Below are 72,089 nucleotides of genomic sequence, written 5' to 3'. Positions count from 1 at the left end.
CCAGTGCTCATAATCATCTTCATGTTCACGTTCATAATCCTCTTCTTGTTCATCTTCATAATCATGTTCATAATCATAATCATCTTCATGTTCATGTTCACAATCATGTTCATAATCATAATCATCTTCGTGTTCATCTTCATGTTCATAATCACGTTCATCTTAATTTTGGCACTGATCACCCTCCATAATTATTTTGATTGAAGTAAAGTCACTCGACAAGTGAAAGTAACATTCCCGAGAAGGACAGAAAATTGAATTATATTCCACAATACTTTTCCCTCTTCCTGTTGCAACAATGTCAACATTTCCTTAGCATTAAAGTGTATATGCATGAAATTCTGCCAAAATGTACTTAAAAAAAATGCAACATTGTTTCCACCACCATAACATCCATCTCAATTCTGCATTTATCTAAGTTACTGTTTTTTCCCCCCATCTAGACTCAGGCACATGCTCAGAAAAACGTATGTTACTTGAATTCATCTTTTCATCAGACATCACTGTAGATGGAGCTGAATTGCTGGACAATATCTCCCATTTGTGACCAGTCCTGTTTCTAGACATCTGAGCTCTAGTGACACATGTGACTGCCTTTCTGTTGCAGATCCATCTGTGATGAGGCATCACTTTGTAACAGATCCACTTCCACTTCCACGGTTGGGTGCCAGGTGTGGAAAGAGCACACCAGAAAAGAACAAAATAAAGAACTAACAAAAAAAATCAATAAGTAAAGAGGACATGTAACTTGTGGAACGTCACCAGGACACAGGTAGTAAGAGCACTGAAATAGAAAGTAAAGATAGAGAGGGAAGATCACATGACCTGGACCCTGTGCCAACTAGACAGAACATAAAGCCCACAGGGTCAGTAATTGCAGACAGATGTAAAGTCCACAATAATCCACAGCACACAACTGTTTAAAGTGAAAGGAGTTAATTAAGTGACAGACAAGGTTAAACAAAAAATGTCCCGGCCAAAAACAAACAAAAATGTGCAATGATAAATAGTTGGAGTAACAAAACAAGGTGATCACAAAAACAAAATACATTCAATTTCAGTTTAAGTGTAGATTTGAATATTATTCCCCCCCTAGTTGAGCTCTACATAAACCATCATAATCATCCATACAAAGATTAACAGGCTAGCAATAATAAATAAATAAATAAATAGCAACAAGGAAGTGACAGTATTCAGACAAGACATACAAAGTTGGAAAATACGAAAATAAAACTGGATTACACAAAGGGTATTGGTAATAATGGGGAGAAAACAGCGAAAAAAATTAAGCTTCTGGAGTAGAGTAATAAGAAAAGTGGCTGGAATACAAACAAATAGAGGAGGAAAACATTTGCAAGCAGGTTATAAAGTAGAATGTGCACTATGAAAAGAAACAAGGGGATAGAGTAATAGCAATAACAATAATAACAGCAAAAAATAAACACTAATGACAATGGGGTGCAGGGAATGGTAGAGGCAGTCAGAGAAGAAAATACTAAAATAAAAAAATCACCCAATTGCAGCAGGAGCCAGTCCAGGATTCAGGTCAGCCAGCCGTAAACAGCACAGCAACAATCCTTTTCAAAAGACCAATAGATAACGTCAACCGCAAGCACCATATGGCAATCCTCTTCGAAAGACTAGTAGCAATGTCCTCTTCAATCTGTGCTCATTGTTAAAGTGCTGGTAATAGCCATAGCGCACCTCGTACAAAAAATAATAATTGGAAAACACTCCCAAAAAAACACTGCACCAACGCCACCTCGCCTTCTTGCCTGCACATCCATGGACTAAACCGTCCATCCCATCTCCCATCTCCCATCTCCCATCTCCCATCTCCACTTGCTTTTAGTTCCTCCTCTCTATTCCTTTACCGCGTCCTTTGGTTTTTTGTGCCCCCTTTTTAGGGAAACCCTAGAGGTCAATAGCACCATAACAGGTACATTTTTAAAAGAACAAAAAGGATAGAAAGATTCTCTCTAATCCACTGTTACAACTTGAACCTCACTGAATCTAAATATCCCTCTACTGACCTCTTTCTATCTCTATTCCCATCGATTCCCCACCCATTCATCCCTCTTCCTCCACCAAAACCTTTGTTGCCAGCCTTAACCTCACTGGTCCCTGGTGCTCGCCTGTCATGGCAATATCTGTAGAATATGGCCTTGCCTCGCTACTTACTCTACTCAGCACTCAGTCCATCTCCTATCAAACATGGACAGCTGCAACTCTCTTCAGACTGACTGCCTTTCCTGCTTCCACCAATCACCTTTTCATCTTGAATAAAGACATCTCCTAAATAACTTAATAAAAAAATCATAATAATCCCCTAATGCATTTTTCTACAGGAATCTTAGAAATATAAGAAATGGATATAGAACTATTTTCTATAGGAGAGTGGAGTGAACAGTGAACAACACCATGTATGAATGTATGCAGACCAAGCAGTATTGTACAGAAAAGATGATAACATTAATTGTGACTTCTGTATTTTGTGTATAGGGTTTAGGGTCACAGAAAGTTAAAAGATATCTATGACGCAAATCATATTAACTGTGCAGCACTGTGTTTTTTTAGTGTTAGAAGTAGTAAGAAGTGTCAGCTGGCAAATTATATAAGGGGGCTTTCTGATTGTGGAGTGAAAGTTTCTACACATTCTGGGTAGCTGCCTGTCTGGTGTCTAAATTATCAAAGTTATTTTCCAACATAGACAGACCTCTTAAGACTAAAACATCAATAATAGAATACAATTCAAAGGTTAATGTATATAACAAGTAGTACGAGCATTTGAATTCCAAAGAAGTTAAATTAGAAAATAAAATAAGAAGAGTAACTGGAAGCTGCTGTCTGTTGTTACATACTGTGCTGTAATATAATTCCCTATAGTGCATCAGCCTCATCAAGAACATCAGGCTACAGCTGACAGGCCTGAAGGATAACCTTTTGTCTCTGCAAAGAACTGTAAAACGGTGCTTTTCTTTCTCAAAATAAAGTAATTGAATGTCCCTGGGGAAAGCCTTAAAATGTATAACGATAAACACATAACTGTTTTGTTCCTAAAAAAAAAAATGTTACTTTTTCTCTCTCTTTCTGTAAAAAAAAAGTGTGTCACGCATTGATTTTAAATAAGGGTGTTTGTCATGTTTTAAATGATGTTCATAGTAAACATAATACTTGTAATACTATTGACCAATAACGCCCAACCCACATTAAAAGACAAACTGAACATAAAACATATTAGTAAGTACATTAAAGCCAACAGTGTACGTGCTCTGAACAGGATGTGGTGTGAACACAGAAAATGACATGAAAAAAACTCTAGTTTGTTTTGACCATCTAATACAGATGCATCACCAGAAGACAAAGATGTTTCTCCTCTTGATTCTTTCTGGGACTTTTTCTGCCTTTGGTAACGTAATTGAGTTTATTTTCTATTCTATGCTATTATACTGTAACATTACTATCTTGTACATGTTCTAGAGTACATCACAAAGAAACCTGCAGTTTCAGACTGGGAGTGTATGTTCCTGACCTCCCAATTACTTAAATGTATTATATGTATAGGTTTTAATTATTTTCCTAGGCAATGGAACTGACATCCTTTCTACTGACCTCCTGGATTAAAAGAAGAGAATATATGGCATCACTTAATGCAATTCTATTGTTTAAATTAATACAGTTTCTTTCTTTTCTGTTTCTAGTCATGGGCACTGAGATCCCTGCCATTGAGCTCTATGGATTAAAAGGAGACTCTATTGGTCTTGAAGTACAAGGACAGGAACAGCTTCAGTTAAAAAGTATTTCATGGAAGTTTAACAAAATCAACATAGTGGAATACATCATTCATTTTGATTATGTTGATTATGATGATACATACAAGCACAGAGTGGAGTTTAGCAAGGAAAATAATTCTCTAACCATCAGAAACCTTGAGACAGACCATGTGTCACGGTCTCCCCTGTGTCTACCTTAGTTCACCACCAGAGGTCTCCCTCTCCCGAATACTAGTTTTGTGCTTCTCCTTTCCTTTATCCAGTCAAACCAGTCTTTCCACATTCTTCCCTACCAGGTGCACCTGTTCTGTCCTCCTCTCCTATCATTGGTCAATCCTTCATTCACCTTGTTCAATCCCTCTCTCTTTCACAGTACTAAAACCCCTCTGTTTCCTAGATTCATCGCAAAGTCTTGCATTCTCTCCTGGATTGTTTCTAAGTCTTGTTTCTTGAGTGCCTTCCTGTGTATTTTTTGACTTCTTGCTTCCTTCTCTCGTTTACCCCTTTTGGATCTCCCTACTAGCCTGTTCGCTTGATCGTTTGACCTGGACTGTCCCTGTTTATGCTCTCTCGTTTTGCCCTTATTGGATTATCTGCTTCAACTCTAAAAGCCTGCATTTGGATCCTTTCATTTGGTCCTAGAGGACATCACAGAAGACTTCGTTGTTAACATGGATCCAGCGGCTTTACCTGACGTTGCTGCAGCTTTGACGGCTCAGGGGGCATTATTGGGAGAACACGATGCGATGCTACGTCAGATCAACTCCACTTTGGAACAGCTAATGAGGCGATTACCTGCTTTATCTCTCGAGCCCACAAGACAGACAACGCATGAAGCATCCCCAGGCTCGTCAGCTTCTCCAGTTCCAGATAGACCTGTACATTTGGCCATCCCAGACAAATATGACGCCTCACCAGACCACTGCGAGGGTTTTATATTACAGTGCTCCCTTTATTTCACCCATTTACCAACTTCCTTCCCTTCTGATGACGCTAAAATCGCCTTTATTATTACTCTACTTACCGGAAAGGCACTTCGGTGGGCATCAGCTGTATGGGCTCGTAAGGGTGAAGTAACAAGATCTCTCTCCGCTTTCCTTGAACATTTCAAGCAGGTTTCCATCATCCGACAGCTGGAAAGGACGCTGGTGAACAACTGTTCTCTCTCCGTCAGGGTACCTCTTCTGCTGCTGAATATGCTCTGGAGTTCCGGACCTTGGCCGAGATAAGTGGATGGGGTGAGCCTTCTTCAATCACACTTTTTTTTTTTTTTTTTTTTTGTGGCTTATGTGATGATTTACAAGCAGAATTAGCTTGCAAGGGAGACACACTTGATCTGGAACAGTTAATTCAACTTGCCATTAGACTCGACAACCTTGTGAGATCCCGAGGCAAACGGTCATTGTCTGCTACATCCCGGTTATCCACCAGATCTTCTTTCAAGCCTAGCCCCGTTACAGAACCAGAAGCCATGCAGATAGGAAGGACTCGACTACCTGCTGAGGAAAGACAGAGGAGGATACAGACAGAGGCGCTGTTGTATTGTGGTCAATCCGGTCATTTCCGAGATGCCTGTCCTAATCTTCCTGGATCTTCTTCGACCACTCCACAGAAATCGGTGAGTACTTGTCCCCTGATAACACCTGCTCAGTGTATGCTCTCAGTACGCATACAGCTCCACACCCAACACGTCTTTTTGTCTGCTTTAACAGATTTGTGGTCCGCGGGGAACTTCATAGACAGAAGAACCGCGGAGCGTTTGAACCTTCCTCTCTCACCGTTCTTGCCACCACTTAATGTCAGAGCTATCGACAACCAACCCATCGGTTCCAGTCCAGTTTCACTGAAAACCAAGCCAATCACCATGTCCATCGGAAAACGACATTTTGAAAAACTGCCTTTTTTAGTGATTGATTCCCCTGGTGCTGACATAATACTTGGACATCCCTGGTTCGTACATCATAATCCCATCATTTCTTGGATCAAGGGGACTATTATTTCTTGGGGAGAACATTGCCTTTCTAATTGTTTTTCTTCACCTTGCAGAGCCACCCACATCGCGAGTCCGTTTCTATCCACACCGCCTGAGTTTCCATCAGAATACAAGGATCTGGCTGCTGTGTTTAGCAAATCCTGAGCCTCCTCTCTGCCCCCACATTGTCCTTGGGATTGCGCAATTGATCTTCTCCCTGGCTCTACTCCACCTCGGGGCAGAATCTTTCCTCTCTCTCTCTTCCAGAGTCGCAGGCCATGGAGGAATACATCAAGGAGGCTTTAGCACAAGGCATAATTCGTCCATCCACTTCACCTGCTGTGGCAAGCTTCTTCTTCATGGCAAAGAAAGACGGTGGTTTAAGACCCTGTATTGACTATAGGGGTCTTAATTCGCTTACGGTCAAGTATAGATATCCTTTACCTTTAGTTCCGGCTGCCCTGGAACAGGTAAGAGGAGCTCGGTACTTTACAAAACTTGATCTACGTAGTGCATACAATCTAATCCGGATACGAAAAGGAGATGAGTGGAAGACGGCATTTATTACTAACCCGGGACACTATGAATATTTAGTCATGCCTTTTGGTCTGGTCAACGCACCTTCAGTCTTTCAAGCTTTCGTGAATGAGGTATTACGACCTTATCTTCATCGTTTTGTGATCGCCTACATTGATGATATTCTGGTCTACTCCTCTACTCTCTCTGAACACATCTCCCAGGTTCGTCAGGTGCTTCAATGTCTACTACAAAATGGACTCAACGTCAAGGCAGAGAAATGTGAATTTCACCAACAGTGCGTGGCTTTTCTTGGATACATCATTGATGCCAGTGGAGTTCATATGGATCCTGAGAAGGTGAAAGCAGTTACTGAGTGGCCTCAACCTCAAACTACTAAAGAGTTGCAACGTTTTCTGGGTTTTGCTAACTTTTACCGTCGCTTCATCCGAAACTTCAGTTCGGTCACCTCTCCTTTAACCTCTCTATTAAAGGGCTCTGCTGATCGTTTATTATGGACGGATTCTGCTGAAGTTGCCTTCGACAAACTCAAGTCCCTGTTCACCACTGCTCCAGTCCTCAAGCACCCAGACCCTAATCTCCCTTTCGTTGTGGAAGTAGATGCTTCTGAAAATGGCGTTGGGGCAGTGCTTTCTCAACGACACGGTCAACCACCTAAGCTTCATCCCTGTGCATTCTTTTCTAGGAAATTATCACCTGCAGAGAGGAATTATGACATCGGTAACCGGGAACTCTTGGCAGTGAAATTGGCCTTTGAGGAGTGGAGGCATTGGCTGGAGGGATCAAAACACCCTTTTCTGGTACTCGCAGATCATCGAAACTTGGAATATATTCAAGCAGCAAAACGCCTTAACCCCCGTCAAGCGCGCTGGGCTTTGTTTTTCACTCGGTTTCAATTCACCCTGACTTATCGCCCAGGATCCAAGAACATCAAAGCAGATGCTCTCTCCCGTCAGTTTGACTCTGTTCATGAACCTCTGTCTGATGATCCCATTCTACCTTCTATTGTTGCTCCTATCAAATGGAATTTCTTGGATCAACTTCAAAGGGAACTTTCCTCTAATCCTGCCCCTTCCACATGTCCTTCTAATAAGATCTATTTACCTTCATCCAAGCGTCACACACTCCTTCAATGGATTCATTCTAACCCTACTTCTGGACATCCAGGGATTCATCGTACCATTACCTTGATAAGACAGAAATTCTGGTGGCCCACTACCACAAGTACAAGATGCTACCCAGTTTGTCAACGCTTGCTCCATCTGTGCCCAGTCTAAGTCTTCACGACATCCCCTCTCTGGTCTCTTGGAACCTCTTCCAATTCCGCGGCGCCCCATGTCACACATTTCTATTGATTTCGTTACCGACCTTCCTAGCTCTCAGGGTTATACTACCATTTTAGTGGCAATAGATTGTTTTTCTAAATCATGTCGGCTTGTACCCTTACAGAAGCTTCCCAGTGCTCTTGAAACTGCGGAGGTCCTGTTCCATCATGTGTTTCGCATTTATGGGATTCCCGAAGACATTGTGTCTGACCGAGGTCCCCAATTCACATCCCGCGTCTGGTCTGCATTCTTCAAGGCTCTAAATATTAAGGTCAGTCTCACCTCTGGTTATCATCCACAATCTAATGGACAAACAGAACATGTAAACCAGGAGATCATACGCTTTCTTCGATCCTACTGCAATACTTCCCAAGATGATTGGAGTCATTTTTTGCCATGGGCAGAGTATGCCCAGAATTCCCTAACCAAGCACGAAATACGAGGGCATTTCGTGGGATAAAATGTGAATTATGTTCACGAAATGTGAATTATATTAACGAAATGTGCAGTTCGAGGGACAAAATACTGTTGACAAATGCGTTTTGTGATTGCTTTTCAAATACTTTCGTATGTCACACAAGGTTTCTCTGCGGCGGTGCTACACGCTAGAATATCCTTCTCAGCCAATCAGCGCTGGCCTGACGCGCAGACGCAGAGACACTGTTGAGATCTCGGACAAAGAGGCTCACAGGCCTCCATTGCAACATCTGCGCGCAGCTGCACAGTGACGCCTCTGCCATTTTGGACTGTGAATCCAGTACAACGTCCCTCCAACAAATTGCCGTATAAAAGTACAAACTAAATTATCAATCTTTTATCGCCATATATTTAATGCCTCTACCGAAATAGCATGTGTTAAACAATTATATATATATATAGATAGATAGATAGATAGATAATTATTTCTTTCATATATTACCATTTATTCAGAATTTAATTTATTAAACAACAAAAATGACGAACATGACATGATTTACTGATTCTGATTTGGCTCAGATTCTGTGATTTTGGCTGCTTAACGTGATGAATTCTGATCTGTATATATAGTGTAACCACCGTCACACACCACTGCCCTGCATCACTCACAATCTCCACACAACTGATAAACATCTTCCTTCCCAGGCCAACCCACACATATTTGGAAAAATATGAACTAAAATCACTTTATAGCAATACAACAAAGTACTACTATCAATTAGCAGACAAGACTCACTCCTAAATGGATCATGTGATAGTCACTCAGTGTCCCTGTATTTATACAATGACAATCTTACATACTTATCTCCTGACGTTTCTCTGGTGGCTTTCTCCTTAACTCCACGTCCAGTGGGGATGGTGGGTTAGGGGCATTAACCCTTGTGGGCACTGCATCCCATTTCAATCCACCATGGCTACAAGATAATCTACAAGATAAATTGATACCCTTTATTGGATGATTTTGTTCTTAAAGCATTTTCTATTTGATTGTGATACGCATCCCTGGGATTGTGCACCCAGCTTGCACACCTGTCATTCATTCACTCATTTACCTTGTAGCTACATTACAACTAACAAGAACTACTGAGAAGAAAAAAACACGGCTACATTAATTCTAAAGCAGGAGGGGAAGTTTAGGCTACAGGCAGACTATGTAGTCTCACATTTTTTAAGACTGATTTTGTACGTTTGGATTGGGTACTGCAAGTTATCATTCTTTACCACCTTATAACAAAGTGGTGTCCTCCCGCCATAGCATGTCTTACAGACAATAATAGGTTATCAATTAACTGAATTCGGCCACTGTATTTAATTTAATAACCCCATTCTTACTTAGAGGCACATCCATATAAATCGAAATGAATATGATGTTTTATGGCTACTGTAGGACTGCAGTTTCTAAAGGAAGATACAGTACAGTAGTAGGCAAAAAAAAAAAAAAAACGTGACGTTAGCAGGTGTAGTAGCTAGTGCAGCATCGCTCACACTTGAAAATACTTTCTACACTTTTGTGAATAATTACCTGTCGGGGTCTTTAGGGAAACGGTGAAAGGCAAGACTATGTTTACTATCGAAATGATAGTTGTTGCAGTTCATTGATGAACACAACTTTCTGTTGTTTTTCCACTTGGACTTCGCTGTGGAGCACATGGTGGAACAGGCTGTGTGTGTAACTGTCCCGCAGTCCAACATGGCGACAGCGCTACCGCTGCACCATCTAGCGGCGGCTGTCAAAAAGCACCAGAGCTTCGTCTCTTGCGCTTTTATACTGTTTGTCTCGGAGGAGTGGCGGCTACGCTTACCCAGAACCTCCTGCTCTGCATCGCTACGCAGATGTATAAATCGGCCTTAAGTGGGAACAACCCCAGTCAAAAATCAATGCAAACCATATAATATAATGTATCGGTTACAATTACTATGAAGGCAGTCCACCACCAAGTACTGGGAAAAAGGACAGAGCAGTTACTGCAATTACATAACGAAGATATGCATAAAATAACCAGCGCAAAATGAAACCAACCAAATCACCACAACCATAAAACGTGCATTTAACTTTGAACCTTTATACTTCTAATAATAGTGCCCAAAATACAGACAAACTCAAAGCACCGTGACTCTATCCTTGTCGCAGTGATCAGAGGTGAACTGCCTCCAGACAAGCATGTCACCTGTGAAGCTCCTAATGGGATTAAAAGTATGCGCTTAACATCAGTCAAGGCAATTTGTAAAACGATATATAAAAAGCAGTCAAAACTATAAGAAAAACAGTGGAGGCGCTTTTTTCCTCTACAAGGGAAACAAAATCAAAAAAACAAGAATTAAAAACTCTGTCACTCACAACCGGGCTCTGCTTCAGTCTGGTCCTCTGCACATCTTTAAGTCATGATTAATGCGCTGTACATCCCAGTGTAGATCATTACAGCACAGCACCCACAGTACATATATATACACACATTAGGTCCAGCTCTATGGGTTTTGCATGGCCATGTAGTGTCCTTATGGTGTGTTTATAGATATTTAATTAACAGTCTACAACTTGTACAAGTGCATGCAACGAGGCTTCCATGGCACATCTATATATATCTAATACACATTCAAGATAACGAAATAGCGTGTTTGATGAACACATACAGATTATTAATTAAATAACTCTTGTGGTGCTCACAACACAACTTGCCTCACAACTCTGTTTCATTGGTCAAAATTTTCATTATATTGCATTTATAATCTTATAATCTCTTGCCCATGAATGTTTGTGTTTCAGAGAAGATCGACACACCAGAAATGGTGGTGAACTCCAATTTGTTGAGCAGTGAAACCTGCAACGTCTTGATCACATGCTCTGTGAAGGGAAACCATGTGTCTACCTTCATCTGCAGCAATTCTCTGTGCAGAGAGGAGGCTAGGAACTACAACAGGTCTGCTGCTCTGCTCATAGATGTCCACACAGATGGCAGCTTGTTTGTGTGCAACGCCAGTAATCGAGTCAGCTGGAGCCTCAGATCACTTGGAATAAATAAAGTTTATCCAAGTAAGTGTGATTGCAATTACAAACTATGAGCTGGGTCTCATTTTATTTATCACATTTCTAATGACATGTAGAATGTCCAGATTCTCACTGGAATTGTATATTTCACTGCATTGTATCCATTCAAATGGTGCTATACTTGGTTTTTCCCTTAATTTCATTGCAGGTGTCCCTGACGGGTTTTCATTGTGCTGGTGGAAGACAGTGGTGTACTCTGTGGGTCTGGTCCTCATGCTCTCAACCATCAGTGGAGTCCATGTCTGGGAGATGGTTAGAAACCACTGAGCTGATGCTGGTGTAAATAACAGGGTATTTATCTCTGATGTGTATAGAAGTAAATAGTAGTAGGTTGCAGAAGGAATCAAATCTGTATAATAATTCAATTTCTTAGGGGTAGCAGGGTCTTCTGTTTTTCCCTATGAATTAATTTGTCCAACAAAGGAATTTCTTACCTCGACCAGTATGAGATTGTTGATAGTTTGTAAATTATATTTAAGCTGTGGATTTAGACCCTTGAGGATCTTTGTTTTGCATTCCTGATATTTTATTTTAAGCAAGACTATGAACATGAAAAAATACATGAAATCTCAAATTAGTGTGGATTTTATATCTAATTTGTAAGGAGGCTTCAAACAGACAAATATGATTATGCTTCATTTTTGCTACACCAGAAATAGTACTGTGTGTTAAGCATACAGCTAGATCCTATTAGTGTTTCCTGTTGTCTTCTTTAATGGATATCTGATGACTGTTTGAAGCTTTCATTTATTTTAGGAAAGTACGTTTGTAGAGCTGTTATTAATGCTTTATATAAACTGTATTATGTTTTATATTAGAAATAATAATAATAATATGCAGACTGAGCAAAGTAGATTTGTCAAGCTAGCAACAGGCAGTTGTCCAGAGGATATGCTCTGGACATTCTCCTCTCCACTTTGACTTCTGTTCATATTGATAAGAGGAATACCCAAACAGATCAATAGCCCACAGATACCAGTTTGTTTGGGGTTTCCTGTTATTCTCTCAAGGCTGAAGATGCTACATTATAGTGATTGACTACCTCATTGTCCATTGTTAAAGAAATGTGAGATTGGGCAGTTTGTATGCCACAATAGGAAAACACCTGCTTCCATGATGACCCCCACTGCTCAGGAAGACCACCACAAACATTCAGAAACCCAATCTCAAGACAACACTTTGGGAAATCTGTCTGTGCCCCTGCCCACAGACCAACATGTCATGCATTGTATAAAAGGCTGTAAACTTCTGCTGTTCAATAAGTCTCTGCTGAGGTAGAGTGCTTCCATGTCGGGCCCCTTCCAGGCCTGGCATGTTAAATAAATACATTTACCATCTATGCATCCAGACTGGGTTCTTCAATGTTGCATAAATCATATCATATGATATGTTCAGATATTTAAACTGTTTTATTTAAATTTATATTTTCATACATGAATTATGCACATTAAAAATTCAATGACTGAACAATCATCCATGACCCACTCCTCTGTGATTGTATATGAACACACTTATCATTTCAATAAATCTCTGAAGGAGATCATTCAAGGAGACCTGCTCAGGATTAACGTTTCTCTCTGTTGGGGTTCACTGCATGTCTTTAACTGGGTCCATGACAATTCGTCCCCGTCAATTCATCATGGCTCAAGTTGAGAACATATAATAATGGGGGCGAATTGACGCAGGACAAATTGTCATGGAGGGTGCTCCCTCTTAAACGTATTATGTGTAACCGATTTACATTGGTTACTGGTAAACAAGAATGTATTCCCATACACATGAAGAGTAATCATTTTTCCAGGGAACTGCTCTGAAGATCCACCTCCACTGAACATGTAATTTCCTCTGTCTTCAGCTGTCAGAGAATTAATGGTCAGAGACTCTGCTGCAAAGTAAATTAGTCTCTACTGTCTTATTTATGAATTGGATGACAGTCCTCCCATCCCTTTTTCATTGCACCAGGTCTGGACTGACAGAGCTGTAGCGTCTCTCGTCGAGCCCTGAATGCAGGACAACCAACTCTCCCAGGATTCCATTGACCAGCACTGGAGGGGAGCCTCTGATTGGCCCATGAAGAGCTGGAAACACAATCACTAACAGTAATATTGTGCGATGCATCAAAACCTCCCAAAGAGATTGCAAAACAATTTCCAGATGGCAGAGCTGCATTTATTTATAGTAATGATTATGTACTGAATTATTTTATCTATTTTGTGTCTGCTAGGTGGGGGGTAAGTGTAGTGTGTCTTTTTTCCCCATCACTGCAAACCCAAAGAGATATGAAATGGATGTTTCTACATCTCACTGAGTCAGATTAATAAAATATTGACTACTACACCAAGCTTAGGCCAGTTTCCTTCAGAAATTGTACGGTGTCACCGAAGTTACATTATTTACATTTCAGGATGCTAACTGAAAATGCCTACATGCAGATTAAAAAAACTTTCAAACTCAAATTGTATTTTAAACTTTGACATTGGAAAAGAAAGATTTTGTCCGCACACTGCATTGAAAAAGAAACGACAAACATTATCTATGACACCACTTTTTATTTCTTTGTGGATTGAGGTCTTAACGTGCTAAAAAAAAAGTGCTCAACTGAGGGAAAAAACAAAAAACAAAAAAAACAGTAGAAAACATTACATTGGTGCCATTGATATTGGTATCTGATTTTGTGTCTGTTCATTTCCTTAATTTGTTATTTGGTGTGCAATTACCTGTAATTTTCATTCTTCTTTAAGATCGCGGTCATTGGTTGTAATGGTCCCAAAGTCAGACACGCAAGAACAAGGGTAGCAAGGCTTCAAAAACAGGAACATTTATTGTCTTTTGGTCAAAAAGCCCAAAGGTCCAGAACACAACCAGTGTAGTCACTGCAACACACTAAGTAATCTCTACAAGGCTCTCCCCTACTAAGGCCCTTGAACCAGCTTTTATACTTTGGGCTGCTTAGCCCCGCCACCTAGAGCCAACCATTCAAAAATTGTAGTGACACTAAAAGGCCCATCATATAACCCCCAGACACATGTTACAAAAATGGGTTTCAAAATAAAAATAACAAACTTATAATAAAAAGTGATTAAATTCAAACCTAAATCTAAAACTATAAACAAAGGGAATAACACTACAAACAATATTAACCCCCTCCCCATATCAACAATAAGGCAACTCAGGTTTATAAAATCCCCTGTCAAGATGGCCTCTGTAACCTCACCCCTACTTTCCCAAGATGACCACACCACAACCCCACCCCAGGTAAGCCTTTGTTTGGTTTTTCCAACAACTTTGCAAAGGGATGGGCCTTGCTCCATAACATTGGCCATTTATATTTCTTTCAATGTCAGGTCCTTGATTGTTTTCTTACTAATTAAATACTTTTGTGACTATAGGTGTCTGGTCTTCAGTTATGTAATTAATATAATCATGAACTTTTGGGGAAGTCTTTGATAACTGCAGGCGTCATTCTATTCAAATTAAGGTCTTGCCTCTAATCCAGCATTTTACTGACAATTGGTGTTTGTTAGTGTTAGCCTAATGATGATCTATGTATTTTATGATGATGTTTCTTTTTCAGTGCAGTGTGTGGACAGGATCTCTCTTTTCTAATATTTTGGTACAGGATTAACTTTGGTTTCAAATTGTGTGAGTGCTGTTGTTTTCCATTTTTTTAATTATGACATTGTCTTTAATACATTTAATAACATTATTAAATAAAATAAAATAAATCTATATTGCTCTGTTAAAATGAATAGGCTAAATAACTATTTAAAACATTTAGCAGTTAAGCAATGAGAATTTAAAAGATTAGGAATAAAAAATAAATATAAAAGTTTAAAAAAATTGCTAAATGCCAATGCAAATGTTTTGTTTAGATTTTCTTGTCATGACGTTTGGCAGGAATTTCACTACAATTTAAGGTTAGTTCCAGAAACTTTAGCCATTACTGGATCAATGTTTGAATCACAGATATTGTCTACTATATTAAAATAGTGTCACACTCTATGGGTGCAAAGCTACACTTTCAAATCGACTACACCATCTCGAGTTTTACGAGTGAGGGGCTCGACACACCCAACTCTTCCCCACAGGTTCGGCTCAGGACCCCAGGGCACCACAACACAGACAGGTAAGTTGCAACCATTATATTTATGAACATCGTAACAATTACAAAGATGGCCAGGGCATGAAGACTGCACCAGAATTCCAATACAGGGCTAGAAGGAAATAATGCTAAAATACCTTTAATAACTCTGGTAAAACGAATGCTGCTATAAAAACCTATTTAACCCCACTAAAAATAAGAAGAATGGCCACTAAAAACCCTAACAATCTGCCTCTTGTTATATGTCACAAGAGGTGCTTGCTGAGCTCATTGTATGTCTTCATTGGTTTTCACTTCATTGATTTAATTATGGTTTCTTTATTATTCAATTGCTTAAATCACTTAATGTTGCTTTACCGTTTGGCTTAATTCACTAATGGTTTAATTCTTCATGTGTGTTTTCATTTACTTATGCAAGTTCATTCCAGCACTAAACTGGACTGGTTTCGATGCCGAGTCCGCTGGTCACTAATTCGTTACACCCAGGTCCTCTCTCACCTGGTCTGAAGCTCAATACGGGGATCGGGCTGGTCCTGCTCTTCTTCACCCTCTACCTGGATGAAATGCTGCATCGTTTATGGTCTCTAGCTGACTGCTCTACAAGCCGTAGAGACTACATGCAGCAGTCTAGAAAGGCTACACCAAGGTCAGGGGTGCACGTGGATTGGGTAAGTGGGGGGAATGCAGGTTAGTCCAGGTGAATATGTGTCTTAGCGGAGCATGCTGAGTGCAACAGTAATCAAGTGTGTAGAGTGTAACAATTAAATCAAGAAAACACAATCCAAACAAAATAAAATAATCACACCATAATAAAAGAAAAAGAAAACAATATAGGGCAGAAAGTGAAAAAAACATCTGAAGTGATATAATAAACATGATTAGTGATGCATTGAGTCACTGCCCCCTCTTTGACACTAGCTGCAAATGATTTATCATGCTATGGTTTTATATAACGCATTACTAAAATATATTCATATCATGCAGAACCCAATAGTGACTGTGCAATTCATATTTGTTTGGCATATTAGGCAATTTCACTCACCATATAGAAGCAGACAGACCATGGCTGTTTGAAATCAGGGAAACCTTAAAACTCTGCCATTATGTTGTATAATGGCGATCACACAAAACATTTGACTCTTTTCAAGTTTTAGGGGCTGGGTTATGTTTGTTGTCTAATGTCCTTCTAAATGAGATGCGTCAGCAATGTGACAATTTGTATTTCCTGTGTGTTATCAGTTTATTTCAGTATTTTAACATGAGAGTGTGTGTGTTTAATACTGACTGGCTTTCACTGGTGACAGAGAGTTTTGCATTAACAAATCCTTCATACTTTAGAATAAGTTAAATATTTGTGTTGATGACCTGGTAGTAAGAGCTTCTACTAGCTTACAAGAGATTTATTGTTTATCAATTAAAACCCCTTTATATGAAAACTATTATGTTAACAGCTTATTTATAAGGTGTTTATAATCTGTCAGTTGTGCATATTTGACCAGATTTATTTATATTTCTGGTCTGAGACACCAACTAAAGCTTTACAGACCCATCTGCAAGACTTTATGATTTTCTCTGGACTGCCATATTTTGTATTTTGTATAGCAGTCAGCCAACAGAACTGAGAGATAATGCTTTATCAGCTGAAGTGATCCAGTTTCCTACATATTCACAGCGAAAGAAAAAAAAAAGAAAACAGATTCTGGTGAAGAGAATAAACATATATATTTGCAGCCATATCCTATCTCTGAATATATTTTATTGAATGATTTATATGAATATGATAATAGATACTAAAACATATTTTTTAAATACACTGTATTTTATTTGAAAATAAAAAGTTGATTACATTTCATTTTTTTATTTTATTTTGCACTTGAAAAGCTTTCTGTCATGAAAAGCTTTCTGTCACTCCCAGGTCCTGTCCAGTTTCTCTGTCAGTTTGCCTCTTTTTCCTGTTAATAGACAGATTTATATAATTAGATGTTATTCAAGGCATTTACAATTTGATCTTCAACTCCTCCTCTCTTATCCAATGGACATGTCTGTGGAATAAGTGGAAACTTTACATTCACCAACAGGATGCATTCGTCTAATTTTCACTGGGAGTGTTGTAGATATCTATTCCATCAACCAGCTATTGACCTTCAACCTCACACCCATGTAAGTAACATCCCTTAATAGTTTCCATTACTATGTCAACTACAAATTAGTTCATAAGAGTATTCATATCACTGAACTCTTTTGCCGTGATCTTTCAATGCAGCCGGTACCTGATGAAGACTCACCTGTGTCTCAGTGTCTCCCAGACATGCACTGCAATGACAGCAGACAGCATGACAAGCAGCCCCACAGAGAACAGCACTGACTTCAGCAGACACCCCATAGAGACGTGGAAGACACTGGGTCCTAATGGAGCAAAACATCCACACTGTAGATCATTTCAACAGATATGCTTAGTCCTCTTCTCTCTGTACAGCCAGTGTGTGTCTGTAACCACAAGGTGACACTGTTGTCTATCCAGAACACACAGCAAAATAAAATCCTTCATGATATCTGCAGTCATATTTAAATGTTCATTTAGAGATCTCCTACATCTGGACACAATCCCTGCCATCATGTCACTGGAAGTGTCTCACTGGTATTTTATTTATTAAGTCACACACATCTTTCTTAAATTATTTATTTTGAAATCCTGCCCTTTACAGACAATTAATTACAAACCAACAGACTCCCACAACAAATCTAATATCCACAAATCTTTGAATAGCTTTACCCTGTGTGTAGCACTCATTACCCTCAATGGTATCAGACTGATTGCTGACAGGATTGGAGGCGACACAGGTGTAGGAATAATAATCATCTGTAGGTTTAACAGTCGACTGCAGAACCGATTGCTTTGTTTCTTCTGGATTCTTATTCTTGCCTTTCAGCCAAATTAGATCAACCTGGCTGCCACCCGTCACAGTGCAGTTTAAAGTCAAGTGGCAGGTTTTGTTGTCTGTCCCGTAGTTCCGCTGTGATTGTATTTGCACCGATCTGATCCTCTCTGTTAAAGAAAACTATTATGATTAAACAAAGTAGAAAAAAAATATCTTCACTACCCAGTACCTACAATTACTGTACCGTGTACCATAGGCACTGAGTTTTGAAATTCCCTGGGGTTAGCGGCTGAGTTACTAAGCCAAAACCCCTACGACCACTGTCAAAAAAAATAAGTAGCGAGAGCGATGGGGCTGACAATGTTTTCTCCTGTAAGAGCCGGGGGAAAGGGGGGTGTTTTATTTTCTTCCAAAATTCCAAAGGGGGGGGGGGGCGAGCCCCCTAATCAGCGGGGTCTGAAGCGCTTGAGCCCCCGCATAGTCGGCACCTATGCCGTGTACTACCTATTGAGTGGTACTTTTTTTGTTACCTATTGGGTGGTTATTGTTTTTCAATTGTTAAATTGTACAGACTATCATTTCAATAAATCTCTGGAGGAGATCATTCAAGGAGACCTGCTCAGGTATAATGGAATACATGTCTTAAATGTATAATGTATAACTGGTTTACATGGTTACTGGTTAACAATAGCTTATTACCATACACATGAAGAGTAATACTTTTTCCAGGGAACTGCTCTGAAGATCCACCTCCACTGAACATGTAAATTCCTCTGTCTTCAGCTTCCAGAGAACTGATGTTCAGAGACCCATCATTTGTGACCAAACCATATTTTCCAGCATGTATTATACAACATGGCCTCATTTCATTATCATAGTATTGGTTGACAAGCTTCCTGTCTTTTGACCAATGCACCTAGACTCGGCTGGCAGAGCTGCAGCGTCTCTCGTCGAGCCCTGAAGGCAGGACAACCGACTCCCCCAGGATCCCATTGACCAGCACTGGAGGGGAGCCTCTGATTGGACCCTGAAGAGCTGGAAACACAATCACTAACAGTAATATTGTGCGATGCATCAAAACCTCCCAAAGAGATTTTTTTTTTTCAGTTGGCAGAGCTACATTTATTCATAGCAATGTCAATCCACTGAATTATTTAAACTATTTTACTTTTGATAGGTGGCGGGTAAGTGCAGTGGGTCAATGTTTCTTCTTTCACTGCAAAGTAAACCCAAAGAAATATGAAATGGGTCATCTCACTGGTCCATATTAATAAACTATTGACCACTACACCAACTTTAGGCCTCTTTCCTTCAGAAATTGCAAGGTGTCAAGTATCAATTTAGGATGCTCACTGAGATCACTACATGCAGTTTTATAGTTTTTAATAACTTTCAAACTCAAACCTTTTTCTTTTTTTAGGTTCTTAGTAAATTAAATCATGTCATAAGATAAAATAAAAATGCAATATTGCCCTGTTCAATAGTGTATATATTTTTGAAACACAGATGTTGTCTACCCAGTCTTGGATTCAAGGCTGGCACTCAAAAGGCCAAGGCCCAGGTCAAGGCTGGGAGCCCTTTAGGGCAAGACCGGGCAAAGTCAATGATAAGCATTTTAAAAGCCACAGTCATGTAGTTTATCAATTGGGTTAGATGTAGACAGTTTTAATTACACTGATCACAAGAAAAACCTGCTTAAATTCCCAACAATACTTTAGATTACTGTACAAAATAATTCCAGTTATAATAATCAATAAGAGTAATATCTGAGATTTAACTCCCATTTCTCAACTAAATTATTGCATTTAATAATTATTATGTATACATTACTATATCCAAATTCAACAATTGCTTGTCCAATATAGCAACGTTTTACACACCTGTTTAAATTTTTTTTTTTTTTTTTTTTGTATTATTAGATTAACGATACTTGCATTGTAATATAACAATATATGTATCTATAAACATGAAAGCACTTTGAGATGGCTCTGTCTATTACAGCTGCGTATCAATGCAGAAAACACTACAGTGCCTTACACTACAGAAGAATTAGTGTTCATGATCAAACAGCTGATCAAGGCATTAATCCAGAGACCTGGGTTTATAACCTGATCAAAATTAAATTCCACAGGATTGATCTTGCTCAGCCAATCAGGACAGGCAGACTATATCAGGTGCAAATCTGCTAATAAAATAAATACTTATAATAATATTTGAACATATGCGTAGAAAAACACGTTTCAGCAATCAAAACCTTATAATTTTCAAAATGACTAATTGGATTACAAAACCCATATTGTTGGCTATAGGCTATTGGGATTGCCAAACATAGGAATCATATTTGGAATATTATGCAATTTCACTCACCATATAGAAGCAGACAGACTGCCAATGGCTGTCTGAACTCAGGGAGATCTTGAAACACAGCCATTACTTTGTATAAGCAGATCACACAAAACATGTTGCTATTTTTATTTTTAAGGGACTGGGAGACTAGGTGTCAGTGTGCATTTACCTGTGTGGTTGTGTGTGAGAGAGTATAGCTGAAGATGTGTTGCTTGATTACTTCCTCTGAGTGTCCTGTCTTGCATTATCTCCAGAAATATCAACATCCAGCTTTGTGTTCATTCTATAGGGTCTTCTGGTCACACTTTTGTCTTGTAGGCTATTTTTCTTTTTAAAACTGACCATCTTTCACTGTTGCAGGAGAAGATCTTCAGTAACCCATTAGAGTAACCCAAGTACATAGATTGCATTTACACATTGTTTGCAGCCTGGAAAACGCAATAGAGTCTTCAATATTGGTAGTAAGAGCTTCTACCAATGATTAGTATACACATTGACAAGTGATTCAGTGGTTTCAGTATATGTGTAATAAACATAGCAGAATATGTCTGTGTTCATAGTCATAGTACAACATATTGTAATTTCTAGACTGTCTGGGTTTCAAAGCAAAGGATCACAATGCTTTTAATCAGCAAGAACTGGCCTTTTTATTCATTAACCACACCTGCAACCCTCTGACGAGAGCAAAAGGCTGTAGATTGAGGCTTATGGACAGCCTGTGTTGACCATAATGTATATAAGCTATGCCAAATATGTTTTTCTTTGAACTAGTCTAGCATGAGTTTCCACTTGGCCTGGTCTAATTTGCTGAAGATATTTCTTAGCCTGACAAACCCTTTATACCAAATCTGTGCAGTGTTAACAGTTTGGTTATAATATGTATAAACTGCAAGTTGTGCACCCTTGACAAGATGTGATTTATAGATCTGATCTGCTGCAGTGGGACTCCGAATAAAACGTCTTATCTGCAAACGTCTTTGCTGCCCAGAGTTTGTATTTATGCCGGTTTTGTTTCTGACTCATAATTGGCTAATATAAATTGTGATAGGGTCCTGGTTTCAGTTCTCCTACTATATCAATAAATAAAAGCTAAATAAATGGAAGAAAGCAGGAGAAAGAATACTAAGAAACATCTTAATTCTTGTCACTTTAAGAAAGCAGTTAATTGATTAGCATCCATGATCCAAGTCCTGCAGGTTAAGGACACTGTTAGACAGTGACACTAAACAATGCACAAAACATAAAAGAGGACAACTACAGTGTCATTGTTCAATAGCGCATTGAAAATGGAAGCAACAAGCTATGTAAATTAGCTTTCTTTTGTATAAAATATAGTTAAAGATAATGTAAATGTAATAAAAGTGATTGTTCTGTGTGCAGAGTGTAGGTCCAGCGGAGATGGAAAGTTTGCAACAGTTGGAGCACAGGTTTAATTCTTGTTCTCAGATGTTGTTATCACTGGATAGACTCAGAAGCAGAAAGAGTTGCAATTTGAATTGGTATCATGGCAGCGTGTAGTCTCCTTTTTCCAGTGGTTCACTTATCCGCACAGAAAGGTCTCCGGTGCTGGGATGTATTGTCAATAGTGCCTGCTAGTGTCCAAAGCAGATATAGTCTTTAAACTGTTCTGTGATTCAGACCCAGATTTCAGTGGATCAACTGATCTTCCTCTCATGTGAATAGAGATGCTGCTGAGATCCAGTGCTCTTCTATTCCCCAACCACTGTAAAATCTAGGTGCTCTCTCTTTATATATCTATAGTGCTGTATATACTCGTGGGGTCCTCTTCTTGGTGCTGTGAGGTGAATCTGTCTGCTCTCACTGTGTCATACCAAGTCTCAGGCAGCTTAAAATTCCTTTCCTGCAAAGACAACAAGAGGTAATAGACACAAATAATGGCGGGAATTTTTTTTTTTATTATTTTATTCTATGGTTGATAGAAAGGCAGCAACAAATAGAGAGATGCCAGAGATACATAGACAATGAGAGAGAGAAAGAGAAAGATGTAAGAAATAAGGTGGATCTTCAGGGTATTCCAGATTTTTACCTGGCCCGTGTTCTCTACTGTAGCATAGGTTGAATTGATTTCCTTAGAATCTATACACCAAAAAGAAAAACATTAAACATTCAAAATGCAAGTACCATAATAGTTAATATAGTGCTTTTGTTTAAGCAATGGGTTTTAATCCAATATAGAGTAATAAGAACATAAGAACATAAGAAAGTTTACAAACGAGAGGAGGCCATTCGACCCATCATGTTCGTTTGGTGTCCATTAATATCTAAGTGATCCAAGGATCCTATCCAGTCTATTTTTAAATGTTCCCAAACTTTCAGCTTCAACCACATCACTGGGGAGTTTGTTCCAGATTGCGACGACTCTCTGTGTGAAGAAGTGTCTCCTGTTTTCCATTTTGAATGAAGCGCCATTTCCATTTGTGTCCCCGGGTGCATGTGTCCCTGCTGATCTGGAAAAGCTCCTCTGGCTTGATGTGGTCAATGCCTTTCATGATTTTGAAGACTTGGATCAATTCCCCACGTAGTCTCCTCTGTTCCAGGGTAAAAAGGTTAAGTTCCTCAGTCTCTCAGTAGGACATTCCCTTCAGACCTGGAATAAGTCTGGTTGCTCTCCTCTGACCTGCCTCTAGAGTATGGCAAGCCAAATTATCATTTAGAGATATCTCTAAATCATTTAAAGATATCTGCAAATCATTTAGAGATATCTTCAAATGACTTCCGGTATTTGTAGCCAAAGATTATCACTTCCTGTTTACTTGTTCATTCATTTCTATGTAACTGAATAAGGAAACAGGAAGTGATAATCTCAGCCAAAATACAGAAGATATCTCTAAATGATTTGCAGATATCTCTAAATGATTTGCACATATCTTTAAATTATTTAGAGATATCTTCAATTCATTTAGAGATATCTGCAAATCATTTAGAGATATCCTTAAAAAGCACCTTATTTAGATATCTCTAAATCATTTGCAGATATCTCTAAATCATTTAAAGATATGTGCAAATCATTTAGAGATATCTTTAAATATTTGAAGATATCTTTAAATGCATTTAGAGATATCTCTAAATAATAATTTGTCTTTCCATACTAGAGCAGCGATATCCTTCTTGAAGTGTGGAGCCCAGAACTGTACACAGTATCCAGATGAGCTCTAACTAGTGCATTGCGCATTGTCTTAACATAGAGTTTAGATAGTAATATAGAAACACAGCGATATACCAGGTTGAAATGGATTCACCTGAATGTTAAGGAATTTCACACTCAACGTCTGTGAGTTTTAAAATCTGTGGTGAATAAAACTAGGAACTATGTACATGTGTATTACTTTGTAAGACATGACAGTATTGTGGTATGATGTCATTATTACAAGAGGAAGGCTGATGCATATGATTAAATAGCTTAAAAGGGCTTTGTGAATCTCTTTTTTGTAGTACAATAGAGGCAATAATCACCTGTATCTGAATTTTTCTTGAAGAACATGATTTTGATTACAACACTGATGGCCATGACCAGGATAAGGCACAGGACACAAGCCAAGATTATGGCCGTCAAGATCTGGTTTTGTTTCCCACCTAGAATGACAGACGCCTCTCGTTAGCAACACAAACGGTCTGGAACTGACACATACTCATATATACACAAAGTATGTGAAAACAAGTGACAATATTATTATATAAGAAGTGCTGAACCAGCAATTCTAATCACACCAGCATCTGAAAGTTGAGAGAATTGTCTATTTTTATATATTTTTACATCCTGTGTCACTGCTTGAAAATATGACTGTTCTGCACACACACACATACTCACATGTAGATACGCACACACACACATACATACATACATACATACACACACATACTTGCACACATATATGCTGTATATATGTACACAATACAAAACAGTACACTTGACAAGTTTAGTAACAGTAATTAATTACTTTTGCCATTGCAATCACACTTACAGAGCTTTTCCTTAGAAAGTGATCTGAGGCTCCAGCTGACTCGATTACTGGCGTTGCACACAAACAAGCTGCCGTCTGTGTGGACATCTATGAGCAGAGCAGCAGACCTGTTGTAGTTTCTAGCCTCCTCTCTGCACAGAGAATTGCTGCAGATGACCGTAGACAAATAGTTTCGCTTCACAGAGCATGTGATTGAGACGTTGCAGGTTTCATTGCTCAACAAATTGGAGATCACCACCATTTCTGGTGTGTCGATCTTCTCTGAAACACAAACATTCGTGGGCAAGAGATTATAAGATTATAAGTGCATTATAATGAAGATTTCGATTGATGAAACACAGAGTTGTGAGCACCGAGTAATAGGGATATTGGAAGAGCCTAGAGGGATATAGCTATGGGTGTAAAACTAATGCAACCCCACTACCCCAACCCAAAATATCACAACTTAATACCAATAGCAAAAGATCACAAAGTGTGCAAGTAATTAATTGCACAATTGCATGGAGTTGCAAATGTTTCAAATGACTAAACAAGTCAACATGTTTGATCAAGCTTTGATCAAGGTATTTAAAAACCTGGCCAACGCAAAAGGAAGCACAGTCCTACTAATACAAATCAATCACATAGGTTTGTGTGGAGACTGATGAGACATCCTGCTAAGAATGAGGTCAAGATATAAGTGGAACCAGAAGGCAAGCTTGTGTTCTGAGCACCACAAGAGACCACATTGAATAGCATCACAATTTCACTGGCTGCAGAGTCCAAATAATCAAGAGAGAAAGATGTATTTTCAATCAAAAGGAATTTATTATGAGTGGCTGCACGGAAGAGGTGTTCAAGAGGCGATCTCAAGAACAGTCTTAGAGAAGTTGCATGATGAAGTCCCGTGATGAGTGACAACTGCTCAGGAAGACCCATATAGGGCTAAACCGGAGAAAAATTAAGGCATAAGTAATGATTAATATAGGGTGACCTTGTATAATGTACCAAGGCCAAATCCCTGGTGAAAATTGGTTCTTATCAGCCTGTGCTCTTCTAGGTATCCATAGCACTGTGTACTGTGAGACTAAGACCGTGAGACAGTGACCTTGTTTACACAGACACACAGGGAAAGTCTTGGGTTTGGAATAGTATTTAGTTGACACAGAAAACTTTCAAAAAACATTTGTCTGTCATTTGCAAAATATCCCATGAAGTAAGACTTAACACACATTTTACAGTCTAGCAAAATAAAATAAAAAACAATCAAATTTGAAAGCACATACCATGAATGAATAAGCTGTACTTTGCAACAGTTACATCAACTTTGTCGTTATTAACCATTACTGCTGTGTAAAGGCCATGGTCTGTCTCCTCAAGGTTTCTGATGGTTAGAGATTTATTTTCCTTGCTGAACTCCACCCTGGGTTTGTATGTATCCTCATAATCAACATCATCATAATTAGTGTTGTATTCCACTATGTTGACTTTGTTAAACTTCCATGAAATACTTTTGAACTGTAACTGTTCGTGTCCTTGTACTTCAAGACCAATAGAGTCTCCTTTCAATCCATAGAGCTCAATGGCAGGGATCTCAGTGCCCATGACTAGAAATAGAAAAGAAAACATTTGAATTTAAACTTTACAATTGTATGAACTGATTATGCATGTATAATGTCACATTTGCTTAAAATAGGGAAAGAATAACCACACCAGTGTTTGCTGTGTTTAAACCAGAAATTTGAATTTTAGTCTTGCGGAAATTAAAAAGACAAAAAAATGTTTAAACTATATTTAAACTGATAACAAGTCTTCCAAAAACATAAAACAAGTACTGAGGCATAGTCTATAGGGACGTTGCCATTCTGTCTTCATTATTTATCTACATTTCATTTGATTTTACAGAAAAAGATCCTGCTGAACACATTCACCTGTTTTGTGTATTGTCAAGGGTTTTGCTTTGTTACTGATTTGAATTGTTATGTTATGCTAAAGAAGTCTATGAAACAGCGTTACAATAAAGATATCAATCTAAACAATGACCACCAAGCAAGTGTTAAAACATTGTTCTAGTTTTGTGTAAAATTCTGACACCCCCGTTGCACTTTAACACCTTTTACACATCATGGAAAGATAAATACTAAATTGTCAATGACTAAAGACCTGGAAACTGTGACCAAGCAGGTATGTAATGGCAGTATGCATTGATCAAATACTTTTCTCTTCAGCCAAGTGGGTAGATTTCCTTTCAGCAGCGTGTTTTTTCTTCCATATGCACTCTTTCCCCTTTTCACTCTTTTGATTTCTTCCATAGTATCTCCATAGAATTAAATTTACCCTGACCTCCAATAAAATTGATTATAACCCCCACTTTCACAAATTATCATTATTGTTATAATAATAATAATAATAATAATAATAATAATAATAATAATAATAATAATAATAATAATAATAATGTGTCATGTACATAAAGGAAAAAGGCAAACACCACCTTTTGTATTTTTGGTAGCTCATATATATATATATATATATATATATATATATATATATATATATATATATATATATATATATATATATCACAGGCACATTCCACAGCATACATAAATACAGGTGATGACATTTAATCGGCCCATGGGATTATGACCCAGATTGGGTTCAGAGTTTAAATTACATTAATTATTATCCTTTCTGTCATGTTTTCAGTGCATAACTTCTGGGTTCTTCTTAATGTATTTAATACATTTTGTCACTTTAAGATCCTGACAAATCCAACAAACACACACTACTTCAGTGAGCTGTGCATCAGTTAAAATCCATAATGAAGACACAAATATCTTTAAATTAACATTTTACAAGTAATTGATAAAATAAATCAAACGCATAACTATAGCCAAGAGTTCAAACTGATTGAAATATGTGCAGTAGGCCTATACGATCTTTAAATTAAAAATATTATCAATTCATTCTTCGAATGGACAACAATTTGTATCAATACGTTCACAACCTATGTACATTTTGTGTTTGTTTTTTTGAGAACTTGTAACAGCTATTAGACATGAACAGTATGGTCCTAAGATACAAATGAATAATACGATACCTGTCATATCAGTAAACGCCAATAGAAACAGCAGAATAATTTTCATTGTGCTCCAGATGAAAAGAGAATTATAGCACTTCATTGTTAAGATTGAAGCTAAATATGCAAACCAGAAGCAGAAACTAGGTGGGCTACTCTTCTAGACCATCACTACATATACCATTACGTATGGGGGTTGGAAGTGAAAGTGTATGGAATGTCGGCATCACTAAATTCAGATGTTAATTTGATATTAAAAATATATAATGATTAATGTTTATCTCCTTGGTAGCTACGCAAACACTATTAGTGCTGCACCGATTAATCCAAGGATTTCAGTGATCGAAAAATAAAATTTGTATAAAAATTGTTAGTCGAATATTTGACATATTTTCAAAATTGAGGAAGGAGAACGAACAAGCAACAAGTTCCTCTGTGCAAAACAAACAAAAGCAAAAGCTCAATAGACTGGAATGCCTTTAAAAGGACATTAAACAAAGAAGTATCTTGTTTAATCTGTAAGATGTGTATTTTCAAAGAGAACTAATTCAATATTATAGTATTTGAAACCAAATCAGCAGAAGTGAATCGGAGGAAGATCTTACTCAATAAGTACTTACTTACTCAATTACTCAATAACAGGAGCAGAGGAGGAAGATGCATGGGACGGGGCCACTGGGAAACGGCCAAGGGTGACTGGAGAGGGGGAGGGGGTGACAGACGAGGGAGATGGGGCTACACATCTTCTCTGTCTTGTGTGTGTTTAGTTATTACTGATAACTAATCCCGATTCTTTCCCATCCACGCACCGGAGGTCCGGCTGCGCTTTCGGTTTCAGTTTCATTCATCTGTTGTATCAATCCCCGAAGTTCCAGGAACATCACTGGGGCACAGGCCGATAACGTTCCCTTGACGGGGGGGGCAGCTCCAGTCAGGATATGATGATACACTGCCTCGGTTCAGCCAAAATCCTCGTCATGGGAAGCAAATACACAACGCCATGTCCGTAGTAGTGTCTCAAGGCGACCCTGTCGACAACCCCTCGGCTCCTCGAGCCCACTCCACCAGGCCCCCTATCTCAGTGGAGCAGACTGGGCACAAATCTACTTCTACTATATCAGGGGACTGGTAGTGAAACAACAACACCTCTCATTTGCAAGCTGTTTGCGGCCCCAACTTCAACCAGGAAATCTCTTTATGGTCCCAGATACTGTGGGATCCCAGATACTTTTAAAAAAATGTCTCGCTGAATACGGTTACCTGTGAACCTATATCCAGCACACAAGAGAGACAGACCCCCTCTACAGTCATCTCAACCCCTAGACAATCCCCCCACCAAATTGGGCCTACAAACAGCTGAGTTAACTTTTGCCAAACCCCCACCCACATGTCCTACCGTGGTCGGGGATAGGGGCAATGTCGATGCAAATGCCCCTCTTGTCCATACTGGAGGCATATCGGCTGTCCTTGCCTCGTCCAACGGGGCTCTATACTTGTCTGGTACTGTTCATCTTCCACCCGACTGCCCCGGTCTGCCACCCTCTGCACTACGGCTGCTGCAGGGCCGGATTGACCCAACTCCTCTTTCAAAAGGCGGCCCAACTCCTGTACCTGCTGTTTCAAATCCTCCCGCAATCCAGCCCCCAAGGCCGCCCTCCACGAGGTTGGACTCACGGAGGGTTTTTGTTCATTAGCGGCTGAGACCACCCGGTCACTTCCTTGGCCTCTCCCCAGCCTTCAGTCTCCAAGGCTTGCACCGCTTTGAAGGGCATGCCTGGTTCCCGGCGAACCAGTCGCAGGAGCTCCTGCTTCAGGGACCCCGCCAACAACCCTGCAATGTACTGGTCCTGCAGCATATCCCCCGTGGCTCCTCCTGGCGCCACCTGGAAAATAATTCAGTGAAGGCCCCCAGAGTCTCTCCTTTGTGCTGTTTAGTCTGGAGAAATTGTGCCCGCAGCCCAGCCTTTGAATCATGCAAAAGGTAAAGATTATCCAATGCCCAAAAAATGTGCTGGCTAGTAGACCTTTCCCCTGTCTCCAACAAAGAGATCTCCATCTTTGCAAGGTCTTCAAGGGCACCATACAAAAAATCTGCCTTCTGTGGCTCATTCAATTCTTGTGCTCTTAGCATTGCCTGGACCTGCTCTTTCCATTTCCTGTATTTTTCCCCCTTCTTCCCTTTTGAATTTGGGGATCAATGGGACCCCCATAAACCATGGCATCACCACCGTGCTTATCCGTGGAGGAGCTAACTCTGGAGCTTGCAAACTCCCCCGTCCATGTGAGGTATCTGGGGTCCTGCTGACGCTACGCCAAAAGCTTGTCACACCCTAGTGGGTGCTTAGGGGGAACTACACTACCCGACCACGCCACCTCATTTGATATACGAGGGACTCGTCTACCCACTCCAATACTCTCCCTGGGCAGGCTCGATGGAACCCCAAGACACTCCCACACAGGCAGGTAAGATATAACAATACTTATTTTATAAAGCTACAGACAGGGCATGTAGACTGTCCTGGATAATTGTACAGAACTATATAAGTTGTCCAGATGTACAGATTCTCACTGAAATTGTATATGTCACTGGATTGTATCCATTCAAATGGTGCTATACTTGGCTTTTCCGTTAATTTCATTGCAGGTGTCCCTGACGGGTTTTCATTGTGTTGGTGGAAGACAGTGGTTTACTCTGTGGGTCTGGTCCTCATGCTCTCAGCCATCAGTGCAGTCCATGTCTGGGAGATGGTTAGAAACCACTGAGCTGATGCTGGTGTAAATAACAGGTGTACATAGCAGTAGATTGCAGAAGGAATCAAATCTGTATTATATTCATTCCATTTCTTAAGGGTAGCAGGGTCTTCTGTTTTTCTTTATTAATTAATTAATAGACCATTGAGGATCTTTGTTTTGCATTCATGATTTTGTTATTTTAAGCAAGACTATGAATATGAAAAAATACATAGGCACTGACATCTCAAATTAGTGTGGATTTTATATCTGTAATGTATAAGGAGGCTTCAAACACACAAATATGATTATGCTTCGCTTATTCTACACCGGGAATGTAGTACTGTGTGTTAAGCATATGGCTAGATCCTATTAGTGTTTCCTTCTTCAATGGATATCTGATGTCTGTTTGATGCTTTCGTTTCCTTTAGAAATGTACTTTGCGCAAGAATGATCCCAAAGACAGACATAAACCTGCAGTTTTAAATGTTCATACATTAGTTATATGCACATGTACATTTAAAAATTCAATTACTGAACAATCATCCATGACAAACAATATTTTATTCCATATATCTGTATATTTCAGGTGCATATATATATATATATATATATATATATATATATATATATATATATATTTTTTTTTATTATTATGAATTTGTTCAGTTGATCATGAAATCCTTTCTGTCACTCTCAGGTCCTGTACAGTTTCTCTTATGCCTCCTTTTCCTGTTAAAAGACAGATTTATTTAATTAGATGTTATTCAATACATTTACAATTTGATCATCAACTCTACCTCCTCTCTTATCAAACAGACATGTCTGTGGAACATGGCAAAGTGGAGGCTTTACATTCACCAACAGGATGCACTCATTTTCTGTGTTTTCTCTTGTAGATATATAGTCCTTCAAGCAGCTATTGACCTTCAACCTCACACCCATGTAAGAAACAGTATTCATATCACTGAACTCTTTTGACGTGATCTTTCAATGCAGCTGGTATCTGATGAAGACTCACCTGTGTCTCAGTGTCTCCCAGACATGCACTGCAATGACAGCAGACAGCATGACAAGCAGCCCCACAGAGAACAGCACTGACTTCAGCAGACACCCTATAGAGACGTGGAAGACACTGGGTCCTAATGGAGCAAAACATATTTTGCCATGTTAGCAATGGTTTTCTTACTGCCACTCGACCTATCAAACATGCAGTTGAAGTCTTCACAGCTGGAACTGAGACTTGCTTTCTTCGACCAGTGTTAAGCTGTGCTTGAAGCTGTTGTCCTGTGAGCCACCTATCATGCAAGCTGTTGTCATAAACTTGTCTTGTGATTGTGTTGTGGCTTTGGGTCTGCCAGATCTCTTCCTGTCAGAGTTTCCTCCAATTTCCAAGTGCCTTTTATGCTGTACTTAAAAACTGTGCTTAAATTTCAATAAAAACTGGAAAAATGGGGTGTTCTAAAACTTTTGATCTGTAATGTAGTTCCAAAGGAAAAATATATTTAAACGTATTCATCAAAATACTTTTGACTGTGTATAGACCTGTAGAGAATACTTAAGGTACAAATGTGCTATCCACACAACTTATTTAAAAGGTCTATTACCCGACTATTTAGTCCGTGATTTGGGACCATTTGCTTCCAGCAAATGTGCTAAGGTAACAAAATGGTAAATTAAAATTCCTTCAAGCTGGATGCACAGAATTAAAAAGGTTTCAATGGAGTCAATATGACTCTGGGTGAGTAAGCCATCAGGCTAAAATGCCAAAATTCAAGAGTTCTGCTACATCTGAATAAACAATCCGTGCCACCATGTCGCTAAAAGTGTCTCACTTTGTCACATTTACTTTCTAACTCAAACTGGTATTTAAATAGTAAGTCACACACAGTGGTGAAGATGTACCAATTCTTTGGCCAAAATCCTGCCCTTTACACACACTTTATTAGAAACCAACAGACTCACAAAGTGTTATTCTGATTATGCTGTGGCTTCATTCCTATTCTTATCTGCATCAATGTTAAACATGAAAATCTCTAAATCTTTGAATAGCTTTACCTTGTGTGTAGCACTCATTACCCTCAATAGTATCAGACCAATTGCTGACAGGATTGGAGGCGACACAGGTGTAGGAATAATCATCATCTGTAGGTTTAACAGTCAACTGCAGAACCGATTGCTTTGTTTCTTCTGGATTCTTGTTCTTGCCTTTCAGCCAAATTAGATCAACCTGGCTGCCACCCGTCACAGTGCAGTTTAAAGTCAAGTGGCAGGTTTTGTTGTCTGTCCCGTAGCTCTGCTGTGATTGTATTTGCACCAATCTGATCCTCTCTGTTAAGGATAAAAGTAAAAAAATCAGAAGATCATAACACAATGTAGAAGAAATTATCTTTAATACCACGTACTTGATAAATAAATACTGTGTAGTACCTATTGACCCTTACTTAGCAGTTTTTATATTTCAATTGTTAAATTGTTCAGACTATCAATTCATTATAGACTGGGCTGCCACAAACTCCATGGAATTGAAACCCTACCATACACATGAAGAGTTATATTGTTTCCAGGGAACTGGCCTAAAGATCCATCTCCAATGAACATATAATTTCCTCTGTCTTCAGCTTTCAGAGAACTGATGGCCAGAGAACCGTCTTTTGTGACAAAACTCAGTCTATCAGCAAGTAATGTAGGCCATACATGATTTTCATTATTATAGAAACGACTTAGAATCTCCCAGTCTTTTGTCCAAATCACCAGGACTGGGCTGGCAGAGCTGTAGGTTCCCTCGTCGAGCCCTGAAGGCAGGACAACCGACTCTCCCAGGATTCCATTGACCAGCACTGGAGGGGAGCCTCTGATTGGCCCCTGAAGAGCTGGAAACACAATAACTTACAGTATTTTCTGTGATGCATCAAAACCTCATATTATATATATATATATATATATATATATACTTAATATCCATTCTCATCACACATGGCTGACCACACGGCAGCAGAGACAGAGTCTAAAAAAGGTTAACATGGCTTAATGACAAGACTGACACTTTCCAAACTGTTACACAAAGGATTGGATGTTTAAAGTGTTGTGTTAAGCCCTAGCCAGATGTAGCTGCACTTAATGTTGAACTCACATGTTTTACAAACTTTATAATTAGCAAGATTGGCACCACCCAGGCTGATAGACAATATGTAATGTTCAAATTGATATTAAAAGCAAAAGTAACTTGTTAAGCTTTGTTGTAGCCAAGTGCGAATTGTGCTTCATATTGAAAGCTTATATGTGGTTATTGGTTATTAAATGAAGCACTTAGATCCTAGCTTTACTAACGACAAGACCCGCACCTACCAGGCCTATACAAATGAAAAGGCATTTAACTGAACACAGTCAATATTAACTTCATGTCAGTCTTGTCATTTATTAAGTCTGGATATCAATGGTTAAGTTTTTAGTACAGTAAACCACATTAAGCACAATGCAGCTTGGCTACAATACAATAGGGCTTAGAAAAGATGTCATTGTAATGATGTAATATCATTTTATACATCCAATCTTTTGTGTAACAGTTTGGAAAGTGTCCGTCTTGTCATTTATAGATTGGATGTAAACGGCTGTGTTTTAATACAGTAAGTCACGTTGAGCATTTTCTACATTAAGTGATATTCACCTTAAGTGAATTAATATACGCGGAGCCTAAGGTCATAATCATATTGTTTATGTTGGTAAAAACATATCCATCCTTTATTCATAGCAGGACGTGCATAAGTAATGGTTATGCTTAAAGCATTGCCTCTACTGCAGTGTGGTCAGCCATGTGTGATGAGGATGGAGATCGACAGTGCGGTGATCATCTAGGATGTGTGGTCAGCCATGATGCCTGATGTGCACGTTGTGTTTGAGTCTATGTGAAAACAGTCAAAAAGAGCTGCGAGCGAGTAGAGAGAAGTGTGCATGTGTAAACGAGATTGAACAAGCGCAGAATTTAATTGTAAGCGTAAAATAAAAAGCGTAAGTATAGTTTTTCACGTTTTCAAGTTGTATTTCTGTGCTAATTTTAAACGTCCACACTGACCATGAGCTGAACATGACCCAGTACAAGCTGCTCAGCCAATCACAGTGCAATACATGACTTGCCTTCCGTTTCCACTATACTCTCACACATACACACATCCTGCTCTCACATACATATATTCTCTTCTTACATCCATATATTATATATAATATTGCATGTATACATTGACTGCATGTGCATGAGAGCAAAAGTATGAATGTGAGAGTGAAAATATATGTATGTGAAAGGAGAATGTATGTACATAACTAACTGAACATCAGACAATACAGTGTTCACCAACAAGAAAGCACACAAAACAAACAAAAGCAAAACGTTTCCACTAATAACAGGAAACAGTACACAGAAAACAAAAACTCTCTTTATACTGCAATAACTGTCCTTCTAAATATCGCTCTACCTCCTCTCTCCAAAATGCTCTGTCATGGCACCATCTAACACTTTCAGTTTTCCCCACTAGATGTCACCAACAACCTTTCTTACCAGTCACTTCCCCCAGCTCCCTTCAATCAACATTCCTGAACACCATGTGCACTTGTCCAATTTACCCCTGCTCCCATTCATCCTGCACCTTCCAACCTGGTTCTCTGCTCCCTATAAAGACCTCTCACTAACACTCCATCAACGCAGTATTCACTATATCTCCGAGCAGTCTACCCATGCCTAGATATTGCCCTGAATCCTTGACTTCCCAACCACGACCTTGATCCTCCCATTTGCCTGATCGCCCGACCCTTGCCTGTGACCATGACCACGTCTTTGCCTTGCCCTTGATTACTCTGTCCTGCCGGTATCCGACCCACACCTGTTTGATCACCTTTACCAGCACCGCAACTGGGACCCCTGTTCCCGTGCCCGGCGGTATGTTACATGCTCCTACTAGTCTCCCTTTGCTGTAGTCAAGAGGCTCCATTTATCCATTAGGCCCCGCCCACCGCTCAAACCAACTATAACTTGTACAGGTAATCATAATACATCCATCAAAATAGCACTGTTAGATCTGTTAAGTTTTACCTTTTTCATTAATCTTTCAACATATAACAATAAAGCAGAGATGAACCAGACCGTTTCCTACCAAAAGGACAAGGTTTAATCAAGATTTAACCTGGATAAGGGCGTCTGCCAAGAAATAATAATAATAATAATAATAATAATAATAATAATAATAATAATAATAATAATAATAATAACTAGTTGCATGCAACTTTTAAGGCTTCCATGTTGTATCAGTAGGTTTCAGATTTGAGCAGGCATTTGTAGTTTAAATGCATGTGTTATTAAATGTGTAATTTTCAATTTCAATCCATTGTAGTATACATTTGAGGTTTTCAATCTTGTCATTTGTAGTGCATATTTCAGTGTCACTGAACCATAATATTAATTTCTTGCATGCATCAATGATGTAAGGTACCATTGTATTTTTCACTTAATTCCAGCATATATGTGAAGTTTTCATTCTTGTGGTATTCAAGATGCAGAATGCAATTTATAAACTTGTCCACATGATGGAGGCAGAGGTATACATAAGGAATGTCATGATGTGGGTAAAATGTGAAGCTTTCATTTTGATAGGTGTACAGCAGCCGTGTTTTATTTCCTATCAGCTTGCTGTATCAACGTTGATAGATCTTTGTACTAGTGTTACCCACTGAAAACTTAAGTATATTAGGCTCTATAGTTCTGAAGATATTTGCTGTCATAAGTGACATTTTGTAACGCAATTTGCCACCATGCCGTATCACCATTGGTGAAGAAACTGATCCCAATCAAGCTTAACAATGTAATGTATTATTGTACCAAGTTTTGTGAGTTTGTGAATTTGGCATACATATTGTTTGTGGGGTCAAGTGTCATATGTTTGTAAATACACATATTTAACATACATTAAAGTCATTGTCTTATGGCGGCTATGTTTTAGAGTGCACCTACTTGCCTTTTACATATTTGACAGATGGAAGTAACTATGTAACTTACACAGATTTCAGAACAGTGGGCTGTATAGTTCCTTAGCAGTAGCCATTTTAATATTCGACCACTGACACATGTTGAATCCAACATTACGGCTTAACTGTGTACCCCACAAACTTCATTCTCAGTTTTTTTGTTCAAGGCATAACCATAATCATATGTGGAGAGTTTCATGTGTGTACTGCATTCCAGTGTGCAGGAAATGTGTAACTTGTCTGATTCGGTGCGTATGTTTTTTTTCATTGGCCCTCAGCACCCATGTCTATCTCTGGGGCAACTCGCCTTTAACAACCTTGGAAGTACTCTGTACTAGTGTCAAGCATACCAATCTGTGGCACAGTGGGTATAAGTGGCATGGAGTAGAAGGCACCAAAGCTTGAACCAGAAAATGCAGCCTGGCGGACAAAGCGCGAGACCGAGCAATTTCTGATGAACAAGCGTAATAGTGGGGCATAAGGTATGCATGTGTATGAAGTGGCATATGCATGTGTCCATTGGTTTTGAGAAGAAGATTTTTGTACCATTTCACAATTCCACCTCTAATCGCAACATGGCGGCGGCACCATGTGACCGACACGTGCATGGAAGTCTAATAATTATTATTATTATTATTATTATCATAATAATGTCCCAGGTGTCTTCCCCCTTCTCACGGAACACGTTTATCCGACCCAGAGCCAGCTTGTAAACAGAACCCAGATTTTATTTCCTACGCTTACACAGATAATGGGGTTATTTGAAAAGTAAATCTGAAACCTTCTGTTGCCGTTAGCTGTGTGCACCCATGAAGCGGAGCATCCACAAACAACACAGACCTCTGCAGTACTGGAGTATTCTGGGCTGCTTATTACCAGAGGAATCACTGCAAACCCTGCTATGGGGTGCAGGATAGTGCGTTATGAGTATTCAGTGAGGGAAATACTGGTGTTTGTGTGTCTAGTTTTGTCACAATGCCAATGTACGATCTATGATTATTGTATACATCACTGAATATAATAGTTGACTTTATGTAACCATATTTAAAATGCATTAAACATTAGTAACAACAATTTTCTACAGTTAAGTACACACCATAGTGTGATAGGGAAGGCTCCCAGGGAAGAGGAGTCCAAGCAAGGAGTGTAATCAAAGCCGGCTAACAATAGTGTTCAAGGGCATCCATAAGGTGAGGTCGATGAGGTAGAAAAAGGGTCAATCAGGTGAACAACACAAAGAAGGCAATCCAAGAGGCAATGTTCAAGAGAAGGAAAACAAAGATCGGCAACGGGGAAACACAAACACTGTGGGGATATAATCACAGGGACAGAAAACTTGGGAATGTCACAGGGATGTAAACAAGGAGGGAAGTCATAAAGGGGTATATATGCAGAGGAGAGGGAAGCAGGATACCAGTGGTGGGGAGAGCTGAAAGAATAGACAAGAGGAGTGAATGAACCAGTGCATATGCTGTTGAGGAATAAAAATTGAACAAGAGCACATGGTGATGAGGAATGTTTGAGACATGGTGGAATTAGGGAGATGATGTTCTCTGGTGGTGGACTGGGGAAGTGTGGAGCGAAGATGTGAGAGATACATGCTAAATTAGTTTGAAGCTTATAAACAGACATACAATTAAAACAATTGTAAGATTCAAATAGTATACATCCACAAGCACTTTCAAAAATGTTTTCGAAACTGGTTTAAAATAAACACTTTTGATCATGTTTGACAATCGACTGTACATGTTTTGGTATTCATAATTAGCAGTGAAGTATTTATATATATATATATATATATATATATATATACACACTACAGTTTACTTTTCAATGCAGTATACTTTCCCTCTCTACATTTGTGCATGTATTTCCACAATGGTGAATGACACAAATCAGCCATAAATCAAATTAAACCTGGGGCTTCAAAAAAAACTTTCAGCCCAAAAAATGAATACGTTTTCAAAATAAAGTGACATTTATTAGATTAAAAAAAGTTTGTTTTACAATTTTACTTTATAACACAAAAAAATAATACAATATAACAAAGAACAATTGGAATAAATTTAGAAAGTTTTGGATAAAAACTGAACATGTCCATAGTGTTCAAATAACATATTTTTGTTGTTAAAAATAGACTTTATAGAAAACCTCACAATTTCTACACTAAAAAAACGTTTCTGTTCAGGATCAATTGGGGCATATTGCAGATTTTCCATTTTAGATTTTACATAACCATTTTAGGATGCTAATTGAAATCCCTATATGCAGTTTTAAATCTTCCAAAATCTAAAATTGTGTTCTAAATTATAACATTAGTTTTCTACAATTTAACATAAGTTCCAGAAAATGTAACCTTTACTGTATCAGTTTTTGAAGCACAGATGTTGTCTACCAGACTAATATTGTTGCAAATGCTATCATGCTATGGTTTTATATAGCACGTATTTATATCATGCTCTCTATCATTCAGAACCCAACAGTGTCTTGTGCAATTCATACGCATTTGGAATATTATGCAATTTCACTCACCATATAGAAGCAGACAGACTGCCAATGGCTGTCTGAACTCAGGGAGACCTTGAAACACAGCCATTACTTTGTATAAGCAGATCACACAAAACCTTTTGCTAGTTTTCTGTTTTAAGGGACTGGGTGACTAGGTGTCAGTGTGCATTTACCTGTGTGTTTGTGAGAGAGACTTGTTACTTCCTGAGGCTTCAGTCTGAGTGTCCGACTGTCTTGCATGTCACGGTAGATTGATACCACTGCATTATTTTTTATTAAAACATAATTGCCACACAAGGTATATTAATCTACCAGATTTAGTTATTTTACAAAATGAAAAAGCAGTAGATATTAAGTAAATATACACTGAAAAAAATGAGGTGCATTGGTAATGATTGAGTGCAAGTGCTAACAAAACAAAACAAAATAATATGGAAGGGTTACTAATGTAGCCAAATGAACAAACCTCTACTTCTTGTATGTAATGGCAGGGCAATGGGAGAATCTGTGGGACTTTGTTTTGAGGGTTTGAGGAGTTTTATATGTACTTTGCATTATAATCCTGAAAGTTAATGTGTGATGAAATGTGATTCATGCATTTTACTGCACAGTAGCAATACTGCAACATTTACATGATGTATTAATTGTATGATGCACTTATTCTTTATTCTTTAATGTTGTGGCATGCTTTGGCATGGTGTTCCACTATATACAATTAAGATTGATTTCATTTGAATGAGGATTATAGAATCTCATTGTCCAAAACAACAGGGACATATTCCAAAAATGATCGAGCTAGTGAAGTGCTGTTACTATTCCTTTATATATTTGTAAATTGACATTAATCTGTGAGCAAAAATTGAACCTGCATATTTATAAGCTTTTTCATGAAGAATATGTGCCTTTGTTTATTCAACTTCATACTCTGCAGCAGACTCCCATTAACAGACTGGAGCTGCACTTGCTCTTCAGACTACAGAGGGATACAGGGGTGGGTTCAAGGTGTTGGCAGTGGATGCAGCTGGTGGGTGGGTGGGATGGTTCCAGATGGTACAGAATTTGTAAATATCACACATAGGACTTTGCAAATTTGCTGTCAAATGTATTTGAGCTACAGTTTAGAGCTGAGGGCACATGCCTAGATCTCTCATTGTCTGACTCAGCCTGAGATGATGATTATAAACTCCAGGCACACTAACTCCTTTCTGATGTCACCACTGAGGTAGTCCTTCCATTGTTTGAAGCATTCCCAATGCCGACATGTTACTCCATAGATTTATTTCTTGGCAGATTTAGGATATCGCCTTGTAACATCATAACTTGATTGAGCTAGGAGTGATGAAAAGCAAAAAATACATCTGTTGAAACAGGAAGCAAGAGCAAGTGCAGGATGATTTGATCTAGCATGTTCTTAAGTGAGATTTCTGCTTCGAGATCAGCCTTGGCTTGTGCTCGTGAAGTCATTTTCTGTTTGTCGTTGTGCACCTTTGTGTTGATGTATTTACATATTAATTCATCATCTGCCTTTATGCGAGATTATTTATATTCCAAAACATAGAAATTTGTTATGACTTATTGTAGGGAAGTACGGATGGATTACAATTCTCTGTAATATTTTAGTCAATTTCTGCTTAAGACCTTTATGTTTTGTAGACATAATGTGAAAACTGTACGAATGTGAAAAGATTAACAATGAAACACCTCTAGAAACCCCAGAAACAAGCAGTTTGTATCAGCAGTTCAAATGTATAACTTCCTTGATATGAATGTTTTTCTTTACTGTTTTTTAAAACTATGAGACCTGAGTTTTCTGAAGACCTGTGACCACATTGTCTGCAGATGACTGGGGTGTGAATAGCAAGATAAGAACAGGTTGTATTCAAATATGTTCAACTCATTCAGCTATCATTTATGTTTGAGAAAGCGTCTGGTTGAGTAAACAAGTTACTTTTGAAATTAGTAAATGGGTCCCAAAGCTGCCATCTTTTTCCCATGAGCACTGATGAAAATCAAGCACATAAACCCCAATTTTACTAATTTCCTTCCTCTGCCAATGGATGGCACTTTGCATGGTACAGTAACACAGTTGTGCTGCTTCCACACCAACCTACAAGACCATCATGGTAATGGGTCTTGTAGCTTAAAGAACCATGAACAGAGGCTCAAAGAAATACTGTACTACACTCCCCCACACGTTGTTACCGATATATCATTAACATAGCATTTGGCCCTCTTAGTTAACGTTTGTTAACATTGATTATCTGGTATTACTGCTTTGAGGGGGAGTATATCTTAGACAAACCCACAGTGAGAGTAGTTTTTTATTATTATTATTATTATTATTATTATTATTATTATTATTATTATTATTATTATTATTATTATTATTATTATTATTAAAATAATTAGCAACATACCTTGTTTTCTCTTAATCATTATTCCAGTAATTATACACTCACCTAAAGGATTATTAGGAACACCTGTTCAATTTCTCATTAATGCAATTATCTAATCAACCAATCACATGGCAGTTGCTTCAATGCATTTAGGGGTGTGGTCCTGGTCAAGACAATCTCCTGAACTCCAAACTGAATGTCTGAATGGGAAAGAAAGGTGATTTAAGCAATTTTGAGCGTGGCATGGTTGTTGGTGCCAGACGGGCCAGTCTGAGTATTTCACAATCTGCTCAATTACTGGGATTTTCACGCACAACCATTTCTAGGGTTTACAAAGAATGGTGTGAAAAGGGAAAAACATCCAGTATGCGGCAGTCCTGTGGGCGAAAATGCCTTGTTGATGCTAGAGGTCAGGGGAGAATGGGCCGACTGATTCAAGCTGATAGAAGAGCAACTTTGACTGAAATAACCACTCGTTACAACCGAGGTATGCAGCAAAGCATTTGTGAAGCCACAACACGTACAACCTTGAGGCGGATGGGCTACAACAGCAGAAGACCCCACCGGGTACCACTCATCTCCACTACAAATAGGAAAAAGAGGCTACAATTTGCACAAGCTCACCAAAATTGGACAGTTGAAGACTGGAAAAATGTTGCCTGGTCTGATGAGTCTCGATTTCTGTTGAGACATTCAGATGGTAGAGTCAGAATTTGGCGTAAACAGAATGAGAACATGGATCCATCATGCCTTGTTACCACTGTGCAGGCTGGTGGTGGTGGTGTAATGGTGTGGGGGATGTTTTCTTGGCACACTTTAGGCCCCTTAGTGCCAATTGGGCATCGCTTAAATGCCACGGCCTACCTGAGCATTGTTTCTGACCATGTCCATCCCTTTATGACCACCATGTACCCATCCTCTGATGGCTACTTCCAGCAGGATAATGCACCATGTCACAAAGGTCGAATCATTTCAAATTGGTTTCTTGAACATGACAATGAGTTCACTGTACTAAACTGGCCCCCACAGTCACCAGATCTCAACCCAATAGAGCATCTTTGGGATGTGGTGGAACGGGAGCTTCGTGCCCTGGATGTGCATCCCACAAATCTCCATCAACTGCAAGATGCTATCCTATCAATATGGGCCAACATTTCTAAAGGATGCTTTCAGCACCTTGTTGAATCAATGCCACGTAGAATTAAGGCAGTTCTGAAGGCGAAAGGGGGTCAAACACAGTATTAGTATGGTGTTCCTAATAATCCTTTAGGTGAGTGTACATCCAATAATTAGCAAAACTAGGATACAAGAAATGGCGAGATATCTGAGATCTGAAAAGAAAACACAGGCAAGAGGAAAATAACATTAAAGTTAGTTATTTTTCTGTTGTTGACTGGCAGAGCAAACATATTTAAGAGTTATCTTGGTCACAGATTTTTTAAGATTTAAAGAAGTATACAGTAACAACCATGAGACTTTTCATAAACTCCCCCAGTGACTTCTGTGCATCACTTGGGTTTGATCTGTGGCTTGTATGATGATTGAAACTTGCCTTTACTGCCTTAAAATGAGTAAATGCCAAATATAATTGAATCATTTTTGTAAAACCAAATGAATGGTGTGGTAGAAGAAAAAATGTACTTCTGAGAATATCATGAAGTCATAACTTTCCCTGTCTATGTTAGACACCTGCATTTCCCCCAGCACTGACCCAAAGGAAACAATGGTTTTAGCAGGGTGGTTTGGGATTTTATATTGTCCCTTTGCTCTACTTCTGTTTGTTTTCCTTTTGAAGGGTCCTGAATTAGATTTTGGTGGCAGGTTTCTTAAAAGGAAAAGCTCCCATCTTGCTTGGAACTCGAATATATATATATATATATATATATATATATATATATATATATATATATATATATATATATAGTGTAGTTTTTAGACAGTCTGGGTTTCAAAGCAAAGGATCACAATGCTTTTAATCAGCAAGAACTGGCCTTTTTATTCATTAACCACACCTGCAACCCTCTGACGAGAGCAAAAGGCTGTAGATTGAGGCTTATGGACAGCCTGTGTTGACCATAATGTATATAAGCTATGCCAAATATGTTTTTCTTTGAACTAGTCTAGCATGAGTTTCCACTTGGCCTGGTCTAATTTGCTGAATATATTTCTTAGCCTGACAAACCCTTTATACCAAATCTGTGTAGTGTTAACAGTTTGGTTATAATATGTATAAACTGCAAGTTGTGCACCCTTGACAAGATGTGATTTATAGATCTGATCTGCTGCAGTAGGACTCCGAATAAAACGTCTTATCTGCAAACGTCTTTGCTGCCCAGAGTTTGTATTTATGCTGGTTTTGTTTCTGACTCATAATTGGCTAATATAAATTGTGATAGGGTCCTGGTTTCAGTTCTACTATATCAATAAATAAAAGCTAAATAAAAGGAAGAAAGCAGGGGGAAAATACTAAGAAACATCTTAAAGGTTTTGTCACTTTAAGAAAGCAGTTAATTTATTAGTGTCCATGAACCAAGTCCTGCAGATTAATGACACAGTTAGGCAGTGACACTAAACAATGCACAAAACATAAAAGAGGACAACTACAGTATCATTGTTCAATAGCGCATTGCAAATGGAAGCAACAAGCTATGTAAATTAGCTTTCTTTTGTATAAAATATAGTTAAAGATAATGTAAATGTATTAAATGTGATTGTTCTGTGTGCAGAGTGTAGGTCCAGCGGAGATGGAAAGTTTGCAACAGTTGGAGCACAGGTTTAATTCTTGTTCTCAGATGTTGTTATCACTGGATAGACTCAGAAGCAGAAAGAGTTGCAATTTGAATTGGTATCATGGCAGCGTGTAGTCTCCTTTTTCCAGTGGTTCACTTATCCGCACAGAAAGGTCTCTGGTGCTGGGATGTATTGTCAATAGTGCCTGCTAGTGTCCAAAGCAGATATAGTCTTTAAACTGTTCTGTGATTCAGACCCAGATTTCAGTGGATCAACCGATCTTCCCCTCATGTGAATAGGTGCTGAGATCCAGTGCTCTTCTATTCTCCCACCATTGTAAAATCTATGTGCTCTCTCTTTATTTATCTATATTTATTTATTTATCTTCTTGGTGCTGTGAGGTGAATATGTCTGCTCTCACTGTGTCATACCAAGTCTCAGGCAGCTTAAAATTCCATTCCTGCAAAGACAACAAGAGGTAATAGACACAAATAATGGTGGGGAAAATATGTTTTTATTATTTTATTCTATGATGTATGGAGAGTCAACGACAAATAGAGAGATGCCAGAGATAAAAAACAAGACAGAGAGAGAGGAAGAGAAAGACATAAGAAATAAGGTGGATCTTCAGGGTATTCCAGATCAAGAGAAAGTTGGCATTGACTTTTCATTTTGAGTGTCAAAGTAATTGTGACTGATTTCATCCTATAAATCAGTTCTGACAAATAAAAACAAGTGGAAGATTTTTACCTGGCCAGTGTTCTGTATTGTAGCATAGACTGAATTGATGTCCTTAGAATCTATAGAAAAGAAAAAAAAACATTCAAAATGCAAGTACCATAAGTGTTAATACAGTGCTTTCATTTAAGCAATAGGTTCTAATCTAAAATAGAGTAATAATACAGAGACACACCAGGTTGAAATGGACTCACCTGAACGTAAAGGAATTTCACACTTTTGTGAGTTTTACATTCTGGAGTGAATAAAACTAGAAACTATGTACATGTATATTATTTTGTAAGATATGACAGTATTGTGGTAAGGTGTCATTATTACAAGAGGAAGGCTGATGCATACAATTAAAATGCATAAAAGGGCTTTGTGAATCTCTTTTTGCAGTAAAATAGAGGCAATAATCACCTGTATCTGAATCTTTCTTGCAGAAGAAAATGATTTTGATTACAACACTGATGGCCATGACCAGGGTAAGGCACAGGACACAAGCCAAGATTATGGCCGTCAAGATCTGGTTTTGTTTCCCACCTAGAATGACAGACACCTCTCGTTGGAAACACAAACGGTCTGTGCTGGCACTGACACATACTCCTATATACACAAAGTATATGAAAACAAGTGACAATATTATTATACAAGAAGTGCTGAACCAGCAATTCTAATCACACCATCATGTGAAAAGTCCATTCAGTTTCAGTGCTTGAGAATATGACTGTTATACACACACAATATGTACAGTACACCTGACATGTTTAGGAGCAGTAGCATTGTTTTAATTACTTTTGCCATTGCAATCACACTTACAGAGCTTTTCCTTAGAAAGTGATCTGAGGCTCCAGCTGACTCGATTACTGGCGTTGCACACAAACAAGCTGCCGTCTGTGTGGACATCTATGAGCAGAGCAGCAGACCTGTTGTAGTTTCTAGCCTCCTCTCTGCACAGATAATTGATGCAGATGAAGGTGGATAAATAGTTTCCCTTCACAGAGCATGTGATTGAGACGTTGCAGGTTTCACTGCTCGACGAATTGTAGTTCACTACCATTTCTGTTGTGCCGATCTTCTCTGAAGTACAGACATTCATGGGCAAGAGGTTAGATGCATTATAACGAAGATTTAGAACATTGATAGAGTTGTGAGCACCGATCAACAGAGATGGTGGAAGAGCCTTGAGGGATATAGCTATGGGAGTCAAACTAATGCACCCCCAACCCCAATTTTACAACATAATACCAATAGCAAAAATCACAAAATGTGCAAGTAATTTACTTCAAATGTTTCAAAGGACTAAACATGGCAACTTATGTTTGATCAAGCTTAAGAGTAGTTTTAAAACTGTCCTACGCAAAAGGAAGCACAGTCCAACTAATATATACAAATTACCCAGCTAAGTGTTTGTTTAAAGTTTACCCTCACCATATGGGCACCTGACCGATGAGACATCCTGATAAGGATGTGGTCAAGATACCAGTGGAACATGAAGGCAAGCTTGTGTTCTGAGCACCACAAGAGACCACACTGAATATTGTCACAATCACTAGCAAAGTCTTATATTGGTTTTGGAATATTCCTTATGTGACACAGGAAAAATGAAAATACATGTGCCTGACATTTGCAGAGCATCCCATAAAGAAATAATTAACACATATTGTACAGGCTAGCAAAATTATAAAAAGAAAAATCAAACTTGAAAGCACATACCTTGAATGAATAAATTGTACTTTGCAAGATTTACATCAACCTTGTCGTTATTAACCATTACTGCTGTGTAAAGGCCATGGTCTGTCTCCTCAAGGTTTCTGATGGTTAGAGATTTATTTTCCTTGCTGAACTCCACCCTGGGTTTGTATGTATCATGATAATCAACCTCATCATGTTTAGTGTTGTATTCCACTATGTTGACTTTGTTAAACTTCCATGAAATACTTTTGAACTGTAACTGTTCATGACTTTGTACTTCAAGATTAATAGAGTCTCCTTTTAATCCATATAACTCAATGGCAGGGATCTCAGTGCCCATGACTAGAAACAGAAAAAAGAAATACAAATCGTATTAACTGTTCATGCATGTATAACATTAAATCCCAAATAACCAAATTCACTTTAAATAGGGGAAAAATAACCGCACCAGGTTTTGTAGTGTAAGTTCAACAGTTTAATCAGTTGTTATAGGGTTTCAACCAGAAATTGGAATTTCAGTCTTGCAGAAATTAAAAAGACAAAAAAATGTAATGAACTGTATTTAAACTGGTAAGGCAAAGTCTATAGGGACATTGTGTTTTTGTCTTCAATATTCATCTACATTTTATTTAATTTTACTGAAAAAGATACTGCTGGACACATCCACCTCTTTTGTCTGATTTCAGTTGTTATGGCATGCTTAAGCAGTATATCAAACAGCATTAAAATAAAGATATCAGTCTAAACCAAAACAAGCAAGCAAGTGTGAAAACTCTATTCTAATTTACGGTGACATTCTGACACCTCCGCTGTAACTGCCCTTTAACACCTTTTACACATCATGGAAAGAGAAATACAAACAGCATATAATATAGAGGTGTTTCTATTGTTGATTAGCACTAATTGTACTATTTGTATTGTTATTTTATGACTTCATTCAATCTTTACTTGGGTCTGTAGCTCTTGGTCATTCACAGTTCTATTGCTAGAGTGCAAGTCTCCACCAGCCTTTGTGATTCTATTTCAATCCTATCAATGACTAAAGACCTGGAAACTGTGACCAAGCAGGTATGTAATGGCAGTATGCATTGATCAAATACTTTCTCTTGAGCCAAGGGAGTAGATTTCCTTTCAGCAATGTGTTCTTTCTTCCACATGCACATTCCACATGGTTTAGTATCAGTAGCGTTATTAAAGTAATGTGCCTTGGGCTTGGAATCTTTCAAGTTCAGTTCTGCATTCTTTATTCTGTTACAGAACAGAAATGAAGAAACAGTATTGAAGACAATGGGTGGAAGTGGGGAATTAAGTTGAACTTGGCATGTTTAAATGACTAAAGCTATATTATGTAACACCTGACATGTAATGTACAACAATATACATTTGACTAGGAATTAAGTTTACTCTGACCTCCAAATAAAATAGATTATAACCCCCACTTTAATATATAATCATTGTTAATTATGTTATTAATGTGTCATGTACATAAAGGAAAAATACCACCTTTAGTATTTTTAGTATTTCATTATATATATATATATATATATATATATATATATATATATATATATATATATATACACACACATATATACACACACACACATACGCACATATCAGAGGCACATTTCACTGCATACATAAATACAGGTTATGACATTTAATCAGCCCATGGGATTATGACCCAGATTGGGTTCAGAGTTAAAATTACATTAATTTATTATCCCCCTTCCTTTCTGTCATGTTTTCAGTGCAGAATTACTGGGTTCTTCTTTATGCATTTAATAAATGTTGGCACTTGAAGATCCTGACAAATCCAACAAAGACACCACCGATATTACAGTGCAGTACTTACAAGTGAGATATGCATCAGTTAAAATCCATAATGAAAACACAAATATCTTTAAATTATCATTTTACAAGTAATTGATAAAATAACCAGAGCCAAGATTTCAAACTGATTGAAATCTGTGCCGTAGGCCTATACTGTCTTCAAATTAAAAAATATTATCAATTCATTCTTCGAATGGACAACAATTTGTATCAATGCGTTCACAACCTATGTACATTTTGTTTTTTGAGAACTTGTAACAGCTATGAGACATGAACAGTATGGTCCTAAGATACAAATGAATAATACGATACCTGTCATATCAGTAACCGCCAATAGAAACAGCAGAATAATTTTCATTTTGCTCCAGATGGAAAGAGAGTTATAGCACATAATTGTTAAGATTGAAGCTCAATATGCAAAGCAGAAGTGGAAACTAGGTGGGCTACTCTTCTAGACCATCACTACATATACCATTATGTGGGGGGTGGGGGTGGAAGTGAAAGTGTGTGGAATGTAGGCATCACTAAGTTCAGAAGTTAATTTGATATTAAAAATATATAATAAGCAATGTTTATCTCCTTGGTAGCTACGCAAACACTGCACTGATTAATCAAAATATTTCAGTGATCGAAAAATTAAATTTGTCTTAAAAAAATGTTAGACGAATATTTGCCATATCTTCAAAATTAAGGAAGGAGAACGAACAAGCAACAAGTTCCTCCGCGCAAAACAAACCTAAAAACAAAAAGGACATTAAACAAGGTAGTATCTTGTTTGCAGCAGAAGTGATTCGGAGGAAGATCCTACTCTTTTTGTATATATATATAATTACTTTTGCATCAGTTTTAACTAACAATATATAATTACTATGCAACAACATGTGGTTATATTATACTACTGTAGCATATCACTGCCAACTGAAAAAAAGACTTCCAGTCAGACTAACAGCAATGCCATCTCTAGGATATCTTGTCATTAGGCCTAAAATAATAATTTATATGCCATAATAATTTGTTTAGACATCTTTGGAATACTCTTGCTCACCTGAAAGTATTGATCTTCATGCTCATGAGTAAAGGAAGCATCTTGCCTGTACAGGAGACCAGCCTCATCTTCTCCCAGACAGAGGTTTAAGTGATTAAAATAGTCTTCCCTCTAGTGCTTGTTGCTCCAAAACACAAAGGACCTAGTTTGGCTTGGGATGTATACATTATGTTCTATGGTGCATGGTGTACCATCATATTTCTGACAGTATACATTGTGTACTGTATGGTACCGATTCTGCTCAATCATCGCAAACCATGATATTATGTGATATTATTGTGGTACTCAGTTAAGCTTGTCTTACTATTATTTTATAAATTAAAATCATGTTTAAATCACCAAATATCTGCTTGTTAAAGTACATGCTTTACCATTTCAGACACATGATGAAATAAAGTAATAGTAATACAATATGAATATAAAAGTCCAAATCTAAACTAATATTAATTATGAAACATATTAGTCTAAAGAAAAACCGTATTCAATTTGTTAAATGTATATAAAAACACCAGAAACCTTTCAGTAACAAAATAAAACCACTTTGACAAGACTTGTCAATCAGGCAAGTAAAATAAAAGGCATCAAACAGCGACAATGAGCAGATCAAGCAGTCAGAAGAAAAGCTTAGTAATTAGTCATTTCAATTACTGCCACCAGGTTGACGATTTAAAGTTCCCCTTGCATGAAAAAGTTACAAACAATAATGTCTTCCATCTGCAACGGTAAACCTTAATGAGTTAAAGAGGTGTGAACCTGTATATAATGTTTGAATGGAGAGCATGTGTATGTGGTTTGTGTGGGAGAGGATGTGCGTGGGTGTTGTGTGCATGTATGGTAGGGTACGTGTGTAGGCATGTGTTATATGGAAGAATGCGTGTTGCTGTTTGTCTCTTGTATGTGAGTCAAGTATGTTCCATGTTAACAATGAGCTGTACTTTTAACAGTATTTTAATATTGACTGAGCATTATTTATTAATGCTGTGAATATGCTGTCGTACGTGTGTAATTGTGCCACGATATAAACTGAAAACAAATTTCTATTGTATGTACTACTGAATGGTCAATAGTTATATTTTAAAATATTATATAAACTACTAAAATAAGCATGTAATTAGAGATAATCTATAGTGAATTATTCATATTGGACACACACACACACAACTGCTCGACTCAGGTGCTGGTGCCCTGCTGTCCCTGGATTACTGCAGCTCTTTCCTTGCTGTAACTGCACTGCTGGCAGCAGCTCATGCTGGGCCGGCGTCTCTTCGGGTACTGCCTGCCCTCCAGTCACCCCGGCTACTGCACTGGTCCCAACACTGCCAACCTCGGCTCGCATCCAGTTCAAGAAAAACATATCTATTTTGACCAGTTTACACAAGTTAAAACATCTTGTGTAAAAAAATCTAACTTAACCTTAAATAAAGCTGTAAAACAGTACCTTCTGTCCCAGGTGATATTGTTAAATGTATTAATTTTCTTAGCAGATGACTTACAGAATAAACTAAATCTACACATTTCAATAATCATCATACAGTATCTGTTTCAAATATATGCAATGAAGACAAACAGGTTGTAGTTTAACAATAGCCATGTTATAGTGGAGCAGCAGTAATAATGACTGGGTCAGAGCAGAGGTCCTGTACTTAACTAAAACAGGTATAGGGGACTGAGTGGCACAACATATAGCCAACATCCACAAGGTTAACAGCACTACAATACACAATAAGAGCTGGTTTACTCCAGTACACATTTCAGTCCTATGTGTGATGTGTCTCATCTAAAATAAGCCTTAGGTTGATTAACTTTGCAGCCTGCCCACTCAAACTGCATCAGAGGACTCATCTTGTAAGGAACACCCCACAGACACAATGTGACCTTTGATCATTTCAATAAAGACACCCGTCAGTGCATATAGTGAAATCGTCTGGCAGTGTAACATTGTGCCATCTTGTTTCACAGATGTGCTTAAAAGTCAATGACATCATGATCATCACGCCACCTACGTAACATGAATATTAAGGCTGGAGTAACACGTGGATTTTGATGGATCAAGAAATGCCCGTTGAGGTCTGTCTGTGTGCGTTGGTTTTGCATCCTTACCTTTTGTCGCTTTGATTCTAGTCTTGCACTTCGTTCTGAAAGCCTTTTAAAAAAGTGAAGAAAACACTGGTCTTCTGGAAAAAGTAAATCGCAATAAAGGTCTGAACACAAGGAGGTATTGCTGCACGCACGCTCTTCATAGAAGAAACCGAATCTCTCGTTTCAAGAAGTCACAAAGAGAAGTGCAACTGCAACCAGGCAATGGCAGTACTGCACACGTGCCAAGGACAGAGATGTTGGCCTCCTATTAAAAGATACCAAATACACCCCTCACGACAACCCAAGATACACTGCAACCAAATACAGAGCATAAACTAACCAAATGAATAGACCCACAAGGCTTTCTCTGCTCGAAGAAAACAAACCCCCATAAAACAAGCACATCCCACTAAAACAATCGCACTGGGACGGGAATAAAGCGGTTTACCAGTACAGGCGTCACCGTCACAGTAAAACACATACTCATCCAGTCTCGGAGGCACGTGGCTGTTATTCGATCTAAAGTAATTAAGCCTCATTAAAGCCCAATCATCCACTGATATGATTAATCAGCCCCACCTGCTGCAGTGAGAGAAGGGACTGGCTGTGCCGCCTCCAGCTATCGCACTTGATCTTCACTTATTCTTCATTTGATGAGGAAACCACATATTTTCTCTCTTTCTACAATCGACTACAAATGAGACGCGACGAAATGAACTGTGGGACTGTCATTACATTCTATAATCTAGTTCACACAAAACATTTTACTCTTTTCAACTTTTTTGGCACTTACTATGCAAAATGTTCACTGTCAGAAACCTGACCATTATCCTTTCCTGTGGGATGATTTTAGTGTTTCAACACTCTGTATCAGCATAAGTCTGTATGTGTGTGTGCATTCACGCGCGCGAGCCTGTGTGTGTGTGTGTGTGTGTGTGTGTGTGTGTGTGTGTGTGTGTGTGTGTGTGTGTGTGTGTGTGTGTGAGAGAGAGAGAGAGAGAGAGAGAGAGAGAGAGAGAGAGATTCCATGAACAGAAACAGATTGCATTTACAAATCCTTTATAATCTAGAATAAATCTTAAAAAAAAATGTTGATAACCTGGTAGTAAGAAACTTCTATTACTGATTAATGTGCATGTTCACAAGAGATACATAGTTTTTCAGTTATAAACCCTTTAAACATAAACAATTAACAGTTTGGTAACATAATTTATATATTGCCAGTTGTGCGCTGATGAACTGCATTTCTCTCCCTGTGTGTCTGTGTAAACAAGGTCACTGTCTCACTGTGCTACGGTACTGTGCTCTAGTCAGTGCAACCCTGATACCCAGAGGAACAGAGTCTGATAAGAACCGGTTTTCTCCAGCAATTTGGGCTTGATACATCGTACAAACCCCCTTATATTAAACATTATGTATGCTTTATTCTCCCCGGGTTGACTAAATATGGGTCTTCCTGAGCAGTTGTCAGGCAGAAACCAAACTGCAAATCAATTTATAACTTTTTTGAAATGTGTTTTTCTGGATTTTTTTGTTGTTATTCTGTCTCTCACTGTTAAAATACACCTACCATTAAAATTATAGACTGATCATTTCTTTGTCAGTGGGCAAACGTACAAAATCAGCAGGGGATCAAATACTTTTTTCCCTCACTGTAAGTCGCCCTGGATAAGGACGTATACACATAAATAAACCAATTAAAAAATACCAATGACTGTATGATAAGGATACTGTTAGCCAGTGCCGCTAAAACAATGCACCGAACATTATGATAAAGCCAGACAATTTATTTCCAATAAGAGGACAATATCTACAGTATGATTGTTCAAAACTGTAACAAAAGCACAGTCCACATGGAAGCAATACACTGTGTAAATTAGCTTTAATATTTACCAAATGTATTTACAGTTGTATAACATGCATAAAGCTATTGGTATACACAGCCAGTGAAAAACAGTTGGAGCGTGTTTTTTGTTTGTTTGTTTCTTGTCAAACATTGGTTGGCACAGGAGAGAAATAGCAAATAAAGTTGCAATTTGGCAGACTGCTGTGTGCTTACTCCTTTTCCCAGTTCTTTGGTTATCCCCTCAGGAAGTTCTAAATAAATAATGTATTATTCCTTTATTTCTTTTATTGGATCACCCCAAAGACTTATGAAGCCACGTGTCTTGCTAATTCAAGATAACGACTCAATGTGAGTCAGAGTGTTTAACAGAGGAGAGTGGAGCAGCTCCATGACCTCAGCTCAGGCTCCGGGCCTCGAGTAAGCCTGAATCGAGATCCAGTTCAACTCCAGGTCTTCACTCAACAGTTGGTGCAGGGACAACTGGAGATCCCAGGTCCCCTAGACTTGTTCGGACAGAGACCCAGCCAGAATCAATTGCTCTTCACCAGTTTCTTCATTGTTTTGTTTTCCTTCTATTACAAAATGCTATTCATTCTAACATTTTTGTTTTGGACAGTGCTGTATATACTCGTGGGGTCCTCTCCTTTTTGCTGTGAAATGAATCTGTCTTTTCTCACCACAGTATACCGAGTCTCAGGCAGCTTAGCATTTTTTTCCTGCAAAGACAACAAGAGGTAATAGAAAAAAAATATATATTTTTTTTCATTATTGTATTGTGTATAGAGACACAAAGACAGAGTGACAGGGAAACAGAGAAGGATAGAGAGATGGAGATAGGCAGGCAGACATAAGAAATAATAACATAAAACCTCGGGGTACTCCAGAACAAGACAGAGTTGGCATTGACTTTTCATTTGGAGTGTAAAATTTATTGTGAGTTTTGTCACAAATCAGTTGTGATGAAGAAAAATAAGATGAAAATTTTACCTGGCCATCGTTCTGTACTGTAGCATATGTTGAACTGATACCCTCTGTGTCTATTCAGCAATAAATACAATAAACAAAAAGACAACGTTCAGAATGAAAGTACCATAAGTAAGAATTACTCAGAATAAGCTTCTGTTTTAGTCTAATACATGTTATTTTAATATGGGTTACTTTTACAAGGGGAAGTCTGATGTACATGACTAAATAGGGATTTATAAAAAAATTCTGAAGAAACGTTGCTGTAATGGTAGTGTTGTATTTCTAGATTGTATGATATGTCACTTTGCTGCTTCCAGGGTTCTGTGAATCTCATGGATTTTGTATTATTATAGAGGCAAATATCACCTGTACCTATATATTTCTTGCAGGAGGATTTGATTATAACACAGATGACCATAATCAGGATAAGGCACAGGACACAAGCAGCAACAATTACGGCTGTTAAGATTTGGTTTTGTTCCGCACCTAGAATGACAGACACCTCCCATTAGCAACACAAACTGTCCGTGGTGGCACTGAAACACTCCTAAACTATACAGTGAAAATATTGTTACATAAAAAGTGTTTGTATTACATGTTATATTACAGTTAATTTAGGTTCAGAAAACTGTCCTAGATCAGTGTTTTTGAACCAGCAATTAATTACACCAGCATCTGATGAGTCAAGCGAGAATTAACTATTTTTATATTTTTGTAGAAAGTCCATCCTGTTTCAGTGCTTGACTATACTGCGCGCACACACACACACAATGCCATTGCAATCACACTTACTTGGACAGAGCTTTTCCTTCCCTAGTGAGCTGTGGGTCCAGCTGACGTGATTACTGGCGTTGCACATAAAAAAGCTGTCGACTGCAGAGACATTGATAACCACAGCAGCAGACTTGTTCCTAGTCTCCTCTCTGCACAGAGAATCATTGCAGATGAAGGTAGATGAAAGTTTTCCCTTCACAGAGCATGTGATCAAAATGTTGCAGGTTTTACTGCTTGAGAAATTGGAGTCCACCACCATTACTGGTGTGTCAATCTTCTCTGAAACACAAACATTCATGGGCTAGAGATTATAACGTGTTATAAGGACGATTTAGACTTATGAAAGGGAGGGATAGAGGGATATAGCTGTGGGAGTCAAACTAATGCAACCCCACAATAGCAAACAAATCTAAAAGTGCACAAGTATTTAATTTCACAATTGCCGGGAGTTGCAAATGTTCTGTATGAGTAAACAAACCAACAAATGTGTGATCACAGAAACATATTTTTAAAACTGTCCAACACAAAAGGAAACTAATGCATACACATTTCTCGGGTAGGTTTTGCATTTCTGTTTAAAGTTTATGCTCACTGTGGAGACACCCACTGAAGTGACTGATGAGACATCATTATAAGAATGTGGTCAAGATACTACAGCAAGAGACCACACTGAATCACAATCACTGTCTTGGGTTTGCAATATTCCTTATGTGACTCAGAAAACATTCAAACTACATTTTCCTGGCATTTGCAGATCATCCCATGAAGAAAGACTTAACATAAACTTTACAGTCCAGCAAAATAATAACAAATATTAAAAAATAAAAGCACATACCTTGAATTAATAAGCTGTATTTTGCAACAGTTACATCAACCTTGTCATTATTAACCATTACTGCTGTGTAAAGGCCATGGTCTGTCTCCTCAAGGTTTCTGATGGTTAGAGATTTATTTTCCTTGCTGAACTCCACCCTGGGTTTGTATGTATCCTCATAATCAACATCATCATATTTAGTGTTGTATTCCACTATGTTGACTTTGTTAAACTTCCATGAAATACTTTTGAACTGTAACTGTTCGTGTCCTTGTACTTCAAGACCAATAGAGTCTCCTTTTAATCCATAGAGCTCAATGGCAGGAATACCAGTGCCCATGACTAGAAACAGAAAGAAAATATTTTAAATTGAACTATACAATTGTATCAATTGTTTATGCATGTATAAAATTAAATCCCAAACAATCAAATTAACTTTCAATTCAGAGAAAGAATTACCACACCAGGTTTTGCTTTTTAGCACAACAGTTTAACCAGTGGTTGCATGTTTGAAACATGAAGTGAAATTTCACACTTGCAGAAATTAAAAACAAAGATGTATAAACCATATAAACTGTGACATAACACGTCTTTCATAAACAAAACAAGTGTAGAATACGAAGATAAAGTCTACAGGGACACTGCATTTTTGTCTTGTTTATTTTTCTATGTTTTAAAGGATTTTACAATAAAGAACCTGCTGAACACATCCACCTGTTTTGTGATTTGTCAACTCAGAGATTCAGGATCAAATAATTTAGAGTTTTTTTCTCTTTAAGTTTTAAATGAATTCATGCTTAACCAACATATAAAACAGCTTTAAATAAATGTAGTCTAAACCAAGACCACCAAGCTAGTGGAAACTCTGTTGTGGTTTCCTGTTGTATTCAGGGGGCTGCACTAAACCTGTGCTTAAAACTCGTAATGGAAAGAGAAACATAAATAGCATATACTAGAACAGGGTTTCTGATGCAGATTTGCACTAACTAAACTATTTGTAATGTTATTTTTATCTTTCCCCGGGTCTGTAGCTCTTGGTCAGTTACAGTTGTGGTGCTGGAGTGCAAGTCTCCTCCTGCCTTTATGATTGTATTTCAATCAGTGAACAAGCAAGAACATAATTATGTCTTTGTCAGTATTAAGAGCTCAGTAGGAAAGAACCTCCTCCCCCCCAAAAAAAAACATTATGGAATATGTACGGTACACCTGATACAAGTTTGTAATTTCAACTATTGCCTATTCTACTCTTATTGTGGTTTTGTGTTTACTGTATGCCTAATACATGCTTGGGATGAGAGAAAACAAACCCTGCCAGTAAGAGGGGACATCACAGAACTGTGAAATGTCTGAACATTCAAGTTTGTTTCTGCATTCTCATGAACAGAAACTTTCACGAAAGCAGAAGGGACTTTAATAAAGTGAAACTTGGAATTTCTATGTCTGGTTTCACTGACTGTCAAGTAGCACTAGGTCTAGGATTACTCAACCCAAAGTAGAATTGAGTTGTCCATTACTAGTACTATTCTGGGTCCATGAAGCCAGGCCTTAAAGTAGAATATTGTATAGTAGATTAGAAATATAATTTACCCTGACCACCCACAAAATTGTATAAAACTCCCACCTAGCTACTGAAATTACACCTTTTGTTGCCCTATAGCCTGGATGTAAAATGTATTAAAAACTTTAAAATTATTTAATGGTTTGTTCACTTTTGCACTTTATTATACTACATTGTCATTATTAATGAAGTGTGAATTGTTCTGTAAAATGAAATGTAATGTTTATATTATGCTATGGTATGCCCAGATGACTATATACCTACAGACAATAGCAAATAAAATCAAAAAGATGAACGCACACAGGCTACTTTTAGAACATCTGTGCTACTGTAACAGCTCTATGTCTGTGGTTGAGCTCTGTTATAGATATTTACTTTGCTCTCACTACTGTCTCTCTGATGAGGACAAATAAGACTCTGAGGCAGTTATAAGGGTAAACTTATATTCTCAATATTTGGGAACAGGTACAGCACAGCACAGCTGTGTCCGATCACTGCACCAGTCATAATTCACCACACTCAATTTTTATAATTTAATATTCTATTAAGTGATGTACACAAGAAAAACTACAAACCAAACCCTGTCTTTAACTAACCCTTTGGATTACAGTAATTTAAAAGTGCAGGTTTTTCCCTTCTCACCCCCAACCCCCGAGCTTGTGATCATGTGTAAGATTTTGAGTTCACTATTAAATTAACTCATTCTTTCAATACTGAATGTATTGAATTATATGAATGTTTCCTATAGAGAACCAGTACTGCTTTCTTCCAAATTAATGTTGGTGTTTATACTAAAAAATCTACACTACAGATATTTCTTTGGTCCATTCTGTACATTTTCAGAAATTATATTTAGAAATGACTTGTGTTAAGGTGTGTTAAAATACATTTTGAATACAAGTCAAATACCCATCGGAATAAATCAGCAGTCAGAGGACAAATCCTTCCGTGGAACTTTATAAAATACCACTAAAAATATGAAACATTGAAAATACAAATTCTAGTCTGTACCATTAAGAGATTTACTTATTAAACAACAAAAATAAGGTCACAAAATATACTTACAGATTTGTTCTGTACTGAACACAGTTTCAAATACTGGCAAATACATTCCCTTAGATTTCTATCAAGTTTTTTTCTTTTCACATTAAAATTCAGTTAAAACAATTACAACTATAATATTGGTATACATATGTATTTATAGTTCATTGTAACTGCTGCATATTTTTAAAGCCTACCTCAAAGAAGAACACATTTATTTGAAACCTCATACAGGCCGTATGGCCCTAAGATATAAATTAATAATTACTATACCCGGTAGGATAGCAATCACCAACAGAAACAGGACAACGGTGGTCATTCTGCTCTGACTGTAAAAAGAAATGTAGAAGTTTGGTAAGAGAAACTTCCTTGTTTACTGCATAAATACAATACAAAGAGGAAATGATGGGGGTTTAAACTACATACGAAATGGAAAAAAATGTGATGAGTGGCTGGGGGTTTTTGAAATGAGTGTAAAGTTTAATTTAGTTCCATATACAAGATGATTTCTATTCAAATATAGCCAGCATGATTAATCTCCTGCACTCTTCATGAACGAGATGTTAATGTTACGATGATGTTTATTCTGTGGTGTTCAGGCACTCTGGGAGCAGTCTGCTGTTGTCATGAAGTGTGGTCAGCAATGGACTTGTGTGTTGAACACGCGGTGGGGAAGCATTTTGTTTACCGGTATTGTATCAAATGGAGAAATGGCAATAATCATTCACATTTACACTCGGATAATTTAAAAACTTCATAAAGTTGCCAAAGAAAGCTGTACATTCTCAAAAATAAATACACAAAGTAGATTGATACTACTGTATTATTAAGTGCGACACAATGTATATTAATCTACCAAGTTGTAGTTATTTTACAAAATGTAACGGCAGTAGATATTAAGTAAATATACATTGAAAAAAACGAAGGTGCACTGGTAATGATTGAGTGCAAGTGCAAACAAAACACAAAACAATGTGAAGGGTTACTAATGCAGCCAAATGAACAAACTTCTACTTATATGTAACGGCAGGGCAATAGGAGTATCTGTGGGACTTTGTTTTGGGGGTAAATTGTGATTTTAATGGGGTTTTTAAATGTACTTTAGCATTAAAATTCTCAATGCGTGATGAAATGTGATTCATGCATTTTACTGCACTGTATCAATACTGCAACATTTAAATGATGTATTCATTGTATGATGGACTTATTTTTTTTATTTAATGTTGTGACATGCTTTGGCATGGTGTTCCACTATATACAGTTAAGATTGATTGATTTAATTTGAAGGAGGCTTAAAGATTCTCATTGTCCAAAATAAAAAGGGACATATTCCAAAAACGAATTGAAGTGCTATTATTATTAGAATCTCCCTCCCAGACGCAGTGTGCTTAGCATAAACTACAGGGGCGAGAAAGTTTGTGAACCCCAATGACAAGTTCAGAAGTCCCATAGTTTTGCCATGATAGCCTTCTTGAATCAAAAAATGTATTTTCTGAAATATCCAATAGGATTTATATGAACCAATTCCATGTCTATATAGAAACAATATGATTAATCAGACAGCCAGGGTATGCGTAAAAGTAAGTGAACCCTGGTTTGATCAGCTCAGTTAGAGGGGATAATTAGAATCAGGTGTTTAAATAATAGGGTACATCTTCAGGTGTGAGTTTGGGAGGTCCCACCTCATATGAAGATCAGAAACTATGAGAGTGTGGCCTTCACCATACAGGTGTGTGGAAACACGGCATGCCATGCTATAAACAAATCTCAGAGGACCTCAGAAAAGCAGTTATTGATGCTCACCAATCTAGAAAGAGTTACAAAACCATTTCGGAGGATTTGGTTCTCCACCAATCCACCGTCAGACACCAGTTCTAGAAGGAGGAATGGGCCATAATTATTCAAAATCCATGTGAGACACTGAGCAACTGTCCCACTGGGTACTAAATCCTTAGGTTCACATACATCTGCACACATGGCTATTGAATGTTGAAGCATTTGTGCAAAATAGTCTTTGAAAAAACAAAGAATGATGAGACCCCATTCAGGAGAAAATGTTTATTAAAAAAAAAAAATGAAAAAAAAGAACAGAAAAAAATGAAACGTACACAGAGAGAGAGGGAAGAAAAAAAATCTACAAAGATTTAAAACCAGCATTTTTCACCTGCTGGAAGTAAAAACTTTTCCCCCACCCCCCCTTTCATTTGTATTTTTTTAATTACTTTTGCATAATAAAAACAAATGAAAAACACAAAAGGTTTAATTACATTTCTTGTTATTCTACTTGCATGCATTAAAATATTTTTTTAAACAAACTGCAAGTTTTCTTTCGTTATTATTTAGAACAAATCTACAATATTTATATATATAAAAAAAACTTCAAAATGCTTCACAGGATGACATCATAAAAAACAAACACTATATACATATATGGGTGAAGGTACAGTGGCTCAAAGCTGCCAAAAAAATTATTATAATAATTGTGGGCAGCCATTTGAAACATTTTGATCCTTCTAGCCTTTTTGCAGTCTAGTTTTGTCCCCGAACAGTCACATTTGTATAAGAAATTAAGATTGTTTTTACTAGCCATACAGAAAATGAGGGAGCTTATGGATTTCAAACAACAGCCCACTATACCAAAATTAAAAGAAAAAGGCAACAGACAAGACTTGGTCATTCATGTTGCTGGTACTTTTTGCTGATGGGTGCATGTCATGGGAGTTATTTTAACCATGGAATGTTAGGTCATTTATTTGGCACATATATGATGCTCGGCTCAAACTACAGCACTTAAATAATTCAAAATTAAATGTATACAAAATGATGTACAACAATCGTGAAGCTTTACATTTGAAAATCTCCAAATAATGAAGGCATCATACGCAAAAATCCCCACCTGACCTGACGCATGGCCAATGGATGCAACTCAACAAAATAAAAACCTAAAATACAAATAAAACCCCAAACTGTTAAATTAGTAATGAAAGGTGTTGGATTTTAAAACTAAAGTGTTGCACCAAAGCTCCCTACAAAAGATATTGCAGATTTTGCCACAGTATTTAAGATGAGGGTTACATGTTCATTTGCACTACCTCACTTTGATATTTCCAGTGTCACCACATAATTCAGCTTTGCCATGGCAGTTCTTATTATTTATCTGGATACAAATGTTCCCCCTTTATTGGAAGTCATTTTAGTCTCAATTTTATTTGTAAAAACACAGACTACATGCATTTCACAAAAGCCAAAACAATAAAAAAAAAAATGAAGTTTTGTGGAATGCTTTGCAAGACCTTTTGCAAAAATAGAAAATTATCATTGTAACATGACATCCCTATCCAAAAGAAAATAATCAGAACCTTAAACTGCACTGGTTAAAATCTCATGGTAAAACATGAAAAGTTCAGTGTAAGGTCTACACATTTAGCAGACCTTGTATTAGGTCATTTCATAACTTTGTGTAGGATGAGCATGGGCAGAATCAGTTTTGTTTAATTTAAATTGGACAACCTGCCTTGGAATCTGTTTTGTACAATCGGGAAGCTGTTTACATTCAATAAAAAATACATTTTAATTACTAAAAAGCATACAACACAGATTTGTCCATTTATAAAAAATTCTAAAAACAATATTGTAGAATCACAGAAAATGTGTAAAATCCAAGTTTAATGTGTCTAAAGGTCTGTTCGTTTAAATGCCTTCTGTTCCTGGACAGCACTGGATAATTCTCCAAATTAGGGTTACATTAGGGTTGTGTTATTACTTAAAGAGAGCCACATGGCCCTATATTTCATGACATCAAGGAGGGGGTGCTAATAATTCTTTATCTTTGGATTCAGGAATGATATGAAACACTAGATTTCTCCTAGACTTTTATTGCAAACAACTGGAAGCTTGAAACTCATTTACAGTTGTTCGCAGGGCCCAACGATGGGCTTCAAAGACATTAAAAGGTGAGCAAGGACTAATAAAGACAACAACTAACAACCCCAGAGTAGCAGGAAGGCAATCATTGTGGAAAACTCCCATAAGGCCGTGTCAGCAGAAACCACCACATCGGTTTACGCATGGCTTAGCTGCACTTGTACAAGACTCCACATCACTGAGGGCCCCCTCAATGCAGGAGCAATAGGCATTCTCTGGCAAAGGTCAGAAGCAGGATACCTTGCAAGATCTCTCCTTGGTTTCCAAAAAGGAAAATCTGTTCTGGAAGCCTTTGTTTTTAGAACCCCTTCCCCGTGACATCACCGTGACATCACACCGGCAGTAGTAATGACAAAAAGCATCTCCGCCCCCAGAAGCCTCTTTGTAGTAAAGCCCCTGGTTTTACGGACATTCCCAGAGGCCTTGGGCAGGGCAACTGGGAGGCGTGTTGCTCCCGTACAAGGCGAGCACCACAATGTACACAGGTTTAAGTCCCACCCCCCCCAAAAAAAAAAAAAAAAACACTAGAAAAACATCACCGCAAATACAAAATATCATTAAACCCGAATCCCTTAACAACCCCCCTCCCCCCCTTTCCTTCCCCACTCTACACTCAGAAACAACAGGTTCAGGATTTTGTCTCCTTGATACAGTGAGAAATCTGTATTTATTTTATATACATTTATATATATTTTAATCAATTTCCTAAGAAAATGTATAGCTGGATGCATGAGCACCACAGTTCAGATGCCCAGATTTCCTTCGAATGGGTTCAGAGTAGCACTTAATTTATACTGATGGCAATGAGAAATGCAGTTGGTACTCCCAAAAAAAAAAAAAAAAAAAAAAAAGGTGGTCCTGTGGGGGTCTCACAGACTGAAGCTTGGCAGCCCTGCTGTCGATACTCTGAGTAACTCCATGTGAGACACTTTCAGAAATCTCTTGCCAGAAAAGCTGCCCCCTCTTTCAGTGTTTGGATTGGAGGTCTTCTCTACGGCTCATGTCTTGGTTCATGTCTTTGGGTGAGAGACACAACTTGGAAAGTACTCCATCACCTCCATTTTTCAGTAGGCCATGGACTGTTTATGTTTTAATATTAATCCAGTGGTGAATCAGACAGCTTGCAGATTTTAACACAACCTGCCTGGGCTGAGATGGCATCCCATAATGGGGGAAAAGGCCCAGGTCTGTGTTTCACTTGAATGTCACAGCCTCTGTGCTAGGTTAATACCACACAGCTCCACTATACAGGAGACCAGGATGTTACCAGTTGTCCTAAAGCCACTCAAATTGAGTTCATGGCATAACTGGAAAAGGGTCATGTTGACTGTCGGTGGCACAGGTGTCTAAGACTATCCCAGCAGGTGTAAGAAGCATCCAATTTAGAAACAGCTTAATTTTTATGACAGGATTTAAACTTTTATATAGAAAACTATATAAAATATTCTCAGAAACAGCCATTTTAAAGAAGGAAAGGGCTTTAGAATGAGTTTGGTTGGTCAATACTACAGGCAGAGAAGGCCCAGGTTTGCAACTGACCTCTCCATTATCTCATAAGCAAACATGGGCTTAATGTCTCATCCAATTCCTCCCCCACCCCCACACAAAACACAGTCTTCACTCATTGAGGTCAGTTCATTTTTTTTTTTTTTTTTTTTAAAAGATCTATTCAAAAGAAGAAGCTACAGTATCAGGTTAAAATAGTCACTTGTCATGTCAGTAGAATTCAAGACCTTCTCTGATCCAGGCAAATAGTTACACATTAACAAGAAAGAAGGATTGATGTGGTTTATCGAGTGAATATCCAGTTATATTAGCTTGTGTGGGAATATTTAAAAGCCAGTACAAAAAATGTAAAAACAAAATAAAAACTGCACTGCTTTCAAAACTATACTGGCTTAGTGTTTTAAAGCATTTTAAATTAGAGTTCATATCTTGCACCAATTCATCCATTAGGTTTCAGCCCCTTAGTATTACATTTTATAGTATTAATACACAAAAAAGGCACATTTGTGCCTGTGCAATCCATTTACTTATGAGCAAAAATGTACTGGATAGGAAGTACCAGTCAATATTTTTGTATACATTGGCTGGAGGGGGATATTCGGAGAGTATTGGGTGGGTGAGCTGTGTTGATACAATTCTTTAATTTTATTTTATTTTTTAAGCAAAGTCCTTATTTAATGGTGTAGTGTGAGGGTAACAAGATATCAGCTTTAAGACCGTGTGTCACATTACTGGCAGTTACAGAACAGAAAAGTTTGAGTGAAACCTTGAATACATTCTCAGTTTAGAAGTCTCAGACATTAAAACCACAATAAAAGCATTTCATAGGATTCAATCAGACACTGAATGTAGGTTACTAGAGCCTATGCTGATTGGGGAAAAAAAAAAAAACTGTGGGTAATAAAACAAAATAGACAATTCAGACAAGCGAGAGACGATCTTGGGGGTCTTTCAGCTGAAGAGTGCAAAGTTCACAGTACAAATCCGTCTCGGACCGCTCTCATTCCAATCCATTTAAAAACTCTCACTGACTCTCTGACACGCACACACAAATGCACAAAAGACAAACAAGAGTGGCCAACCCTAATCCAATGAACATCCCCACAAAACCCAAGGAATATTTGAGACTTTTCCTAACTATCACTTAGTTGCAAAGCCCAATGGGACATTTTATTTTTCCTTTTTCTCCTTTCTTATGTAACAGGCAGTAGTGGTCGTCTCTTGGGCCTCTGTTCCCATCACTGACCCACCACCACCAGGACCCCTCTCTCTCCCCCTCCCTTTCTTCCCTAGTCAGTCTCACACCGAGGTCTCGGACTGCAGCCTCATGACGAACTTGTGGCTCTTGGGGTCGATGAACTCCTCGCGGACCTGCAGGAAGGGGATGCGTCGCACCGTCACCACCAGAGAGAAATCCATCCGCCGCAGTGCAAAGACCGCTCCCTCCCGCAGGGCGGAGGTCACGGGCTCCTCGCTCACCAGTGTCCACTGGCGCCCCGCCGTGTTCTCGCGGTGGTACTGCACGGTGGGCCCGGGGGTCAGGTACCGTTCCAGGAAGGCCTGACATTGGGAAGGGAGAGGAAATGAGTTATAGTACTGTGCTATCAAGTGACAGTGATGGTGTCTGTGGCAGCCCAGAAGTGGCCAACCAGAAACATCACGTAGTTGGGTCGGTGTATTGCTTGTTCTCTGGGGCGTCTGCTGTATCACTCAGTGCTTTCTGTCCAGTTCTGGTATATCTATTGTATTGTATTGACCAGTCGGTAACTCAGAGCTCACACCCTGCTCTCTCTCCACTCATTACGGACACATTATGCATGATTTCCGGTTGGCATGTGCTGTATGGGGTGGCACATTGCAGTACCCTACCTTGGGCGTCATGTCGTGTGTGATGCAGAACTGCAGGTGCTGCAGGATGCTCTCCATGCTGTGGTAGGGCTGCTGGCGGGTGGTGCGCAGGTACTTCTGCATGGCACGGGCCATGGAGGCGAAGATGGCCTGGGCCGCCTCGCGGGGGTCCATGATCTCACGTGGGTTCTTCTGGTCCTCATCCTGCAGCCGCTTGATGTGGGTGAATGCTTCCTCTACCGCCACCACCAGCCTGGGAGGAGAAATGACAAAATCAGAGCATTGGCGTTATGTGGAACACCTCTTGCAGTGTGGGTTGGATTCGGATGCTGTGGGTTGGTGCTGCCGGAGTCTACCTTCGTAGATTGAAATCTGAATTTTAAGTTGGAGGCGGGAGGTTAAGCGTTGAGGGGGATAAAAAGTTTTTTAAAATTGAAAATTACTTCTTACCTGGTGTTTTTATAATTTAGCAAAATAAGAAATTAAATAAAAACAAAAATCAAGAAAGCATGAAAGGAAAAAAGGGCTGAGTGGAACTGAAGCTGAATGTTACACTCCTCTGTTAATCAATAATTCAAGACGCTTAGGCCTCCCCCTAAGTCCACCAGCACTCAAGTACCTGGCTTTACGTTTCCGGACACGTCTCTCCATCTCCGCCTCCTCGTAGTAGTACTCATTGTGGCTGTTGTCTCTCCGGCGAGCTGCGGCCGCGATCATGGCTCGGGATTGGCCTGTCGAATTATTGGTGCTGTTTTCTGGAGGAAGATACATCGCCTTGATCAATTTGTGTTTCTGATTCCCAGTATTCTTAAAACTTGTAAACGCTGAACAAAACATTTGCAAACCCTTTGAAATTGTTCCCAAATTTTTTTATGTGTCACATAATATCCTTTTAACAAGGCTTTAAAAAAAAAAATGTCATTTGATAATCATGTGCCTATACCATATAGTATGCTGTATAATTGTGTATATAGAAGAACCTTTTGTAATACCATGATTACAGAATGGGAGATCCGTTTTGCTTAATTGATGGTGACACAAATGATACATTTGTTCACTGCAGTTACCTTCACCTAATGAATACACCTTGAAGCCTGACATCTTTTTAGACAGGATGGATTTGGGCAAGTTGAGCAGAGCAGGGTTGTAGACTGGGAAATCGCTGTAGTAGTGCTCCAGAATCCACACTGCGGCTCGCTGGATGCTGAGACACAAAACGGACAGGACACGTCTCATGAGACTCAATCATGGCAGTCAAACCCCAGCCCTGATACTAGAATGCATTCAGATCTCAGGAGTGACATGCAGTACCACTGGAGAATGTGGGCTATACAGAACAGAGCTGAAGGAATCGTTGGCTTCCATTGCCACCCGAGCTTTTAAATTATAACTATTGTTTTCAGCAGTCGACAAATCACTAAAGACTATTTACAAAGACCTCCTAGAAACTAGCTCTCCAGAAGAACAGGCCAATTATCTATATAGGCTTTCACAGCACAGCTTAGAACTCTCACACGCATGAGCAAATCCTTTGTCCATGAAAACATCCCATATGGTATCAGTGCCCATTTAAAAATACATTCCCATCCATGTCCTGACTTTTTCCACTTGCTTGCCTACTGGACGCGAGAACACCAGAGATGGGCAGCACTATTCTTCATTCTACACCCCCCCCCAACAAACCTATATACACATCACATACCTGAGGTGGCCGATGTTGTAGAACTTGCTGGCCCCGTCTGTGGTCCTCACCACCTTGAGGCAGAAGGCGGGCTGGATCTGCCGGATCTCCAGCAAAACGATGGCGAGGTACTGTATGAAGAGGAGGGCGTCCACCAGGGAGGCAGCGTACTCCACAATCCCGCGGTAATCCCTCTCTCGGGGCTCCAGCACCCGCACCCCGTAGAAGAGCCAATAGGAAGCCACAAAGAGGAACACCAGTACCATGAGGAGGGAGCGGAACACAAAGATCCGGGGCAGGGTGGCTCGGGGGGGCCTCAGGAAGAGAGCCCAAGAGGCGATGAGAAGGACCAGGAGCTTGAAGGCCAGGGATACGTAGAGGCCCTCGCAGGGGGTCCCGCATGGGTCCAGCTGGTCCCGCCACAGCAGCTGGGGCAGGAGAAGGAAGGCCAGCGGGGTGAGGAAGGCAAAGAGTCCCAGGGCCCCCGATAGAGCTGGCCCCAGGAAGCGGCGGCAGTCTGGGGCGGCCGACTCCTCCACGTCCTTGGTGATGCGGGTCAGGTCCTCGTGGGAGACGCTGTGTTCCGACGTGCCCGTCACCACCGTCGTCGTCTCGCCCCAGTTGTCGTCCTGGGCGAGGGGCAGAGAGAAGAGAGGGAGAAAATTGAAGAGGAGAGTAGGAGAGGGAGACCAGTGAAAAAGAGACCAGAGAGGAATGCACATTAAGATTACAAAAGCTCTGAAGGTATAATGGTGCTGAAACTCAGGTGCTGTACTGAATTAAGCTTCGAGACGGGGGAATATATTCAAGCCACAGTCACTCACCTCAGCTTGCATTGTGACCACCTCAGCTCTACAATATTGTGGACACAAGCTCAACTTTTTCTTTGTGCTACATTATAATAATTCGCCATGCGGTAATCCCTAGAGATTTGTCTGGGGGGGGGGGGGGGGGGGATATAGGTTAATGCAGCCTCAGTAAGCCTCTCCGCAGCAGTATCCTGTAGAAGTGCAGGAAACTGCCAACAACCTGGCTGACCGGCTGTCTGGAAACAGTTTCACGGTCGCTGTGCTCCTGACAAAGATATCCCAGTCACCCGGCCCAGTCGGGATGTCATTAATCTGCTCTTGCTTTTTATTTATTGAATCATTTCCCCCTCCATCGTCTCATCTCCAATGTGAATCTAGAAAATCACTTGAAGAAGAGCATGAGAGAAAGACGGAAAAGAGTAGTGGAACAGAGGAACACAAACCAAGAGGAGACCGATACAAAAAGTGAGGAAAGTGGAGGCAAAAGGAGCCTATACAGAACAAACTACTAGGAAATCCTACAAGCATCTTCAATGAGCAGTTGGTAGGTAGAAGAAGAAAAAAAAAAAACACCTAAAAACTGCTGACTGGGGGGGGGGGGTCTTGGTTACCTCGTGAGGAATGGACATACTCCCCGCAACAGGATTTCTCTTGGCAAAGGTTCACCTCAGTGCGGGAGCAGTGGGACAGAATGCTACGGCGCTGCAGGAACACTCACCCTGTCGTCTCCCCTCGTCGACTCATTGTCCAGCAGCGGCTCTCCGGGAGCTTGGATCGTGACCGACTTGTCTCCCCTGCTGCCGTCTCTGCTCTTTGAGCGGTGCCGGTCCCTGCGGTCTCTGAGAGAGGGAGAATCTGGTTTATAATGCAGCTGGCACTTAATTCACTCTAAATCCTCATCCTCTAAATGGGGATTTGGGGATTTTTTGGGGGGTTTGTTTCCACTTAATCCGTAAGCAGAGGGAGGGTGGGAGGATATAGATAGACCGATAGCTATAGATGGATCTTTCACTACAGATGCCCCACTCTCAAACACAGACAGCTTAGTCTCATATTTGGGCTGGACAGATGTTTGGCAGTGGGGTAATGTCATTTGGAGGCAAAGTAAAACTGCAGATAAGAGCTCAGATCATGCACCTTTTCAACTGGTTGGTCTGTTGGTTTTCCTCTGGCGTTTTACAGGTATTTCCTACAGAAACTGAAAGGATTCCCAGAGTGCCAAATTAAGGTCGCCCATACATAACCCTAGGGAATTCTTTGGACGAGTGTACTGGTATTGTGGTGTTAATGTCCATTTGAAATTGATGGGTTGGGAACCACTGGTCTAGGATTAGGATTAGGATTGGGAATACCCAAATTTTAAAGCACTGGATTGCAGGTTTTAAATAGGAGATCTGGAACATCTTTGAAGTAAAAGGTCTTCCATTTTGCTTACCTGGGTTTTCGCGAGCTGCGCGAGTGGCTGGACTTGTAGGAGTAACCCGAGTACTGAGACTCCGTGTCCATGTTGCTGTTCCTCGACTTCTCCTCGCCGAGTGTGGGCTTGCGGGGGTAGTAGCTGTTCCCCCCTCCTCCGCCCTCCCTCTGGCCGTTCCCACCTCGCACCGGGGCCCCCCCCTCCTTCAGTTTCCGAGTGCTGACCGCTTTGGCAGAGAGAGACAGGGGCAGCTTCAGCAGGTCGACTTTGCTCCTGAGAGAATCTATTTTGAAGCACGGGTGATGCCCAGGGCCAGAGAAAGCCAAGAGAAGCAGAGGGTCCTGGATAAGGAGGAAATAAACCCAGATTAAATATCTGACAATGTATAAAATGTTCAAAACCACAGCACCACAAATGGCAAAACCTACAGCTCATTAAAACAAAGTTTCAAACACCAATTAATTAAGCCTAGAACATTGATGGAGTTTGCCAAATTAAAAGGAAAAAAAAAATGCACCCCCCCCAACATAACAGTTCTCAAACGGTTGATCAAAGACCTTTCATAGTTGCAGATGTGTTGTGTCAAAGACAAAATGGGAAGTTATTTGGTCAAAGGTGGAAAGTCAATGCTGTGTTGTAAAAAGGGGTAGCATTGGGGAAACCCAACCCACTGATTCGAGGCATTACAGTAAATAAAAATCCTTGTGACAAGCCGCTGAGAATCCAAAATTTCATGCACGTGACTTGCTGTTGAAACCCAGAACAAGAACAAATGACTGTGTAAAAACTATAAATAAAAGCATATATTTTGGATTATTTGTAGTGATTATGATGACAGTGATAACATATGACTTACAAAAAACAAAAACATTACTCAAAAAATACAGGAAACACAAAATGTAATTGTGTGGTCATTGGAAAGTTCACCACAAATGACATGAAGGGACTGCTTAAATTGCTCATGGGATTTCCTAAAAATAACAAATTACAATTTATAAACAAAGTTTCTAAGAATAAAGAAAACACACAGAGGGAAAAAAAAGGGGGGGGGGGTTATGAACACCGTGACCCTCTTTTCCTGACCAGACAATCAATTTTAAAGGGCTTAAGAGGAGATTAGCACAGACAAAACAAAAACAAACTAAGACATTCCTGCAAACCACAAGAGAGTCTTTTAAACCATGAAGGAGAACACAGATTGCAGAAAATGGGAAAGCTGGGAACGCACAGGATCTAACTCCTAGATGACCACAATTATGTACATACATACATACATAAAATACAAAACTTTCAACAAAGTTCAACAAAGTAATAAAAAAATTACTTTGAATACAAGGGGAGACAAATGTCTTCTCCCAACAGGCCCCACACATTTTCTTCTCCTCCCCGAGGTAACGTCAAATTTACATAGCTAGTCAATTACTTTTAAGACCGAAAACTTCCATGGGAAATGCATTACAGAAGCCTGTACACTGAGCAGATCACAGCCCTCAATAACTGGGGCTCTGAGGATTTAGATCTTGACGTTGTTTTACATTCCCAACTTGAGCAACCGGGTTGTTGTATGAAAAATGTGCAGGGGTCTGTATGTGCAAAAGTTTCCTTTTGACAGCAGGGTCACTGATGTACGAGTGCCGCAGAAAAGTCAGATTTCTTCTCAGCCTTACCCTGGTTATTCATAGGTCTCAAATTCTCCAAAAGCAGTTTAACATTTGTGTTTGCCTTTCAACTCCCAACAGCATACTTCCAAGACGCTGCAGTCAAACTGATTAATGTAGTCAGGTTGGGGAGAGTAAGCCATCTTTGATTAAACCTCCTTGTCATCCCCTTTTCCATGGTGGATTTACCCTCTACAGTCATTACACAAAGTACCTGCTTTCATCAATTGGCTGTTGAGTGCAAGCAATTTTCTAATCCAGAGAAATTTGGCAGAATTTTGCGATGGACAGTAAATAACTTTCAAATTGTCTTTAATAACCGGGAACATTTTTATTTATAGGTTTTTCTTAACTGCACATGTAAGGTATTTAAACTGTCCATATTAAACCTCAACAGTAGCTTTCAGTAGGCAACATTTTAAGCGATCATCTCTCACTACGACAAGCAAGTTTACATCTACAATTGCCAAGTGACTTACTTGGTTTGCATAATGCACTTTAGCCACTACTATAGTACTAGTACAGTAGTAAGTGGAATACATTTTCATGTATACCCTCAAAATCTTTTTTTGTTTAGTGATCCAACAGACGCAAGAGAAAATCCTACACCTTAATATTCCTCAAATCACCTGCCTGTATGGCAATACACAATGAGGAGAAAGCGAGGGTGCCCTCTACTGGTAATATCTGATGCTTCATACACTACAGCCACTTCTTCCCAGGCCTCGAGACCAGGTGAAGCCTGGGCCCAGGGCAGTTTAGCTTAAAATGTGAGCGGATTTGGCCCTGGGCAATCCACCTCGGGGTAGCAGTTCCCACTGAAGGAAACGGTGGCGTCTGTGAAGCCGTTGAACTAATTGAATTCATAAGCGCCTCAGAGCCGAGACTGCTGTCGTACAGTGCTGAGTATTGAGTGTCTGCCTTAGGGCTTCCTTGGAACTTTTTGTTGTTGTTGATCTTTGTTGAAGAAAAGAAAAACAGTCGCCTACATCAGATTC

At 38.9% G+C, this 72,089-nt stretch overlaps 4 protein-coding genes and 1 long non-coding RNA gene across 8 annotated transcripts; all 5 read right to left on the bottom strand.

The window, feature by feature from the left end:
• Window positions 1-17,112: 17,112 nt before the first annotated feature.
• On the bottom strand, window positions 17,113-18,248 carry LOC136768745 (uncharacterized). The gene is made up of 3 exons (XR_010822023.1): window positions 18,006-18,248; window positions 17,518-17,638; window positions 17,113-17,184 (listed from the first exon to the last, which is right to left on the bottom strand). It is a non-coding gene; the product is annotated as an uncharacterized LOC136768745 (long non-coding RNA).
• Window positions 18,249-22,384: 4,136 nt separating this feature from the next.
• Window positions 22,385-27,619, bottom strand: LOC136767280 (SLAM family member 9-like). Its single transcript, XM_066721061.1, has 5 exons — window positions 27,523-27,619; window positions 25,706-26,026; window positions 24,441-24,701; window positions 23,932-24,051; window positions 22,385-22,554 (listed from the first exon to the last, which is right to left on the bottom strand). The coding sequence occupies exons 1-5, from the start codon at window positions 27,602-27,604 to the stop codon at window positions 22,385-22,387; spliced, it is 954 nt and encodes a 317-aa protein (XP_066577158.1). The 5' UTR covers window positions 27,605-27,619.
• A 3,277-nt stretch (window positions 27,620-30,896) lies between these two features.
• LOC136767279 (SLAM family member 5) lies at window positions 30,897-49,152 on the bottom strand. The gene is made up of 10 exons (XM_066721060.1): window positions 48,438-49,152; window positions 46,314-46,634; window positions 45,417-45,677; window positions 45,018-45,140; window positions 44,628-44,677; window positions 44,257-44,337; window positions 38,776-38,881; window positions 32,290-32,562; window positions 31,253-31,373; window positions 30,897-30,963 (listed from the first exon to the last, which is right to left on the bottom strand). Exons 1-10 carry the CDS (start codon window positions 48,514-48,516, stop codon window positions 30,897-30,899), a joined length of 1,482 nt encoding a protein of 493 aa, XP_066577157.1. The 5' UTR covers window positions 48,517-49,152.
• A 3,962-nt stretch (window positions 49,153-53,114) lies between these two features.
• On the bottom strand, window positions 53,115-58,618 carry LOC136768743 (SLAM family member 9). 3 transcript variants are annotated; one of them, XM_066723100.1, is made up of 6 exons: window positions 58,522-58,618; window positions 55,671-55,991; window positions 54,854-55,114; window positions 54,434-54,547; window positions 54,083-54,132; window positions 53,115-53,811 (listed from the first exon to the last, which is right to left on the bottom strand). In XM_066723100.1, the coding sequence occupies exons 1-6, from the start codon at window positions 58,565-58,567 to the stop codon at window positions 53,671-53,673; spliced, it is 933 nt and encodes a 310-aa protein (XP_066579197.1). In that variant the 5' UTR covers window positions 58,568-58,618; the 3' UTR covers window positions 53,115-53,670. The 3 variants fall into 3 exon arrangements, with proteins under 3 accessions (XP_066579197.1, XP_066579198.1, XP_066579199.1); XM_066723101.1 differs by lacking the exon at window positions 58,522-58,618 and adding an exon at window positions 58,273-58,438; XM_066723102.1 differs by lacking the exon at window positions 54,434-54,547.
• Window positions 58,619-60,291: 1,673 nt separating this feature from the next.
• Window positions 60,292-69,773, bottom strand: vangl2 (VANGL planar cell polarity protein 2). Of its 2 annotated transcripts, none has more exons than XM_066723098.1 (7): window positions 69,452-69,773; window positions 68,735-68,855; window positions 67,229-67,836; window positions 66,594-66,730; window positions 66,146-66,281; window positions 65,548-65,779; window positions 60,292-65,238 (listed from the first exon to the last, which is right to left on the bottom strand). In XM_066723098.1, exons 1-7 carry the CDS (start codon window positions 69,520-69,522, stop codon window positions 64,978-64,980), a joined length of 1,566 nt encoding a protein of 521 aa, XP_066579195.1. In that variant the 5' UTR covers window positions 69,523-69,773; the 3' UTR covers window positions 60,292-64,977. The 2 variants fall into 2 exon arrangements, with proteins under 2 accessions (XP_066579195.1, XP_066579194.1); XM_066723097.1 differs by having other exon boundaries at window positions 66,600-66,730; window positions 69,452-69,622.
• Window positions 69,774-72,089: the final 2,316 nt, after the last annotated feature.

The sequence above is a fragment of the Amia ocellicauda genome, chromosome 14 (assembly GCF_036373705.1).
Source record: "Amia ocellicauda isolate fAmiCal2 chromosome 14, fAmiCal2.hap1, whole genome shotgun sequence".
NCBI classification, from domain to species: Eukaryota; Metazoa; Chordata; class Actinopteri; order Amiiformes; family Amiidae; genus Amia; species Amia ocellicauda.
Note: the sequence above shows the minus strand (reverse complement) of the source record. Positions and strands in the feature narration are given on the sequence as shown.

Bases quoted from the DNA above. Each gene is read 5' to 3' on its own strand.
- vangl2 (XM_066723098.1), bottom strand. From the start codon at position 69,522: ATGGACACGGAGTCTCAGTACTCGGGTTACTCCTACAAGTCCAGCCAC. The intron at 67,837-68,734 runs GTGAGTGTTCCT...CCCCTCGCCCAG, and splicing joins CGACGAGGGGAGACGACAGG to GACGACAACTGGGGCGAGAC. The intron at 66,282-66,593 runs GTAACTGCAGTG...ATCTTCCTCCAG, and splicing joins GGTGTATTCATTAGGTGAAG to AAAACAGCACCAATAATTCG.
- LOC136768743 (XM_066723100.1), bottom strand. From the start codon at position 58,567: ATGACCACCGTTGTCCTGTTTCTGTTGGTGATTGCTATCCTACCGG. The intron at 54,548-54,853 runs GTAAGTGTGATT...CTGTCATTCTAG, and splicing joins GAAGGAAAAGCTCTGTCCAA to GTGCGGAACAAAACCAAATC. The intron at 54,133-54,433 runs GTACAGGTGATA...ATTGCTGAATAG, and splicing joins CTCCTGCAAGAAATATATAG to ACACAGAGGGTATCAGTTCA.
- LOC136767279 (XM_066721060.1), bottom strand. From the start codon at position 48,516: ATGTGCTATAACTCTCTTTCCATCTGGAGCAAAATGAAAATTATTCTG. The intron at 45,678-46,313 runs GTATGTGCTTTC...TCTGTACTTCAG, and splicing joins GTACAATTTATTCATTCAAG to AGAAGATCGGCACAACAGAA. The intron at 31,374-32,289 runs GTAAAGCTATTC...TTGCTCCATTAG, and splicing joins TAATGAGTGCTACACACAAG to GACCCAGTGTCTTCCACGTC.
- LOC136767280 (XM_066721061.1), bottom strand. From the start codon at position 27,604: ATGAAGTGCTATAATTCTCTTTTCATCTGGAGCACAATGAAAATTATT. The intron at 24,702-25,705 runs GTATGTGCTTTC...TTTGTGTTTCAG, and splicing joins GTACAGCTTATTCATTCATG to AGAAGATCGACACACCAGAA. The intron at 24,052-24,440 runs GTAAGTGTGATT...CTGTCATTCTAG, and splicing joins ACTTTCTAAGGAAAAGCTCT to GTGGGAAACAAAACCAGATC.